Source organism: Diceros bicornis, chromosome 11, assembly GCF_020826845.1.
Source record: "Diceros bicornis minor isolate mBicDic1 chromosome 11, mDicBic1.mat.cur, whole genome shotgun sequence".
NCBI lineage: Eukaryota > Metazoa > Chordata > Mammalia > Perissodactyla > Rhinocerotidae > Diceros > Diceros bicornis.
Genome location: NC_080750.1, coordinates 43810868 through 43882956, shown reverse-complemented (window position 1 = coordinate 43882956; position 72089 = coordinate 43810868). Strand labels below are relative to the sequence as shown.

The 72089-nt window shown below is 36.9% G+C and overlaps 2 protein-coding genes across 2 annotated transcripts; one reads left to right on the top strand and one right to left on the bottom strand.

The window, feature by feature from the left end:
* Positions 1-13335: 13335 nt before the first annotated feature.
* CTSO (cathepsin O) lies at positions 13336-37187 on the top strand. Its single transcript, XM_058550246.1, is given in 11 exon segments — positions 13336-13363; positions 13366-13412; positions 13414-13443; positions 13445-13612; positions 23102-23210; positions 23802-23941; positions 26354-26521; positions 28024-28145; positions 33407-33570; positions 34159-34251; positions 36595-37187. Coding segments are annotated over 11 exon segments (1104 nt in total). The 3' UTR covers positions 36630-37187.
* A 3318-nt stretch (positions 37188-40505) lies between these two features.
* On the bottom strand, positions 40506-58205 carry TDO2 (tryptophan 2,3-dioxygenase). The gene is made up of 12 exons (XM_058550247.1): positions 58170-58205; positions 57845-57950; positions 56508-56598; positions 53947-54017; positions 52428-52555; positions 51065-51251; positions 49711-49818; positions 46285-46396; positions 45058-45115; positions 43766-43845; positions 43020-43110; positions 40506-41046 (listed from the first exon to the last, which is right to left on the bottom strand). Exons 1-12 carry the CDS (start codon positions 58202-58204, stop codon positions 40893-40895), a joined length of 1221 nt encoding a protein of 406 aa, XP_058406230.1. The 5' UTR covers position 58205; the 3' UTR covers positions 40506-40892.
* Positions 58206-72089: the final 13884 nt, after the last annotated feature.

Here is a 72089-nt window from a genome sequence, read left to right as displayed (position 1 = left end):
ATGCTAGAAATCTCATAGAAAGAAAAATTCTTTCACAAGATAACAAATAAATTTTATGTGTTCATTTATTCAATACATATTTGTTAAATGTCTACTGAAAGCCAAACACCATGATGATCACTGAGGACTTGAGGTCAGTGCCCAGCATAAGGCAGGGGTTTCATATTTAATAAATTATTTATTGAACAAATGAATAATCCTAATTAGTAAACTATTATACAAATGACACTCTGGTTTCAACTGAGCCTATACTGAAGAGAGCCAAAATGTCTGCATTAGTCAGGGTTCTCCAGAGAAACAGAATCAATAGGATATATATACATATATATACATATATAGAGAGAGATTTATTATAAGGAATTGGCTCGTGCAATTATGGAGGCTGGCAAGTCTGAAGATCTGCAGGGTGAGTCAGCAAGCTAGAGACAAAACCACAGTCCAAAGTCCAAAGGCCTGAGAACCAGGGCTGATGATATAGTCCTGAGAGCTAGCAGGCTGGAGACTCAGGAAGGGCCAATGTTTCAGTTCTAGTCTTAAGGCTGGAAAAAAGCCCATGTCCCAGTTTGAAGGCAGTCACGCAGGAGGAATTCTCCCTTACTTGGGAGGATTAGCTATTTTGTTCTAGTCTTTTCGTGCAACCTTCAACTGATTGGATGAGGCCCACTCATTATGGAGGGCAATATGCTTTATCTGGTCTACATACTTAAATGTTAATCTCATCCAAAAGCACCCTCACAGACATACCCAGAATAATGTTTGACCAAATATCTGCGACCCCCATGACCCAGTCAAGTTGACACATAAAAATAACCATCAGAGTGTCCAATTTTTTTTTTTTTTTTTTTGCAGGGAAGGATTTATCCTGAGCTAATATTTGTTGCCAATCTTCATTTTTTTTTCTCCCCAAAGCCCCAGTGCATGGTTTTATATCCTAATTGTAAGTCCTTCTAGTTCTTCTATATGAGCTGCCACTGCATATCCACTGACAGACTGGTGGTGTGGTTCCACGACCGGGAAATAAACCCGGGCTGCCAAAGTGGTGAGAGCACCGAACCTTAACCACTAGACCATCAGCACTGGCTCACAGAGTGTCCAATTTTTGAAGCTGATGGAGTAATGCAGATGAGAGATGATGATGGCAGTAGAGAAGGAAAAAAATGCAAAGATTTAAAAGAGATTAGGGAGGTAGAGGGAAATTGGGGGAGTGGAGTTATACAGCAATCATATTCTATTTACTCAGATTATCTGATGCTTATTTATGAAGTTAGGAAAATGGTTATGTACAATGAAGACTATGGGTGCAAAGTTAAAGCATCTCTCCCGCCCCGAAGTACCCCCACTATGGTACTGCCACTGGTGAGTATGCATGTTTTTGCATGTTCCTGGCTGTATATGTGTATGTGTTTGTGTGACTACGTGACTGGGGACAGGGATGCTGAGAAAAAGTAGGTTAAAAAGAAAAACGAAAATGGGGAAATTTACTAGGCAACACTGGTGTGTCCTCTGCCTTTCCTAGCTCCTGCCTCTTGGAGACAGTGCTGCAGTTTCAAGGCAGCTAGCAAACACACGGTTGTGAGCAAAATATTAATCATAACCTTGAGAAGTCATACAGTTCAATCTTTTGCCTTTAAGTACACTGTTAAGTCTTCCAGAAATGCGATTCTATCTTTTTATTTTTATTTTTCTCCAGAAAGGAGCATTCCTATGGCGAATTCATTATCAGAAATATTCGATTTCCTCTAAAATATTGTCACACAAAATATTAGTGCATAATAAAAAGTCTCTTAGAGTACCTAGGTGCTCTGATAATGCCATTATTGTTGCTACAGTGGATGCCGTGGACCGGTTCTTTGCTCTCCCTTTGTCTATGCTAGGATTTGCATTTGCATGACAGGACTTGCTAATTGGCCTCTTTGGACCTCAATTCAGTTGTAAAATGAAAGTTTTGATTAGAGAATCATTATGGAGTCTTCTAGTTTTAATTTTCTATCTATGATTTCTATAGCTTTAATACTAGATTTTCCCTCCCCTCCCTCCAGGCTACCTCCATCCCTGTCTTAAAGGGTACCATGCTACCCTCATGTGGTCAGACTAAAAATAACACATAATTACTGGAACCATTAAATTCGGTTTTTTGTTCTGTTTTAATTAATGGCAAGTGAAATTCTATACTTTAAGTTAAAATTCATAAATGATCAGTAACAAAGTCAACTTGAATCACCTACCCACTAAAAGAGCCAAGGTTTTACTCATTCATAGTGATGCAAAATTTTTATGTAAGAATAATAATAAGAATACTAATATTGGTTGACATTAATGAGCACTAAGTTCTAGGCACTATAAATATTTTACATATCTCATATCACTTGATTCTTCAAGGATAGGTTTTTTTTTTTTTTTAATATATCATTTTTCAGATGTGGAAACTAAAACACAGTTGGGGAATGTGCCAGGACATCATCATAAATAAATGGTAAGGCCAGTATAAACCCAAGTTGTCTGACTCCATAGCCCAAACTCTTTCACCACTATATTCTCACTCAATCATTTTATATTTGCAAGAGCTCATTTTCTAACTTTCCTATGTTTCAGGAGACATTCATAAGGAAATGGCAAGGAATTCTTGAAAATGTGATGAGATAATATATACGAAAACTACACAAATGCAATGCCTGATGTAAAAATGGAGCTTAAAGAATGTTAACTTATGGGGCCTGCCTGGTGGCGTAGCGGTTAAGTTCGCACGTTCCCCTTCGGAGGCCCAGGGTTCGCTAGTTCGGATCCTGGGAGTGGACATATACATTGCTTGTCAAGCCATGCTGGGATGGCATCCCATGTAGAAGAACTAGAAGGACCTACAACTAGGATATACAACTGTGTACTGGGGCTTTGGGGAGAAAAAAGAGAAAAAGAGGAAGATTGGCAACAGATGTTAGCTCAGGGCCAATCTTCCTCAAAAAAAAAAGAAAGAAAGAAAAAGAAAACGTGAGTGAACTCCCCTCTCCATGTCAAAAAAAAAAGTTAAATTATTTTTGCTTCATTTATTGGTAATAGTGCAATACTGCTTTATTTAATAATTAATATTCACTATCTATCGTGACATGAATCAATAAAGAGTAAATATCTTACACTAACCAATGAGTAACCATTTTCTCAACAGGTCAACCTTTATCACTAGTGAATGTGAAAAGATTTCTTAGAAATTTTGTAATGAAAGGGGATTTCCTTCAGGTTTATAGCTGTATTGGATGACTTCATCAGGCAGATCAGCAGTTGCTGTGTTTCAAGTTGCAGAAAGGAAAAAAAGAGTCATTTTTAGTTTTTTAAAGTGGGAGGGCATATCCACTCCAAGAGACAGCATAAGATATTAGAAGTATGATAGTAGGCGTCAGGATACCGTGTTAATCTCTGGCTCTCCAAGTGCAAGCCGTGTGATGTTAGGTACTCCTCACTCTTCATGTCATTAAGAAATTTCTAAAATGCAAATTAAAGAGATTAGACTCTAGGATTTGTATATGCTCTATTAGCGTCTACATTCCATTAACCTAGAGATTCTAAAATGTCTTGGGTTCAGATCCACCTGCATTTTGCCCACTTTGATTAATAACGCCACAGTCACTCCTTGACTGTATGGGTTAAATTTCAAAAAGCCCCATGGTGGGAGGATTTGTGTTTCGTTAGGCTTTATTTAACTTAGGTTGCTATTTTTCTACCACCGCCCTAAGACTGGAGATCAATGGTCTTATCTCTGCCCATAATGACTTAATGACAGAGCACATACCATCTGATCCTTTTAATGCATCACACAGTCCCAGAGAGCTAATGATTCAATGTCACGTAAACATTTTCTCTCCTCAAATTCCATTCAGAAATCATGCTTCTGGCTCTGCCATTCATGTTACCTCTGCTTTCTATTCCAAACTACAAGACTCCTATTTCCTTAAATATCTCTAACTGTAAAAATGCAAACTTAAATAAAAATTCTCTGAGTTTGCTAGATCCGTGAGAATGTCTGAGGAAATTATGTCTGCATTTATAAAACCCCAACAAGTTAGAGTCATTAGGAAATATCTTTTTTCCCTGATAATAATGATAGTTAGCTCTTATACTATATAACTACTAATATAATATTGACATCAGTAAAGAATATTAAGACGCAGAAAAGACAAGGAAGGGCTATGATCTTCAAATATGAAATTATTTTTGTCTAAGAATTTAACAATGAAGAGAGTAAAGTCTAAAAATGTTGGTTCTGAATCTTGTCCCAAAAGGAAACTTTATAGCCAAACCCTTATAGCTACTATTATGAATCAACTTCTGTGACCCAAGCACTCTTTATTCATCATCTTTAATCCCCGGAACAGCACTAGAACTAGAAATTATTTCCAATTTATGTATAATAAAATTGAGGCTCAAGAAGGATAAATAATTTCTTAAGGTCACACAGACAATAAGAAAACAAGTATAAGAGCCCATGTTTATCCAAATCCAAGGCTGGGTTTTATCCACTATGTTATGTCACACCCACTTTGGCATTACCTAGGGTCTTAGCCCAAGTATTACCTTAAAGACTTCGTGGTGCACAAATATGGTATTGAAAACGGTGATCATCAGGAACAAGGCAAGGATGTCCCTTCTTAGCACTGCTTTTCAATATCATACTTGAAGTCCTAGTTAATGCAATAAGAAAAGGAAATAAAAGCTATACAGATTAAAAGGGAAGAAATAAAGTCTGTCCACAGATGACAGATTCATCTATATAGAAAATCTGAAAGAATCAACCAAAAAACTCCTGGAATTAATAAGCGACCATAGCGAAGTTAATATATAAAAGTCACTCTCTCTTCTATATACCAGCAATAAAGAAGTTGAATTTGAAATTAAAAACACAATAGTATTTACATGAAATACTTAGGAATAAATCTAACAAAATGTGTACAAGCTCTATGTAAGGAAAACCACACAACTCAGATGAAAGATATTAAAGAAGAAGTAAATAAATGGAAAGATATTTCACGTTCATGGAAAGGAAGAGTCAATATTGTCAAGATGTCGGTTCTTCTCAATTTGATCTGTGAATTCAACACGATCTCAATCAAAATCCCAGCAAGTTGCTTTATGGATACCGACAAACTGATTCTAAAGTTACAGGGAGAGGCAATATTGAAGGAGAAGAGCAAAGTCAGAGGACTGACACTATGTGACTTAAAGACTTAGAATAAAGCTACAGTAATCAAGACAGGGTGGTATTGGTGAAAGAACAGACAAATAGCTCAATGGAACAGAACAGAAATCTCAGAAATATATTCACATAAATATAATCAACTGATCTTTAACAAAGAAACAGAGGCAATAAAATGGAGCAAGAAAAGTCTTTTCAACAAATGGTGATGGGACAACTGGACATCCACATGCAAAAAAAATGAATCCAGACACAGACCTTATACCTTTCACAAAAATTAACTCAAAATAGATCATAAACCTAAGTATAAAAAGCCAACTATAAGATTCCAGGAAGATAACAAAGGAGAAAACCTAGATGACCTTGGGTCTGGTGATGACTCTTTAGATACAACACCAAAGGCACAATCTGTGAAAGAAATAAATCATAAACTAGACTTCATTAAAATTAAAAAGTTCAGCTCTGAATAATAGAATGAGTAGACAAGACACAGACAGGGAGAAAATATTTGCAAAAGACATTTAATAAAGGACTGTTATTCAAAATATACAAACAACTCTTAAAACTCAACAATAAGAAAACGAACCACCAAATTTTTTAAATGGGCCAAAAACCTTAACAGATACATCAAAGAAGATACACAGATGGCAAGTAAGCATATGAAAAAATGTTTAATATCATATGTCATTAATGATTTGCAAAATAAAACAATGAGACACTACTATACACTTATTAGAATGGCTGACATCCAAAACACTGACATCACCAAGTGCTGTCAAAGATGGGGAGCGACAGCAACTCTCATTCACTACTGGTAGGAATGCAAAATGGTACAGCCGCTTTAAAAGACAGTTTGACAATTTCTTACAAAATTAAATATACTCTTACCATATGATACAGCAATCGCACTCCTTACTAAACTCAAATGAAATTGAAAACTTACGTTCACACAAAACCTGCACACAGATGTTTATAGAAGCTTTATTTGCCAAAACTTGGAAGCAACCAAGACATCCTTTAGTAGGTGAGTGAATAAACTGTGGAACATCCAAACAATGGAATATTATTCAGTGCTAAAAAGAAATGAGCTATCGAACCATGAAAAGACATGGAGAAAACTTGAATGCATATTACTAAGTGAAATTTAAGCCAATTTGAAAGGCTACATACTGTATTATTCCAACTGTATGACATTCTGTAAAAGACAAAACTGTGGTGACAGTAAAAAGATTTGTGGTTACCAGGAGTCCGGGGAGGGAGAGATGAATAGGAGCACACAGGATTTTTAGGGCAGTGAAACTATTCTGTTTGACTCTATAATGATGGCTATATGTCACTATACATTTGTCAAAATCCATAGAATATTCAACATCAGGACTGAACCCTAATGTAAACTACAGACTTTGGGGAATAATGATGTGTCAATGTAGGTGATCCATCATAACAAACGTACCACTCAGGTGAGGGGAGTTGATAGTGAGGCAGGTCGTACCTATGGGGAGACAAGAAGTATATGGGAACTCTCTGTACTTTTTGCTTAATTTTGCTCTGAACCTAAAACTGCTCTAAATAAAAGTTTATTAATTAAAAAAATGGTAATCAATTAAAAATCATTTAATTCAAGTGATCCTTCAAAGCAATGAAGCTAAATCATTCTGCAGCCAACTGCCTCTGTGGTTCACCTGCAAGTGGCTCTCTTTTTCATAGGCTGCCTGACCGACAGAGTTTTCTATAATCATTAAGTGTAAGGCTAGATTTACTGTCAGGATGAGTCACCCTCATTTATGCAAATTCCACCTAAAGGCTGGTTTTTCTACATGCTTGTCCCCTCCTGTGAGTCTTCCTTTTTTCTCACATCTCATCTTTGGGAAAATGTGATTTTTGCATGGGCAATAGAAGTCAAAAGATATGTTATTACGGCAGCCTCCATCTAAATTAAGGGAAATGGAGAGCTATTAAAATAGAATGTACATTAGTATTAACGAAATACTCAGAATAAAAGATACCCGAATTATTTTCTTAGATCATGAAAATGACAAATGTCTGCTCTTTAAAATTATTATATGAGAGAGAATGGGAGTTTTAGGCTCCTGTAAAACATTATTTTCATGTAAAATGTATTGTTTTTACCTATTAATCCCAGATTTTTCCAAAGTACTTAAGACTATGGGATAGTCTGTGTTGATGAGGAGAGCACTGGCACTATTTTGCTAGTCGTTAATAATTGCTCTAAGACAAACCCATTAGCTCTGCCTTCACAGTGCTCGTAATACAGCAGAGCTACAGCATTCCTCTGTTCACATTCATTCAAATGTCAGCAGAATAGAAATGGATTGGGGTTTCCATAGAAACTACTCGTGGTTTCAGGTGTTTCTCAGGGCATTCTGTTCCATTAACTGCTTGGAGAAAGAAGGTATCCATTATGGCTTTTCATTAACGGTATTTTCCCTCCTCATTAGAAGCTGATTGGTGGAGTTACCACATTCTCTGTTGTTTTACCACATTTTTGGCAGCCTCTGTTGCAGCCTGTCCCCTCCAGCTGAGAAACCGGAATGAGCTACTTCTAAAGCCTGACAAATCCTGCCCATTAGCGGTGGCTGTTCAGACAGCATTTCTTCTCTTTGGGCCAGGAAGGAAATTTAAAAGTCTAGGAATTTACGTAACATTTTCTCATTCAGGATTTATGTAGTCCCTACGAAATGTCACCAGTACAAGAGCATGAGGACAACTGCAATGACTCTGTGAACTCAGTCAGCAACAATAACAAATGGAGGTGGAGGAGAAGATCTCACGGCATCAGTAAAATTTTCAGTGTAAAATCCCAGACCGAAGATAATCAAATCTCTCAATCCAGACGCTAGCTAATTAACTGCCTAGAAGAATAAGATCCCTTACCATAGTATAGGGAGAAAAATTAAAAAGGAATAAACAACTCTTCAACTCAGAGAGCATACAACGACTCAAGTGCATTACAGAGTGTCATGTTTTCTTTTAAGTTATATTAGAACATAGGACGCTCATAGTGGACTAGAAAAGGTATGATTACTGAAAAGCTAAGACAAAAATCACGAGAAGAAGCAACTACAAGATATGCCTTGGAATAACTGAGAGCAACCTGGTGTGGGATATCAAGATTTGGCCATCCTAAAATATATCTCTTTACCTTGATTGTTTTCTCTGAGGGACATTTGACCTCCCCCACTAACTGCCTACAGAATTTGACATGGTGGCTCCTTCCTGGGACAGATCTTCTATCATGATGGCTGTAAAGATAATGTAGGATAAATGTTACAATAGGAAAGGCACCAACAAGCCCATCTTGTCGGAAGTTCTGTCTCTCTGACCACATTCTCTGGATGGCCCTGCGAGGAGTTGCCAGACAATCATTTACATTTATAAGGGAAGTCTCCATTTGCAAAGGTATCTCCCTTTCTGTATTGGGAAAAGGGGGGATGACCTCATTTCTAGAAACTTATCAATGTGGAAGATGAGGCCTTAAAACTGCATAATAACCTTACTCTTGTTTACTGTGCTTTAGCGGTAATCTCCTGTAACTGACTCCCCCCACCCCCAACATCTTCCTTTGTCATTGGCTGAACATGGTATTTAAGACGAGAATTTCTGCTATTGTGTTGAGAAACGCAGTGTCCCTGCTTTCTCCCGTGTACACATGTTATTAAACTTGGTATTATTTTCTCCTGCTAACCTGTCTTGTTAATTTGGCCAGCCATAAGAACCTTAAGGGAAAGGGCAGAGAGTGATTCCCCCTCTTCCCCAGACACTGGCATAGCTGGAAAAGCATGGTAGGCTCTGAAGTCTGACAGCTCAATTCACATCTCGCCATGACCACCTGGTACTTAGGATATTGAAGAAATTTCTTAATCACTATATAAATCAGTTTCCTCATTTGTAAGGTGAGGATGAGAATTCCTACTTTGCCGGGTTGTTATAAGGATTAGAGGTAATGGACAAGTTTCCTTCTTAGCAGTGTATTCATTATCTGAAATCCTGCAGTCATAAGGCTGTGTACGGATGCAAAATTCCTCGCATCACAAAAACATTCACTAAAGAACTAATCTCTTATAAAATTAATATCCATTCAAACACTTTCCCTAGTCTAACAGTAACATCTTCCTCAGGTTATGTTTCTAATTATTTGACAATCTTTAGCTGATTATTTGAAGTTACAAGCTCTCATGCGATTACAGTGATCATTGATAATGAATTAATAATGCACACCTTGTGAAGGTGCAGGATTTCATGAAGTAAATAAAAGTGATAATGAAGAATTGGAGAGGCTGCAGAGTATAGACCAGTGCAAATTCCATGGATTCAAATACTTGATTCACCAGTTACTAGATTTCATAACCTTGAGCAAGTACCTCAACTTTTCTGTTCCTCAGATTCCCCATCCACACAATGGAAATAATACTATCTACTACAAAGATTTGTTATGAGGATTCAATAAGGGTAATATTTGCAAAGTGCTTAGCACAATAATGGGTAAATCATAATAAACACATGAGTGTTTATTAAGTAAAAATAAAAACAAAATAACTACACAACAAAGCCATTTAAAAATGAAGTAGAATGCTTAGAAACTGAAGAAAACCCAGAAGGGTCTTGACAGGGTAGAAACAACAATAAACAACGACTTGAATATCATGGCGGATGAGAAGCCTTTGTGAAAATGGACGAAGTCCTGGATTTTTATCATACACAAAAAATGACCATGTTTGTTATTGGGCTGCTAAAATCAAAGATGAGCTTCTGGTAGCTGGCCTTCTAGATGGCATCCAGCAAGCCCCACCTCCTGGTATTCACACCCTGTGTGATTCCCACTTCCCACATTGTATGAGGCTTGGTCTGTGTTACCAAGAGCAGAAGGGATGGTATGTCCCTTTCAAGATTAGGTCATAAAAGATACTACTGCTTCCATCTTAGTCATCTCTTGCCCATTCTCTCAATCTCTCTAATCACTCACTTTGGAGAAACACGGTTGTCATGCTACAAGCAGCCCTCTGGAGAGCTCAGGTGGTAAGAACCTAAGGCTTCTGTCCAAAAGCCTGAGAAGAACTAAGGACTCCCGCCAACAACCATGTGAGCTTGAAATCAAATCCTCCAACCCTGTCGACCCTTCTAACTACAGCCACTTTTTTTTTTTTTTTTTTGTGTGTGAGGAGATCAGCCCTGAGCTAACATCCGCCAATCCTCCTCTTTTTTTGCTGAGGAAGACGGCCCTGGGCTAACATCGGTGCCCATCTTCCTCCACTTTATATGGGACGCCGCCACAGCATGGCTTACCAAGCAGTACTCCGGTGCGCGCCCGGGATCCGAACCAGAGAACCCCGGGCCGCCGCAGCGGAGCGCGCGCACTTAACCACTTGCGCCACCGGGCCGACCCCATAACTACAGCCACTTTTGACAGCTTGTCTGCTGCCCCATGAGAGAGCCCGAGCCAGAACCACCCAGCTAAGCCATTGCCAGATACCCACCCCAGGACCTGTGTGAGATAAGAAATGTTAGTATTTTTAAACTGCTAAGTTTGGGGTTACTGATATACAGTAATAGATAATTAATACAGGAGTGAAGGAAGCCTCATCTGCTATTTTGAAAATTTAATGAAAAAAATTACTCCTCCCATATAGATGCTATTTATAGACTTCATTCAAAAAATTAGCAGATACTTGTAACTTTCACTTTCAAGATAAGAGCCTTTCAAGCCACTTTGTTTTTTACTATTTTATAGATCATTTTGATTCCCCTTTAACTAACCTACAAAGATGTACACAATCTGTGTACTGCTTCTCTCATCTTCTACTCTCCCCCTTTCTCTCCACTCCATCCACACTGACTTCTTTTATGTTTCAAGCACATGCCAGGCATACTTCCACCTCAAGGCCTTTGCATTGACTATTCCTTCTCTCTTAGTTTCTCCTCCCCCGAACATCTGAATAGCTCACTCACACCTCCTTCAATCTTTGCTCAAACGCCTCCTCTTAGGGAAGTCTATCGCAAACACCTTGCTTAAAATTGCAACCCCACCCCCACTCTGCTGACTCTCCTTATCCCATTTTACTCTTCCATAACACTTTTACTAATTTTATTGTAGCTCTCCCCACTGGATGCAGGCTCTATGAGGGCAAGGATTTTTGTCTCTTTTGTCACTTCTGTGCTCATGTATCATCATTACCTAGAACAATGCCTGGCCACATAATAGGTACTCAAAAAATCTTTGTTGATGTGAGTTTAGGAAGTAAATTTGGTTCAAATGCACCAATTACACTGGGGTAAGGATGACTTAAATTTAAATTTCTGACTCAGTAGGTTGTCAATAAACAGAAGCGATGATCTGAAAGCAAACCTCCATTTAGAAATAAAAAGTGTTAGCTTGAGTGACTTACAAGAAAGAGCTAGGTGCAGAAGAACGACCGAGGTTGAGATGAACGTTGATTTGTGAACTTATTATCTAAATTAAATCTTTATCATCACACATTCTAAGAGCAAGGTATCTCATCATATATGCATTTAAAAAGACTTCCATGTCTTTCCTCTGAATACTCAGAACAAATGTACATTATTTTTATTAACAATTTTGCATCAGAGAATAGTATTACTCACTGCACCTAGGTAAAAACTAAAGCTATAAGTCAGATGGTGGTTCTAAAAAGTCTAAGAGGGCTATGACATCAATTTTGAAGACTTATGGAAGTCTTGGCAAGAAGAGATTATAACAAAAAGGCTCAGTAAAGATTCTTTCATGGATGCGTGGCCTGTGCAGTCACAAGGGACCCTGTGCTTAGAAAGGGCTCATCACGTGGTTTAACGCTCTGCTGTTGTTATCTTGAAATTCTGAGTAATTTATGAATAAGGGGCCTCCATTTTCATTTTACACTGGGAGCAGCAAATTACATAGCTGGTCCTGAGGCCCAGAGAAGACAACATTACTCAGCTACTACTCACTGTCCAAGGATATAAGCAGAGGTGGAAAGACCAGAAAAGCATACAGAATTTTCTCTGAGGTAGATACTCCAGCCCTCTTCCCATTTCCCCCTGAAGGAGGGGAATTGGAGAAACAGCAGCAGTGGTATACTGCTTACTACTCAAAGTGTGGCCTGTGCCACCAGCAGCAACAGCATCCCTGGGAGCTTGTGAGAAAAGCAGAATCAGGACCCACTCCAGGCCTACTGAACCAGAATTTGCATTTCCTGTGTGCTTTAAATTTGAGAAACGCAGCTGTGCTGTTCCCAGAGCCACCCAGGACACCTGTGATCATAGACATCTGAAGTCTCTTGATCTCCTTCAAGGGGACCTTCTCCACTTCCACCAGAAAATCCTTCCCCTGAGATGCTGCTAGATTGAGAATTCAACTGATTTGGACATTACTTTTGTTCCTTCTGCAGTCTTCTCTAGGAGTGGGTTAATATGCAGTGAAATGGTTTGAAAAAAATACAAACAAGGATAAGAAAGTATGAAGAAAGAGTTATTATGAACTAACCTGAGCAGGTGGAAAGCAGTGTAACGACAATAAAATGAGGGGAAAAAGCTACCTTAAAAATAGAATTAATAGATAACACTGATCACTTAAAATGTGCCAAGCATCTTACAAACTGTTTTATGTGGATTATTTTATTTAAATTTCATCAAAATTCAAGAAGTATGTGCTATGTCTAATCTTCTTTTGCAAATGGAAAAACAGACTTCCAGAGAGTGTTGATATGGTCATAACATAATAAATCAAGAAATTGTGTATTATTTTCACAACTGTAAATTTTTGTTAACGTATTTCTAAACATCTGCTGAATGAATGAATGTTTCTGTGTAACTTCACAACATTATTTCAGAATTATGTCCTGAATGTTAGGGACCCTTGCACAAGGAACAGGATTAAGGTCAAGTTAAATTCAACTACTGTCGGAATCTTTCAATTTGAGATAAAAGGAAGAAAAATAAAGGACTTAATTCTGGAGGGGCAGATCACACAATAGTTTGTATTTTCATGTAACTGTATAAAGAAGGACGCTCAGGCTTTTCTTTAATAGATAGGGGATGAAACTAGAAAGCACGTGCTCTTATGCCTGATGCTTCCACAAAACAACAGCGAGGAACCCAATAGTTTTCCACCAACCAGGTAGATTCCCAGGTACAGAGTGATGGGGGCTAAAGGAGCGTCAGAGTCTCCGGACGCTGCACCCCACTCGGCTGCTCCCGCCCCCTAAACCCTGGGAGGGGGCGGAGCGGAGGAATCGAAAGAGAAAGCGGGCGGAGGCGGGCGGCCGCGGGCTCGGCGCCGGGATGGAGCCGCGGGCGCTGCGGCGGCTCTGGCTGCTCTGCTGCTGCTGCTGCTGCTGGGGCCGCGGCGCGGGCTCCGGCGCCACCTTCCCCCGGATCTGGCCGCGGAGCCGCGAGCGACAGGCAGCTGCCTTCCGGGTACCGAGCGCGCGCGCGCCTCCCTGTTTCTGTGTCCTTGTCGCCCCCTCCTGTCCTGGGTGTGGGCTAGGGCATAGGGGCCACCGAGAGCTGCCACTCCTGGAGGTCACCTGGCCCCGCGGCTCTGTGATGCGTCTGGGATTTCTGAACGGAGTTTACACAAGTGATCTTCTCCCCGGTTCCCCACGTGCCAGGGTGTTGCCCTCTTCCGTGACTTTGCTAACCACAAGAGTTGATTTTCAGGAAGGATTTGTTGCTGTGGATTTAAATGACGCGCCCAAAGTCATCAATAGATCTGTCCAAAGTATTCTTGATAGGGAGAAGCACGGCCTTTTAGCAGTTACCCTGATGGTTCTCACTGCCTTCCAGAGCTGTTCCATTTCACATTTACAGGAACCAGAAATAGGAGGAAGAAATGTGTCATTTTTCTTCCGGAGAGGGGCGCTGGTATCCCCCTCCTGTAATCAGAATTTTCTAAACAAAGAGCCTGTATTTAGCAAGCTCAGAAAATCTTGCCCATTTGTGATCTTCCTGAACTAGTGCTGAAACTAGTGCTGGGCTTCCAAAGCTCTTCTTGACTTGCTGGAGACTGATTTAAAGAAAGGGGAAGCATTTCATTTCCGTTTCAGATTCTTTTGAAAAGGCTTCATAGTAATGCTTAGATTTTACCCTAGCATTAAAACTCTGGAATGGACCAGTTAGCTGAGAAGAAATAGTTTTTCCGGAAACCAAGGAAACTGCAAGAGATATCAATTTAGAGTTTGCTGCAGTGTGTCCTATATATCTGATACTACTAAATTTTTTTTAATCATAGAAGATATCATCATGATTTAATTTATTATAAGAGAAAATTCATGGGGGCTGGCCCCATGGCCTAGCGGTTAAGTGTGTGTGCTCTGCTACTGGCGGCCTGGGTTCGCATCCCAGGCGGCACCAACACACCACTTCTCCCGCCATGCTGAGGCAGAGTCCCACATACAGCAACTAGAGCGATGTGCAACTATGACATACAACTAGCTACTGGGGCTTTGGGGAGGAAAAGGGGGGCAAAAAGAAAGGAGGAGCATTGGTAATAAATGTTAGCTCAGGGCCAGTCTCCCTCAGCAAAAAAAAAAGAAGAGGATTGCCATGGATGTTAGCTCAGGGCTGATCTTCCTCAGCAAAAAAAAAAAAAAAAAGAGAGGGAGAGAAAATTCATTCGTTCTGACTCAAAAATAAGTATGAATTTAATAATATTGCTTATTAGAATTTATTTATTATTTTTCCGGATTTTTCTTGAGATTTCCCATGGGATTCTATAGCTGTGGTCTTTTCTCCTCCTCCTCTCTCCCCTGGAAAGCTCCAATGTTTAGGAAATCCCTGCCTTGCCTGATTCGGTCCATTCTTATTTTTTACCCAAACCAAGATGTGTACTTTTATCTCCATTTTATTGCTCTTGAGTTCCGTTCTAGCTTTCAAAACCAGAGGCATTGGTACAGTTGCTTGAGAACAAAGTTTCTGTCTTGTATTCTACTCCTGTCCTGAGCTTGGTTGCATACAGTGGTGAATCAAATCCCTTAGGGAGAAAATAGTCAGTCTTCCCTATACTGATAATGTGCTCATTGGCTGATAAATAAACGTGCTGCTATGCTCCTCAAAAATGTCATATTTGAAGATTGGAGGCACAAGGGGCCAGAGTAATAAATATGTTTTTAACGTATGTAATTTATATAATTTATATTTATATTATATGGTGATTCATATTGGTCCTGTGAAGAGGCCATACCCAGGAGTTGAATGTCTAGAAAATACAACTTTTCTTGGAGAAATACAAGAATCCAGGCTGGGAGATGGAAAGTTTTAAGTGAAGGAGGACAGGGTTATGAAGATTCTTAGTACATTTTAAAAACCTTGAGTTGAGAAAGCCTGAAAAAGTTTTCAAAGCGAATGCTCTAGTGGGAGTTTACTTCATGAAATGGATGCCCAGAAAGGAGAACGTTTAGGCTTCAAAACACAGTAGCTGGAAACTCTGAACACCTCTTAGTGTCTGAATCTAGATGGCTGTTTGGACCTGGAGTAGAGCTGGACACAGGCAAAGATAGAAGGGGCCTTGTTTCCTTGGTACCCATGAGCATTAGGAAAAATTCTGGTCTGGCAGGATGGATTATAGTGTGTGGTAACTAAAACTCAGCATAACTCTAGAAAGCTCTATCTCTATAAAATTATGTCGAATTATCAATTGGTTGAGACTCTCCTCTATTTACCTATCAGGTAACTTATGTACAGAATCTAGAAAATTTCCTTGCTGCATAATGAAGTTAAAGTTAAGAAAATAAAGTTTAAGAGTTAAGACAGAATTGTAAAGCACACTGTGTTATGCTAGAGAGAATCAATAGACTATGGCATGAAAAGGAGACAAATACTGAGGACCAAGAGCTATAGTCTTTGGATCTTGGTATCTTATTTAGGGATAGCAAATAGGTCTCATCATGGTTGCAAACTGATTGATTAATAGTGGCTGCCTGGAACATGGTGTTGAGAAGTATTCAGAGGATTGCAGCTGGAGACACAGTTGGGGAAAGTGCCTGATTGATTAGTAATGTCTTTCATAGTCATGGGTTCAGAGAATGGAGCATACATTGCCTCAATGGAAATATATCATAAACTTGAAATCTTGGGTTGGAATTAATTCATTCATTTGCCCGTCTGTCCATTTATTCAATACTTTAACATTTACTATGTATGAGGAGCTGGTCTACGTTTTCTGAGTAATTCAATGAATAATAAGATATGTACTGACCTCTAAGAAACTATAGTCTAATAAATGAATATTGTTATGTTTAAACATTGTACTATAATCCATTTTCCAGTGATCAAACAGAAGAATATAAAGACTAGTACACTAGAAAAATAGATTGCCTCAACCAGTTCACAAAAGAATCTTTTTAATTCAGTGTTTATGTGCATACACACACACATAAAAAAATACGACTACACATTTCTTATTATTTTACTTTGCATAGTAAATATATATGAGTATTATTTATTTAGTTATTTATTTTGTGAAGAAGAGTAGCCCTGAGCTAACATCCATTGCCATTCCTCCTCTTTTTGCTAAGGAAGATTGGCCCTGGGCTAACGTTCGTGCTCATCTTCCTCTACTTTATATGTGGGACGCCTGCCACAGCATGGCTTAATAAGCGGTGCATAGGTCTGCACCAGGGATCTGAACCTGCGAACCCCAGGCTGCCGAAGCGGAGCGCAAACTTAAACGCTATGCCACCTGGCCGGCCCCTATGAGTATTATTTTTACACAGACTTCAGCACAACATGTATAATGTGCTCTGTCTAAGAAACTTTCCTAAGGCAGTAATTTATAAAAGTATATCCTATGACAATTTTTTCTTGTCCTAATACAGGGCTTTTTAACAGTGGCACTATTGACATTTTGGAATGGGTAATTATTTGTTGTGGGGGCCCGTCCTGTGCAGTGTAGAATGACTAGCAGCATCCTTGGCCTTTGCCCACTAGATGCCAGTCGCATCCTCCCCCAGCATGATAATCAAAAATGTCTCCAGACATTGCCAGTGTCTTTGGGAGGGGAGTGGGGGAAAGGATGGAGAGCACCCTCAGGTGAGAAGTACTGAGCTAAGGTTTACAACTCCCAAGTCTTGAGAGAAATTCTCAGCAAGGCTGCAACATTGTATACAAATATTTTACCTTTTTTGCTCATCCCTGGACATGCTGCAACTTTCAGAAACTAAAGCAAGGAGAACATTTTAAATCTGCATGTAAAATTTATGATTTATTTTACACCAAATTGCAGAATCTGCAAATGAGGACTGTTAAAAGTTTAAGGAACAGAAGTGAAAGACAATGAGTTCAGAGTGCTGGAAAAAGTGATCTTACAAACTATCTTTGCTTCTCTAGTAATTTCCATACGCAACTTATCCCATCGATGCTTAGGATTCGTGATGAAGGAACACACACACCATATTAAGTGCAAAATAAATCAGCATTAATAGATGAAAACCGAGATACCAATGGGAGAAGATATCAAATTCTCACTGCCTTCTCAGCTAATAAAAGAGACCTGAAGTCTCTTAAAGTTTATGTTCCTTTTGAGGGTTTCCTAGGGACTGTCTTAGCCCCACCCCCTCCACCAAGTATTAGCAGTGGTGTGCCCTTAGGCAAATTACTTAGCTGCACCTCAGTTTTTTCATCTGCCAAGTGGAGTAATATTAGCAATTACCTTTTACAGAGTTAATTTAATTCATATAATAAAGCACCTAGAAAAAAATACTTGCATTCAATTTGATAATCTCTTCAACTGTATATATTTAGTGTACCCAGTAGCTAAGAAATTTATTTTTGGAGCCCAAGAATTTGGTCTTAAAAGATTTACTCCTGTAGAAACAGTTGAGTACGTGCAAGAAGAAAATGCATTACTCAATTTATTCTTACTTAGTGGCAATCTATGAAAAAGATTTTACTGGTTTTTCTCCTCCAGGGGGTAGAGTACGTACTAGGAAATAGCTGGGAACCCCCCCCACCCCCCCATGGGTTTCTGCTTTTACATCTTTTTCAAAATGACCATTTCCCTCTCTATTTACCCCAAACAGAGCAACTTCTGAGACAATTGTTATCCATAATTAGTGAGTTAGGGGAGTTAAGATGTTTGGGATGGAAGGAAGGGTTTTCTAATCCTATAAGAAAAATGTTGATCTCTGAAGAATTTTAAAACTCCAGACTAATCTCCCCATGAGACTTGTTCAGGTCTCTTATCAATAGTTATCTTTTATTATTATCAGACTGAAACAATCCTGTTTCTTGTTTTCAGCAAACATTGCCCTTCCTTTCTGTTTATGGGTTGGTAAGAACTACAGAGAATTAATGAAATATCCTAGCTAGGCCAGCAAAGCGGCAAATTAGAATACAAAAGAGGCTGCTTAGGAACTTATTACATTTAAATCCTTGGTTGGAATGTTCGCATACACATGTGCGCACACACACAGAGGCAACTTTACAAGAGATTCCAGTCTTTAGAAGGATGGCTGGCTATTAGAAGTCATAATAAAGGAAGCTTTAGGGACAGTGCCCTAAGGTATGATGTTGATTAGAGAGATTTAGGACACACAATATCTATTAATGTCAAAAGGACATGTTTTCCCTATATTTATCATCATAGGATAATTTCCTCAAGTTCTTTGGCCCTGGATCCCCTTCCTTGTTAACTCATTCAAGTAAGCGCATTCGATTACAATAAAACAAAACAAAAAAAATATGTAAAGATAATCATTTTTCACCAGATCTGTTTAAAGGCTGTTTTGATTTATTGGCTCTAATTTTTCTCGTGTATGATCCATCTGTTTTCAAACATCTGCACTTTTGAAAGCTACTAATGATGTTTCCTGTATATTCTTCAAAACTTTACATCTTTTCTTACATAAATGAAATTAAAGTTCAGATCTTTCATTTTAGTATTTCATATGGCTCTAGGGATGTTTACTATACAATGGATCACTATTATATCCTGTATTGCCTTACATTCCGAACATATGCTATGGATCCTTTATCTACGGTTGATTCTGTGGCAGAGGCCGTTAACATGATGAGGAGCAGGCGCTCAATATAGGCTCACAGTTTGTGATGCTTCCATGAAATCTGCTCTAACAGCAAGAATTGAAGTAGACCAGAAAAGTCACTTGACAGAATGGATAATTCCAGAAATGAAATACAGGGCTTTTTACAATTTAAATGACTTGAAACCACTGTTAGGTGGACTTGATATGCATCCTACTGTTATAGCAAATGGCAGAATAAATATTCTTGGATTACTGATATTTTTCTATGAAAGCAATCTGTTGCTTTCAATAGATAATTGGTCATTTCTAATTCCATGACAAAGATTTGCTCCACAGTAACCCAAGGAACCCTGAAAGCCTGATCTTTGAATGACGTTTTCTGTAATCCACGTGTTCTATGTTTAAAGGAAAAAAAGGATATAGCATGAGAGTATTTAATAGAGCATGTTTCTGTCAGAGACTGGAATATATATTTTCCAAACATCATCTTATTTAATCCTCACATTCTGCTAGGTCAGTGTTACCTTATTTGTCAATGAAGAAAATAAAGCCCAGAGAGGTTGAGTATAAAGCCAAAGATTGCACAGGAATGGGGTATCTGTTTATGTAGTAAGACATTTCCGTTTTTCAGTTTGTTGCAAAGTTGAGAAGAGATTAGAGAAATCCACTGTGTGTGTGTCTGTGTGTGTGTCTGTGTGTGTGTGTGTGTGTGTGTACATGTAGAAGAGAATTATGCTTTATTCACAATGCTCCAGGGAAGTACTTTTAACATTATTAGTAGTCTTGCAGAGTCAAAAGAAGGGGATAGAGATTAGTGGTTGGGAGAGGGCACAGAAGAGCACTTTGGGGTTCAGTGTATTTTGCTCTTGGCAAGAAGTCACCTTATGAATACCAAGTAGCCTTGGCATGGCTGTGGACAGCTGTGAAATGACAGGAGTAACTATACTGGAGTGACATGAAATTCACAGATGGGATTCTTTTAGAAGTTGGCCTCTGGTTGATATGGCATTTCATAGATTCTCTCAATCAGGTTGAAGAGGTTTCCTTTCATTCACTGTTTGCTGAGAATTTTTATCATGAAAGGGTGTTGAGTTATGTCACGTGCTTTTTCTGCATCTGTTGAAAATATCATATGGTTTTCCTTGCTCTTTTGTTCCATTAACATGGTGTATTATGTTGATTGATTTTCAAATGTTAAACCAATGTAGCATTTTTTAATAAACCTCACTTGGTCATGATGAATTGTCCTTTTTATCTGTTGTTGGATTTCATTTGCTAATATTTGGTTAAGGATTTTGCATCTACATTCATGAAGGCTATTGATATGTGGTTCTGTTTTTTTGAGATGTCGTAGTCTGGTTTGGAATCAAATTACTGGCCTTATAAAATGAGTTGCAGAGTGTTCCCTTCTCCTTTATTTTCTCAAAGAATGGGTAAGGTTGGTGTTCTTTTTTAATTATACAGAATTCACCAATGGAGCCATCTGGGCCTGGAGTTTTCGTTATGGGATGATTTTCAGTTATGAATTTAATGCCTTTAGTTGATAAAGGGCTGTTCAAGTTTACTATTTCTCTTACATTCAACTTTGGTAATTTGTTTCTTCCAAGGAGTTTGTCCATTTCATACAGGTTGTCAAACTTATTGGCATTAAGTTGTCAAAATGTTATTCTTCTAATGCCTGAAGCATCTTTAGTGATGGCCCTTCTTTGGTTCTTTTTTTTTTTTAGATTTTATTTATTTATTTTTTTTCCCCTTAAAGCCCCAGTAGATAGTTGTATGTCATAGCTGCACATCCTTCTAGTTGCTGTATGTGGGACGCAGCCTCAGCATGGCCGGACAAGCGGTGCATCGGTGCGCACCTGGGATCTGAACCCGGGCCTCCAGCAGCGGAGCACGCGCAATTAACCGCTAAGCCACGGGGCCGACCCATCTTCTTTGGTTCTTGATACTGGTAATTTGTGCCTTCTCTTTCTTTTTTTTTTTTAAATTTATCACAAGAGCAATAACTGTGAGAGAAAATGGGAAGAAGGTCAGGGAGAGCTCTCTGGTTGTAATGCACCTCTGACCCTGAGTGAAGGAGAGAGGGAAGGGAGGTTGGGGGAAGTCCTAGCCTGCTGTGTAGTCCAAGGAAGGGTTGGAGAGGCCATCAAAATCATGAACCAGCTTCAGATATGGGAGTCCCATATTTCCCCAATATAGGATAGCCTTAGCGCTTAGTCATTGGCTGGGTGCAGCCTGTGAGAACCTGGCCTCCCTTATAATCACAGAAATTCAGTGTGCAACAATTAACCTCCCTGTAGATAGAGGTCTATGAGGCCTGTTGTCGTGGCTGCTGCATGCTTTGTGCATTCTTAATGTCCTACATTCTCAATGCCTTCCCTGATTACTCCAGCTCACAAAGATGGTCAATAAATACTTATAGAACGAATGAATCCCCTGAATTCCTCTGCAGTTAGCAGTCTCTGGCTTATATATTTGTCACTTGACATGTTCACACTTCCTTTGTATTTCAGTTCTATTTTTATATTGATACATCTCCTCTCCAAATTATATTCAAGGCTCTCCATCATGATTATTTTTAAATGCCTAAAATGCAACAACTGTTTATTAGTTCATTGATTAACAATCTTTCCAGGCATGCTCAATAAGGAAAAAATAAGATTATGATAAGTCCCATTAATAATTTGCTTAAAAATAAACAGCTTAAAGCCATTAAGCTTTATATGACATATATAAAATGTCATTTATGTATTTATTCAACAATAAGTATTAATAAAGCATCTCTTGTGTGCCAGGCATGTGCTCAGTGTAGGGAATACAGTGTTGAATAAGTCAGACAGGCCTTGCCCTAATAGGTTTATGAGACAGACACACAATAAACACATAAATATGTAAACAAATACAGAAGAGCTAGAGTTGGAAACTTACCATATGATTGTCCCCTGAAGTTTTATTTATCCTACACAATTGGTTAATATTAGAAACTTGAGATGTGTTCACGTAAAAGACAAGCCAAAGGTAAATTGTTGCAAAATTCAGAGCTGAAGGATCTGTAAGTAATGGTCATATTTTCCTTCTAGATAAACAAGCCAATTTATCTTCCTGGGACATTTCCAGGATTGCATCTCTTTCACAAAGTCTTTTTACCCTAAATGAGACAGAGATATCTATAAAGCTTAAATAGAATCAAATTTATGTATTCATTATTTACTCATTTATTTTTTCATGCTTCATTACTTAGTGTTGGAAAATACAAAGATAAAGAAGACACACTTCCCACATTCAAAATTGTTTAATCACATGAGTGTCCACTGGTGGCAATTTCCACTAGTATCTAGTGTTTATTTAAAATTTATTTTACTTTTTCCACTATGCTAAACAAACATGTATTTAGTCTTCTCAACATGGTTAGTGAAGAGAAATTATAAATAGATTAGACATACCTTTCTCAGACTCAAAAATAAACCTGGGGGGCCCCATGTCGTAGCGGCCCCATGTCGTAGCGGTTAAGTGCGCACCCTCTGCTGCTGGCGGCCTAGGTTCGGATCCCTGGCGCGCACTGACGTACCACTTGTCAGGCCATGCTGTGGCGGCAGCCCACATAAAGTGGAGGAAGATCGGCATGGATGTTAGCTCAGGGCCAGTCTTCCTCAGCAAAGAGAGGAGGATTGGCATGGATGTTAGCTCAGGGCTGATCTTCCTCACACAAAAAAATAAATAAATAAACCTGAAATCAGATAGCAGTTCTTATACAAAACATTTATAAATCTGATCTGGATGTCCTATACACCCTTCCATTGTGATCTACAGGAAATAAATCAAGCTTTGACTTTTACACCTGAAAAATACCTCCAAGTTAGTTATGCACAAAGCACTCTGGAAAGTTAACATAGGTAATATAAATTGGCTTTTTTTTTTCTTTTAGGAAAGTCTTAATAGACATCGATACTTGAATTCTTTATTTCCTAGTGAAAATTCCACTGCCATCTATGGAATAAATCAGTTTTCTTATTTGTTTCCTGACGAGTTTAAAGGTATGGTGTGATGGTGCTATTAGTTGATTAGTTTCCTGGTTTTAATTTGTTTCCTTAATTTTTGAGGAATTGTTTAATTGTGAATCCAGTAAGTTGAGTAATAGTTAGCCTTTATTAAATACTAAGTGTCAGGCATGTGCCAGGTGCTGACAGAGAAATAAATTCATGGCCACTCTCTTCTAATTATTACTTAAGAACGAAATATAATTGTAGGCATTTCCATGTGGCTGTAAGGGACAATGCCTCTTCCCATCTGTAGTGTTCTAGTGCTGTTTCTATTCAAGACACCCATGGTTCCATGGGTTATGATAAAACAAATGATGTCAATTATACTCATTTTTATTATTGACCTAGTTCTTATCAAGCAACTTATTTTATGTGGCAGTTCCAGTCCTATTGTAGGAGTTCTTATCTTTGTAGCTTTCAGCTGAATGCATTTCATGTTATGGAAAAGCACGAAGGAAAATTACAAATGGCAGGCTCTACTATAAAGCTACTGTTTCTGTTTGAAAAATTCCTCCAAAAAGAATCCCAAGGGCCCCTCCCTATAATATAACATTGATTGTCTTTTCATTTCATGTTTCTACTCAGCTATTTATTTAAGAAGCAAACCTTCCAGGTTTCCCAGATACCCAGCAGAAGCACAAACGTCCATCTCCAATATGTCTTTGCCGTTAAGATTTGACTGGAGGGACAAGCACGTTGTGACGCAAGTGAGAAACCAGCAGGCGGTAAGTTTTAGATTTTTTTCTTTTTTAATCATCTCAGCATGGGAAGTCACCTTTGAGGTCAGGGTCAATCAATCTTATCATGGAACTCATCATTTCTCTGGGTAAAATCACACCCTAATCATCCAAAATGACAAGGAAGGGAGAATCTCTGGTGTCAAAGCCCAGCTTTTATTCTGAGGATAAACCTTCCTTGGTGTGTTCTCGTACTAACTGCCATTGCCACCAGCACATTAACTCGGGGATGCTTCCCAGTGGCTGTGTCACAGTTACTAAGCCTTCTATAAAATAGTAGATGGAAGACTGGAGAAGCTAAACTTGACTCCTAAATGCCTAAATAGTTTTAAAGGAAAACAACACTGAAAAAGTAACATGAAACCAGATCTATTTACCAACAGTGTGACCTGATCTCTTGGGTGGTCAGGCATCATCCTTTGAGCTCCATCAGAAAACCCTACCCCCATGCCCACTCCTACAGGATCATACACTTTTTATCTGTGATCCTTACAAATACAATCAATTCTGCTATAATGTGACATATATGTTCCTAAAGTCACCACCTGTGCAAAATTGTGCAATAAAAACGAAAGGGTTATGGAGAAATGAGGTTAGGGCACAGCACTCAAAAACTAAGTGACACAGTAAAGAAAATAAAGTAGTAAAAATGACAGCACAGGTTTACACAGGTTAAATGATTAAGAAATGTGTAAGTACTGGTAAAAGTATAGCAATTTACCTTGAAAATGACCTGAAGTGTGCCTGTGGAAGTGATGGTTGGAAGGGCTGCAGCTTGTGAATTGTTATGAAGTGATGGAAGGATTATCTGAAATCAGGAGGGAAGTGGTAACGTCAGATGTGAATGGATGTGCTCATAATACATAGTGAACCAGTCTAGCTGGTAGATGTTTGAGGAGCATGTGTACATGCTTTGCTGACATTCGCCACCCCTCTGCACCTCCACGGTTGACGTAGGGAATGTCAGCTGACCAGGGAAAGTTGATCCCCTAACCACAGGGATATAGTCTCAATTTGTCTGCAGTGGAAACCTCAACAGGTCATTCAGCCTCTCCTTGCACGGCAAGTGTTTGGAACCGGTAGTTACTCAGTCACCATCTAGTTAACAATGATCCATTTTATTTCTGAGATTCTGTATCTGTTGTTGTGAATTAAATTTTACCACCAAATCATTTGCTTTAGTATTGAATTCACAATGAAGTGTGAATTAGTCAGAAACCCAATCCTTTCTACATTGTATTAAAGGGAAACTTTTAATTAGGAATCTTTGATTAAAGGAATACCCTGGAGAGCTATTTTTGAGCAGGAACTGTCCTCCTGGGGCTACAGGCAGATAAACTAAAGCTAGCTATAGATATGGCGTCAGCAACCTGTATTCACATTTCTCAAGGGTTGGAGACCCTGCAGTAGAGTCCATTAGTGAATATTTTACTATGCCATAGGCACTGGAGATATAGACATAAATAAGACCACTTTAAGCCATAAAGTTGCTCAAAACTTTACTCCACAAAGCCAACCAATTGTTTTTCTTCCTTTCTTTGCCCAACTCTGCAGCACATGTCCTATGATTAAGTCAGTTCTGCCCAATTCCAAATCTGACTCTCACCTCTGCCTTTTCCATGGATCCTTCTTCTTTGTGCCTGATCCTTGATATCCTTCCCTCCATCTCCTCCCTATTTTTCCAGACCAGCCGTTTTATTCTTTTGTTCTAGTTTGTCCAATAAAAGCAAGTTAATAGATTTAGAATCAAGAAGATTGTCAGCCAGTATTTGAATGTGGAATGACTGATATGGGTTTCTATCATTAGGACATTTCATAGGCATCCATGATATGCCCGTGCTGGCATCTTGATAGCCTAAAAAGTAATTCATTCATCTCCTGTGTCCATCAGATACTGGGTGCAACATATACGACACACATCCTCACCCCGCTTCACCTCATCACTGCCTCCCACCCTTGGGATGGAGATGGTGGATAGAATAGAAGCGAAGTGTCAGGGGAGAAGCAAGAGCGATTGAAGAATGGAGCGGGAGTCGGTACACTTCATAGAAACGGGAATCACATGCTCAATGAACTGACTAGTCTTTTAAAAGACAATCAGTTAGTCTGAGTGTTTTCTCAAGCTCTAAAATTCCCTTTTATCTTGCATTTTCTAATTTACAATAGTCATACTACCAATTTACCTTAACTAATAATTATATTTTGATGCTTAAAAGAGAATTTTGGTTTTCTTTTCTCTTTTCAGTTTGAAAATCTACAAGATGGGAATTTATCTTTTGTAGGCGTCCAGATTCTGCTCATTTTACTTGATTTGATAACTTACGATATTTAGAGATGTTGATAAACTTGACTTGAACATTATTTGATAATAAGTACTACTCTATTTCTACTTTTCGACAGTGTGGAGGATGCTGGGCCTTCAGCGTGGTGGGCGCAGTGGAATCTGTATATGCAATAAAAGGGAAACCTTTGGAAGACCTAAGTGTGCAGCAGGTCATTGATTGTTCATATAATAATTACGGCTGCAATGGAGGGTCTGTTCTCGATGCTTTGAACTGGTTAAATAAGGTGACTAATTTCTCGGCCTTTTAAACTCTTGGTTTCCTCTTTTGCTTGTTTAGTGTGTGTTCAGAATTCAAACAATTTACTCTCATATTCTAAATAATGTTTTTAAGTTCTGGAATTTAGATGACCAAAGCTTGAATTAATCAGAAAATTTAAAAATGAGTTGCTCAGCAAAGTCAACCATCAAAAAATCAAAGTGTGAGGGGCCGGCCCGGTGGCGCAAGCGGTTAAGTGCGCGCGCTCCGCTGCGGTGGCCCGGGGTTCGCTGGTTCGGATCCCGGGCGCGCACAGATGCACTGCTTGGTAAGCCATGCTGTGGCGGCGTCCCATATAAAGTGGAGGAAGATAGGCACAGATGTTAGCCCAGGGCCGTCTTCCTCAGCAAAAAAAGAAGAGGATTGGCGGATGTTAGCTCAGGGCTGATCTCCTCACAAAAAAAAAAAAAAAAAAAAAAAAATCAAAGTGTGAAAACATTATACTACCTGAGATTTGTTTTTGGAAAATATTTATGATTTCTTAACATTTATTAATAGGTTAATGCTCTTTTTTTGCAGGTGCAGTCACACAATAACCCAGAAAGATGAGAGCATGTGATTATTTATTTCCATAGAATTTCTGAATGTTAAGGTTAAAAGGGACGTTAGAGATCAGCTAATTTAGTAACTCTTTTTGTAGATGAAGAAATGAGACCTGGGAGGTGAGATCATGTTGCCAAATCATTAGCTGAGCCAGGACTGCACTTAAGTTGTCTGCCACCCGCTGGAGGGCTTTACCCAGTTTATCACAGTGTCTCTCAGTGTTCTTAGGACACTTTCTGGCATTATCCTATATCCAGCATCAATTGCATGAAATCAGCCAACGAGGTGCTATTATGTTCTGTAAAATATCAAGCTAGAGTTTCCCAAACCCGAATATCCTTCCCTTGTTCATTTGCTATATTTTGAGTCACTGCATGCCAGAAGCTGCTCTATACACATCATGGGCAACAGTGAATTGTGTGTCCCCTGGCTTCCATAAGCCCAGAATTCAGAAAGGGAGGATTCTGTATAGAAAACTATAAAATATGTGATATAGGCTAGATGAATGGCACAGAGAGAAGTGGATAGAAGAATGCTGGACCTAACCATTGCCTGTGCATAAACCACTGTGCTGAGTGACTCTCAAAGACTTACTAACGTAGAACCAGAGCTCTGGAAGGAAAGTGAGTTGCCCTATTGTGCCCTCAAGAGAAAGAAGACGAGACTTTATTGTCAAATCGATGGAGTTTCTAGGAAGGAAGATATAGGAAAAACAAGAATAAAAGAGAAAGAAAGATATTGAGTGTAATTACCTAGGATGTCCATAACAAACACCTAAATATTTAATTAAGATCTTAATAACCCAAAGAATATCCACATGATGAAAGTGTAGCCAAGTTGAATCTTATTTTGACACATTACAGTGATTGACTTGATTTTTAAAACAACTGCTTGACAGAGAACATTTGGGTGATTGTTTTCTTTTAGACACAAGTAAAACTGGTGCAAGACTCAGAATACCCATTTAAAGCACAAAATGGCCTGTGCCATTACTTTTCTGATTCACATTCTGGATTTTCAATCAAAGGTTATTCTGCACATGACTTCAGGTAAATGTTTTATTCTACTGTATTTTTCTCTGTGTTTCTTAACTTATGATCTATTGACTATTTGCAATTAATAACTTGATTGAAGACATCACTGCACACTCTTAATTGTTTTAAAACCTGCTTTTTACTAGAGAGGCTAATTGGCAATCCCCATGGGGTCTTTTGGATGTTGTTTCTTAAACATGATCTACTTATTTTTCCATGTGTCATTACAATAGAAATAACAAACTTAAATTAACACAATTAAATCCAGTTTAAGGCATAATTTATATTTACCACCTTCCTCTTACCAAATTTAGGTGTTATAGTTTCCATTCGCGTATTTCAGTCTTACTGTTGAATCAATCAAAATTGCTTTGTGTAGACTCTCTAACTAATATCAAGCAGTCTACTTACCAAGAAGCATTTTTGGAACACCCTCTCTGTTCCTTGCATTTTTCAAGGCATCAAAGATAAGAAAAACATAAATTGAAACTTTCGCATTAGAAACAAGTAGGGAAGAGTACATTCCTGGAGATGGATGATGTAGCACACACTGTAAGCACGATGGGAGTTCAGGGACAGATAAGGATGGGCTGAGGAAGAGGACTTGTGCTGGAACTTGAAGGGCAAGATGACTTTGGACAAGTCAGGGGAAAACAATCATTAAAAAATGCTTTAAAATCACATGAAAAACTCAAAGCCGGCTAGAGAACCGTTGTGACCACTTGACATAGTGCAAAATAGGTGTTCAGAGATGATAAGGACAGAGGAAGACTCAATAAACTCTTCGCTTCATTTTTCTGAAGATATGAAAGGAACTTTGCGCAGTGTTTTGAAAAACAGAACACAGAGAAATTAAATTCAAATAAGGTGACTGACTGCCCTATAAATTGCTCGTACTGAATATAAAAAAATCTCTTGATCCAGATGGTGTCTACCCACGGGATCTGAAGGAAATCAATGGTGAAATGGGATCCTTGAACAAAATGGAACCCCTCTAAATAAGCATAAGTGTGTCAGAGGACTCGTAGATTGTCAACAAGGCTCCCGTCTGCAACAGGGACTCTCAGGGTGCCCCTAGGAACCATGAACCAGAGAGCCTCAAGTACAGATGGCAGGATACACAGATGCTATAATAAAATGTGCAGGGTCACTGAGTACATGGGTCAGCATCTCCTCTGAGGGTAAAGGTAACATTAAAAGGTAATTTCTAAAATGAGAAAGTGTGCCTCTATAAGCTATCAGTGCTTTTAGAGTAAGTGAAGCCTGTGCACACGAAGGAATTAGATTTTCAAAATGTCATTAAAAAGGATCAGGGAATCCCATGTCATGTGTAGCAAATTGAAAAAGTTAGGAAGAAACAAAAGAATAATAGGCATTAGTCTGAATTAGAGAGAGACTGAGTGAGAGGGAGAGAGAAAATGCAAAGGTCACAGGCATTGGATCTCAAACAGGATTTATCTAACTCTTTGATTAAGAAAGAATAAGTCCCTATAAAAACCTCCACATTTATACTGAACATTAAGCTCTCTGAGAATACAATACTAAACTAACTGCGTTAGACTCTGCAAGAAGGCCTTTCTTTGATTTATTCATGCATTCAAATATTTATTGAATACTGTTTTAGATTCTCGGGATTTGGCAGTAAACAAAACAGACAAAAACCCTGCCCTCAGGACTGTATTTTAGTGATAGAGACAAGCAATGAACAAAACAAATAGAAATATGCGTGATATGTTAGATGTAATAACTTTTAAAGAGAACAAAATTAACACAGTGAGAGGAAAAGGAAACATCGGAGGGAGGGTAGGGGAGTATACATCTTAGAAAGGGCAGCCAGGGAGGGGGTCCCCAAAAAGATGACATTTGAGTAAAGATGTGAAGAAATGTGGGAACTTAACCATGAAGAGATCTGGGGAACTACTGTTCTAAGCACAAGGACCTGTCAGTGCAAAGACCCTGAGACAGAAACATGGCTGGCACGTTTAAAGAACAGTAAGGAAACCAATATGACTGTAGTGGAGAGAAGGACAAGACTAGTAGGAGATAAGGTAATAATAACCTTAGAGCAGAGTATTGGAAGAATGGTCTTAGACATCAGAGAGAGCAGGTTAATACCACTCACAGAATAAAGCCCCACAGGAATTTTATGTAAGGCATAAGAGAGAAGAGAGTCAAGGATGACTCCAGGCTTTTTGGCCTGACAACTGAAAGAATGGAATTACCATTAATCAAGATGTGCAAGTCTAAGACAGGAAAGATTTAGGAGGGAATATCAGGTTTACCTGGGACACATAGGAAGTGAATCCAGGGGACGCTGGGAGGGGGTTGGGGGAGTGAGACAGAAAAGGGAAAGCAGAGATCCTTATTAAGCAAGTGAGTACCGAGGGTAATGTGGCACTTAGTCCTACTGGGGAACTCTGGGGCCAAGGTAAACTATGCATTTCAGAGGGATCCCACCGGAGCTGAGGCTTCTCACCTCCCTTGATTCCTTAGTGGAGGGTGCAGCTCAGGTAGCGGTGGCTCGGGCTTGATTTCTGGCTCTTTAGGAGAGAGGGGCCTCAGGCAAAGAGCTGCAGGGTCCCCTCGTTGGAAGCTCCTTGTTGGCTGATTGCACTGCAGTGGGATGTGGGAAGGTCTTCCACAGCATCTGCTGTAACCAGGCACTGGACCAGGACCCTGGTACTTAAATATCACCACTTCCATCTGAGGCCCTTGAGACACAGGGAGAGTCCCTCAGCTAGTAAACCATGAGGCCAGATTAGAACTCCTATCTGTCCAACTCCAAAGCGCATACTTTTTCCCTACCTCTATTTTTAAGGTCATGAGCTCTTAGTTTTTTAATATTCTCAGACAATGTCAGCCCAGGGCCAGCTATAAGCCCAAAACTCCATAAATCTTGTGCCGAACTTGAAAAGATCTTAAAAAAAAAAAAAAAAACCCACTGAATCATAAACACATAATCTATCCTTAAAGTAAAATGACCATTCACACCCAGGCTTCTTCATGCATGTTTGCTCATCAGACCCCAGAAAAGACATTTCAGAACTCAGAATAGCATATGAGAATGACTATTTAAATAAACAAAAAGGGAAGGAACCTACTACCTATAACAGTAGATGGAAAAACTAAGACAGTATAACACTGAATTCAAGGGAGGATGAGATGGAAATCTGCATACTCGTCAAGGGTCTGTGACAGATAAGACTTGCCTTAATCACCAAGTCTTGATGACAGTAAAATTTAGGAGAATTCTTTAAACACTATAGGATTTGTATCTTACTGATCTGTGAAATGAATAGTAAGCTCATGGGACAAGGTTTGATCATATAGCCATTATCAACAATGTGCATTTTGATAGTAGCTCTATATTGTGCTAACAATGGAAATAAAGATGCTGTTTGGAGAATATTTTAACTTGCTAAAAACCAACACTTTTCTGAAAGACAGGTGATAACAATGCTTGTCACCGCTGGGGCTAAATGGAACATTTGTCTACTGGTCCTGACTATGGCATGTCCTCCTATTTCATATTTTCCAGTATCTTTGATATGTTTTCTTTAGCCCTGCCTCAAAGCAGGGATTATTACTAAGTTGTTTCTTTGATCCTACAATGTGAATTACCCTTTGCATTCTAAAAGATACTCCTTCTTGATCTTTCTCTTTCCCTCATGCTGTTCCTGTAACTGAATCTTTGATGTCATGTATTTACAGTCTATCTTTTGTTATCTTAAAAAGGTGGAGACAGCTGTGTTCTGGTGGAGACAGCTGTGTTCTGGTTAATACAGAGATTATAATATTTGTCATATTTGGATTACAAAATATTCAAAAAATTTGAATATAATAAAATATACATTGTACACTAAAACCTATGCTGAACAAAATTAGTTTATTAGATAACTTAGAAATGAGGGAAGGAAACAATGTTTATTATAAACCTGGAGTATAATGTATGTGTGAGGCATGCTACAAAATTTATACCTATAATTTTATCCTTACATTGATTCTGCAAGGTAGGTGCTATGACTAGACAGCTGGAATTTGAACCCAGGTATGTGGAACTTCAAACCCTACCCCCTTACCATGATGCCTTTTAAGAATTTTGTAATTTTACCTGTACCGGGGTAATCTTAATGAATACCAATTATTATTACAGTTGCAAAAATTAAAAATGACTGCTTATAGATTTCCACAAAACAGATCTTCATATTAACAGGTAACATGAATAAATATTTAGAATAAATGTGTAGTATCTATTTCAATAAATTGATCTGTTATGCACTCAATTTTTTTCCTCATCTGTGGAAAAAATATCCCTTTGATGGAAACTGATGTCCAGCTGGGCATGATGAGGAATTATTTACTCTTTCAAGTTCCTAATCCACCCATGCCTTGCTGCAGCAGTAAACTACCAAATGCTATTTTAATGGCCTGAAATATCAGTAACTTCGTTTTGGAGTCCTTCACCCACAAAGCTGACCTTTTAAAATGTAAATAGTGGCTTAATCACATACTTCTAAGATTGATGAAGGCCAAATGTTGTGTAGCATAAGACTTTGTCAATAGATGTCCATGTGTGAAAGCAATAACTGTGTCTTTTGCAGTCTTCACAATCTAATGCTAGTTCTCCTGGCATCTTAACATTTCTTCCATCATAAAATTATATTTGCCAATTTTGGGTAACCCTTCCCAAACATAAATTCTGTATTTGACATTCACTAACATAAGTTGGTCGGTCTCTTGATTCTCATGTGGTGTGGCAGAGGTATCTCCAAGTATCCAGTCTTCCCACTTTTCTTATTAAAAGAATCCTTATTTTGTAGCTGGATACAAAACTCCATTTCCCATCTTCCTTGAAGTTAGATTGAGCCATATGATTGAATTCTAATCAATGAGATCCATGCAGAATATGTGGGTTACTTCTGGGAAGTCTTCTCAACAGGACTACGGCACTTCTCTTTTCTACTTCCTGCTGTCTGAAATATGTGTTAAATGGCTGGAGCTCCAGGAGCCATCTTGGACCATTAATTGACCTGGGGAATGGAAACCTCACATAGCAGAACAATAATATAGAAAGATCCTGGGTTTCTGATATCCTGGACCCCATAGCAGTCCTGGACTGCCATTCTCCCAGACTTCTTTTAGCCTCCAGCATTTAGGTTTTTAATAATTGCAACCAAACCTACTCCTAACCATACACAGATTAAATAGATCATTTTGATAAAATATTTTTACCTTAAAAACTAAAGTCCTTAACCAAATATTTCCTCTTTTGTTAGTGACCACGAAGACGAAATGGCAAAAGCACTAATTACCTTTGGCCCTTTGGTAGTGATAGTAGATGCAGTGAGCTGGCAAGATTATCTGGGAGGCATAATACAACATCATTGCTCTAGCGGAGAAGCAAATCATGCAGTTCTCATAACTGGCTTTGATAAAACAGGTAAGTGCTGATAAGCCTGGATTGATTGCTCTCCAGCTTGAACTCTGACAAATGATTGCCATCTTTTAAAAAATGTTGAAATTTGGTCCTGCTACTTCTAAATCCTCCTAAGATGTTTAGAACTTTTCAGTAGACTTCCAAGTATAAATACCCTGCCATGTTCTCCCTATCAATTTTGGTCGATATCTTGTTAAAATGATAATAATTCTTAATTTAAATATTGTGCATTCTCCATCTGGAATGTTTAGGATAATTGTTGGGAAAAGAGAAAGAGTAAGTGCTTATTATTTTATCATACGTATCTAACAATTCTTTTTTTTCCTTTTCCTAATTCCCTGGAAATGTGTGTGTTTTCATTTTATAAAGTCCTTGTATTAAGTGAAATGAGTTCAAACATATTTTTCCATTAGTTGGAGTGTGACACCAAGTACAGCTCAAGTTTACTTCGCTAGTTTAAGTTAGCATTATATTACATTTTTAATGTTTTTCTCATAGCTACTATACTTATCAAGAACCAAACTTTAAATAAACATGCATTCCCAACAAATATGAATTTTTCAGGGTTGGTTACCATTTTTTGTTTTGTAGGAAGTACCCCATACTGGATTGTGCGGAACTCATGGGGAATTTCTTGGGGAGTAGATGGCTATGCCCATGTTAAAATGGGAGGTAATATTTGCGGTGAGTCATGAATTATGTTTCGAACTCCAGGCTAAATGTCAAGGAAGATACTCTGAATATATTAAAATTATAAATCCATCCAGTCCATACTATGCTTCCAATGCACTCAAGTCACTTTTACAGTAATAATTTTCTTCCTTTATCCAATTGATAAAAATAAAAGTGTTTTAAAGAGAGACAATATTGCATATATTCACATTTTAAAAAGGAAGAGGGACTATAGTAAAAACAAATATAATGAGTAGAACATTATAAGATAAAGTAATAATTTACCAAAGTTAATTACTTCAGAAACGAGATAAATACTCAACTTAGGAGGCTGAAATTCTCCAGAAACATCTCCTAGTTCCAAATTTACTTTTTATGACTATATGAATTTCCCTTAATTTGTGTATTATAATACCTGCTCAAGGATTATCAAGAATCAGTTTTTCCTTATATCAAAATGTATGCAAATCTGAACATTAGGATTGTTTCTGATTTAATATACTCCTTGTCAACTAAAAAATTCTAGCAACACATCCACTGGAATTGAGAAGCTTAAGAAAATACCACATTCTCTTTTATCCAATAGCAAATTTTTTTGTTAATTACCCACAAACCAAATTAAAATAACTAATTAAATATTTTAAACTATATTTTAAAACCTATATTCACAAACTTCGGATCTAGAAAATCAATATATTTTCTGAATCGTTAGACCTAAACTGTATTGCATATGACAGCAATCATTTAATTTCTCATTACAATTATTTCTAATATATATACAACTTTTTAAAAATTGTAGAACCCTCTAGATTGTGAGACTGATAAAAGAGAGTTATAGAAAAGTTTGCAAGTTTACATTTTGATTCAGCCTAGTGACTACTGTCCAACTGTTCCAGAAAGTAGAATCTTTGAGAGTTAATAATTAGCCTGTTCTATCATTAAAAAATATTTGTAAAATATTTTTAATAAATTATTTATTGAAGAGAGTGAACATCGCAGAAATATTTCAGCCAGAGCACTAGCAACACAATCAGGCCTCTACTTTTAGCATCTTTGGGGGCATTTACATTGTTGAAAGTTACAGATAAATTATTGCTGCCGTTCGCTGAACCTCTGCTACTCAACGTAAATTCTCTCTAATGTTGAAGTGGTGTTGCCTGGATCTGGGCCAAGGGCTGGCTGTTTTCAAAGCTCTGGCAGGAGAGTTGCAAGAACCTACTTCAGACATTGGTTCAAAATTGCCTCAGTAATGACTCTGTATCCCCCACCACCACCTTCCACCAACCCCCAGCTACTAAGGGTGAGTTGGAATAATTTCTCCTCTCTACCTGTTTCCCAAGTTGATTCTCCAAGGCCATGCTTGGTTAGTAATCCAAATCCTTCCTAAAGTGAGTATTTCCTGAAAGTTACATACCTGATGATGATAATATTACTCTTACGAACTATGGTATAAGGCAGATAGCATTCCATGGTCCCAAGAGATTTCAGGACATAGATAACTACAATGAAATCTAGTCTTCAAATGGGCTATTTATTGCTTTCGTCTTGATATTGAGATCTGTGTTCTTGTGTGCTAAGAAAGCATAGCACACCATGATTTATTGAAATTTGCTAAAGTTCAAATCTTAGAGTCTGAATTTTCAAAGTGTATTTAAAATGATCTTATAAGTTATTTTATTGCCTCTAAGCAATATATGGTGGTCTAATGTTAAAATTCGGCGCCCTCACTGCCGTGGCCCCAGTTCATTTCCCTATCAGGGAACCACTCCACCTGTCTGTCAGTTGTCACACTGTGGTGGCTGTGGGTTGCTGTGATGCTGAAAGCTATGCCACTGATTATTTCAAATACCCATGGTGGACAGGTTTCAGTGGAGCTTCCAGACTAAGACAGACTAGGAAGAAGGACCGGGTCACACACTTTCAAAAAAATTGGCCATGAAAACCTATGAATAGCAGTGGAGCATTATCTGATATATCACTGGAAGGTGAGAGGATGGCGCAAAAAGACCAGGTGGGGTTCACTTCTGCTGTAGGAGTTGGAATTGACTCGAAGGCACTAACAGCAGCAAAGCAATATACATGAGTGCAATGAAGATTTTGGATACATTCATCTATTCAGTTAATAAGTAGTTTGGGGGTTTTTGGTAGTTTCTGGAAACAAAAATATTAGTCATCTCTTCTAACATCTGCTTTTGAGGTTGCCATATTTATACTGATAGATAGCTATAACCATTAAATTCTTTTCTTAGTAGATATTGACTCTTTCTGAACCCAAATGAAAATTGTTTTAATTTGCTATTTAAAATGCATATAAAGAGGAAATAAACTAGTACTAATAATTTCTTTTTTTCTTAGGTATTGCGGATTCCGTTTCTGCTGTATTTGTGTGATACGTTGAGCAGATCAAGAGACAACTACAAAAAGGCAGATTCATCATGAAATGTAGCGTGGTACTTCATTCTTACCATCATTTACCTTTAGGCTTTAGCAGCCACCCACAAAAGGTTCTAGGATCTAGTAGTATTTAAACTACACTGTAGAATGTTCCCTTCTTCTGGAGAGATGGACAACCAAAGTCAGTAGGAAGAACATCAGCACCTGGCCTGGGAAGAAAACTGTGGAAGTTTCCCACTCTGGGATGAAGGTCGGATTAGGACATATTTTAGGTCTCTTCAACTTGAAGAGGCTATTATCTGGTTTTGTTTGATTATTGTTTTTGTTTGTTTATTTTTAATGATATACTTCTGGTAGGATTAAAGAGGTGATAAGAATTTCTTTTCCTTTGTGGGATATAATCACCAGCGTTAGCTTACTCCTATATACAAGAATAGCCAACCTAAAATTATGTGTGCCTCTCACAATTATATAGCAGCCCTCGGAGATGGAATATCGTAAGGATTTTGAAATACCAATTGCTTTACCTCGATAAATGGTGTTTACCTCTTGAACTGTAGAGTGGTCATGTAGAAAGAAACAAAAGGACAAAATCACTTTTTAAGAGAAACAGTTAACCTGATTGAAATTAGATGACCAATATGGCAGCTATAGGATAAGAAAAACTAAGTAGCATTGCCTGAGAGACAAATTATTGTTGGGATATTGCCATTGTCAGTAGGACTCCAATAGATTTTATTTCTTGTTTTGTCCTCCCTATATTGGAGAACAATGTGTTTTCCCACTCTTTCTCTTACTCTTGACTGTGAAACTCCTAAGTTTTCCTGGTGATTGGCTTCCCTGGCTAAAGAATTGTCTCATTGTTTACTTTCCATTTCTATTTTATAACCATTTATTTGGCTCCAATGGTCTCTAAGCCTTTATCAACATCAGCATATCACCTTTCTCTTCCTCGCATCATTTGTAGGCACCACCCCTGTCAAAGTCCAATCTCATTAATTTGGAGTATCAGCCAAAATGTGAGTTTCCCAGTCTCTCTGATGTCCCATTTTTCTGCTTATTTTTCCCAGACTCCCATGCTAGTTACTTTTTTGTGCATCCGTTTGGCTTTCACTTCGTTCCTGGTTCTTAATGCCTGTGTTCTCTCTTGATAAATCATGATGTGTGGCAGTGTAAGAACCTCAGAGCATAAGTGCTGATCTTCTGATTGAAGATAAGTACAACAGTGTTTAATGAGTTAATATAAGAAAATCATGTCAAATACTACATATATTAATATTCTCTAAAATTCATGATTGCTTTCTAATGTAGACTATCTTAACAAAAATGAAATTTTAAATGTAGCAGCAATCACTGAAAAAAATTGAGGGCATCCCATTTTTCCTCTCACTGTTGGCCTTTATTTATCTATCCCCTTTATTAGAAAAAGAAAATCAAAACCAAAACATTGTATTTCTTTTTCTTACACCAACCAGAAGCAATCTCAAAAGAATATGTGTTGACTCAAGTTTAGAAATGTTCCAGGAAGACAATATTGATGTTTTAATCGATAAATATTCTAATTATCCAAGTATGTCAAAAAAGAACTATGTCCTGGTTGTTTTAGTTTGTGTTCATTTACTGATTTCTACATGATATAAATGCTTTTCTGATACTCTTTTTCAAATGCTAAAGAATTTTTAAAAGTCAAAATGATTGATACCTCTCAGATCTTCTGGGTTTTGATGACATTTGTAATAAAACAACCTATATTTAACTTTGGATTAAGAAGAATCTGTCCATAAATGTATGGCTTACATTTTATCAACAGTGTTAGTGTGCTTTACATTCACACAGAGTTTCCTCCTCTCCAAATCCACATATCAATTTTTGGTTTTCTCCATGGACACCTTAACCTCAATGTCTCCAAAACTCCATTCATCATTTTCCTTTCCCCTCCTTCTAAAAAAAAAAAAAGGCTCCTGCACCTCCTAGAGTCTCTATTTTGGTTAACATTGTATAATTACCCAATCAATAAAATTGAGGGATATCTTAGATATTTAATCAGGTCAACTATACCTTAGTAACCCATCACTTAATCACCTACCTCCTCTCCGTTTCTACTGTTCCTTCGTAGATGCATGGTCTTTAGTATCTCTTATCTTCACTATTCAGTAGTCTCCCCACTAAACCCCATGTCCCTTAATCCAGGAGTTCTCGAAGTATAGTCCTCAGACCAGAAGCCATCTGAGGACTTATGAAACACTTTAATTTGATAAGCCCTCCAGGTGATTCGAATGGATGTTAATATAATCTATGTACTATATGTCCCCTGGATTTGCATTTCTAGAAGACAACATTATCTTGTTATTCCCCTGTTTTAAACCATTCAAGAGCTCCCCAATGCCTAAATGATAACATGCCAACTCTTATGTGAGCTTTCACAAAGAAGCCCCTTTCTCCCGTCTCAGCCTCAATGGCTGCTCTTCTACATAGGCATATGCTGTGCTCCAGCCATAACAAACTACTTGAAGTTCACCCGGTGAGGCTGAGAGGAAAGCAATGAAGTCTTCATATTAATTAGGAGTCATAATGAAAATCATCAAGATGTTCCTGGGTATGATTTCACAAGGATCTCAAAGTGAATACTAAATGGGGCAAGCTTACAGGGACTTCGTGACCCATTTAAGAATTGTAATTTAAAGTGGATCATGAGCGCTAGGAGCGAGTTTGAACAGGGGGCAAGGGTAGAAATTGGCATTATAAATTGTTTTGACATTTACATTAAGAATGACTGATATATCCTTTGAAAAAAACTCAACAATTGTATAGCTTGGTTATACCAAGAAATATAGATAAAAAGACCTAAATCCAATCATTTTGTCTATTAAAAGAATAAGCCTTGACAAATGGCATTTACTCCAAGATTCCAAGGCATGTTGGTGACAAAACATCTATTAACACATTTTTTTATTACTTCATGAGAAAAAGCAAAGATTATAAGTATTTTTATCCCCATTATGTAGATGGGAAACTGGGGCTTAAACTTTTGTTTGTACCAGAGTAGATAGTTAATAAATGGCAAAGCCAGAATTTTCTCCCAAGCTTGCTGATTTCAAAGCTAATGCCTTTAGTCACCATGCTGCCTTATAAGAAAAAACTTGGAATTGAGACCAAAGAATAGTTCAGTTCCATCAAGAACTTGCTGCTTGCTATAATCATTCTAGGTCAAGGTTGTTATACATTTTAGATTCCTTTGATGATAACTTGTACTCTCCTCATAACAGAAATTTAACTAAGTATTGCCAATATCCAGGCTGAGCTAGAAAAAGAAGAGTAAAACTCACGTCTGATCTAAACTCTTAGCCTAAAATTTTTTGTTAGAAATGAACTGGGTCATTGTTTAGTCTGTTTATCTCTCCTTTCTTCTGGAAAGAACATTCTTCTTCACTTGAAGGAACTATTAACTCATTCCTACCTCAGTCCTGCTGTGCATTAGAGTTGAATCTACCCCACAAACCACAAGCAGTGGAGCTGGGAAGAGCACCTTTGCCCTTCTGGGAGTCCAGAGGTGCTAGAAGCTGGGACCCACCCTGAGGAAGGCGCTGATCTACAACAAAGAAGAAGAAAACCAACACCTACAGAAAAGAAGAGATGAGACAGAGATTCCTCAAAGTGTTCAGGAATAAAGTATTCCAGGAACTACATCTATCCCTGTGACCTCAGACTCCTCTCAATTCTTCGAGCTAGCGGAGTAATTGCCCAATAAAACTTCAGATAGATTTCTGTCATTGGTCATCAAGAGTCCTAACAAATACAAGCCATGTTTCCCAAACAATATATGCAAAAAGACTAATTTTTATTATTTTTAAAAATTTTTGATTGACCAAGTTTTTGTATAGAATGACACATTTTATTGCATAAAATATTTGAAATAGCTGAAGTTTACAGCTTATAATGGATTAAACAATGAAATGATTACATTAAATGGTTACATTAAGGTAAGTATCAGGGAACATTAAGTTTTTTAATAGGAAAACACCCTATGTTATGTACAATGTTATAATTTAACTGAATTAATTTCTTATCTTAGTGCTGAATTTTATATCATTACAAAACTGAGGTAATATAATTATTTCCAAGATTGGATCAGAGCACCACAGTGCTTAACTATGTATATACATATATTACAATGACTCTGTGTATTCATGAAAAGTCATAGAAAATTTTAAAAAACAAACTGATAAATCAGTGTTCTTCATAGATTTTTGCAGATAATTTTAATCCGATTCATCACTGCTGTGGTAACAGCTGTTAAAATAATCAGCCGTGTAAAGGAATTTATGAATAATTGGGTTCATCTTCGGTATCCAGTGTCGAGGAACCAGATATGTTGAAAGATTAAATAAATCTACAAATACCTTGTACCTGTCACTGGAAAAACACATATATACAGATGTTTTAGATTTATTGATGTGAAATATTTAAAATTTTCCATCAAAAAATTTCATTTCTGAGGTAATATTTTGCCATAATTATTATTCAATATTATATTTCATTATATATTGCATGTGTATATCATATATATTATATTAAATAGTATTAGTATTAAGATTACCTCATTTTTATTCCATATCCAAATTCATGCCCATAAAACAGTATTATGTGTTGACCAGGCTCGTCCAGATTAAAACATGGAGTCTTGTTATTGTCATGCTACCTTCTTAAAGATAAGGGTGTGTTCTTATTTCTGACTTTTTTTTTTTTTTTTTTTTGTGAGGAGATCAGCCCTGTGCTAACATCCGCCAATCCTCCTCTCTTTTTTTGCTGAGGAAGACGGCCCTGGGCTAACATCTGTGCCCATCTTCCTCCACTTTATATGGGACGCCGCCACAGCATGGCTTGCCAAGCAGTGCGTCGGTGCGCGCCCAGGATCCGAACCAGCGAACCCCGGGCCGCCGCAGCGGAGCGCGCGCACCCAACCGCTTGCTCCACGGGGCCGGCCCCCTTATTTCTGACTTTTAAAGGACAGTATGCAAAATAAAAAATTTAAAGCATACCAAGTTCTTAGTTGTTCATTTGAAAATATTTCCCAGCTGCAAAGTAGCCGCCAAGTAACTACCATGAATGGATTAATGAATTGAAATACCATCTTAGATTCATAATGAATGTCTACAGGAGTGAGTTTAACATTTAAAATTGCTTTAGTGTTTGTCAGTCAACTATTTTAATTGTTGCAGTTTTATAACGGAAGAGCATTTGCCTTTGAAGTCAAATTTGGGTTAGAAAATTCTGTTCTGTCACTTGCAGATCATGTGACCGTGAACAAGTTGTCTAAACCTCAATCTCTTGGTTTCTAACTTTGTAAAATAAAAACTACAATCCCTTCCTCTGGCCAGGCCTTTGTGAAGATTTAATGAGATGATGACACACTAGCAATGCTGTTTGTGTTAATTATTCCCACCACTCTCTGGTGTGTGTGCTCATTTTGTACAGACAATCCTTTCCTATTTCATGCTTATAGGATTTATTCCCAGGGAAAGAGAAAATATGTAACAATTGTGAAAATTCAAACCAGTGAATTTTATAAATCATTCAATTTAGAGTTTATTCCCAGGGAAAGTGAAAATGTATAAAAATGATGAAAAATTGAACTTGGTGCATTTTATAACTTAGTCAGTCTGGTAGTAAGAGTAGTGATGAATGAAAATGTACTATAAAGAATTCTGGAGACTAAATGTGAATATCTAATTTATTCTTTAGCTGATTCTCCTTTCTAAGGGGCCTTGTAAGTTTCCCAGTTTTCAGATGTATCTATTTATATATCCATCTATCTATAATGTTGTGAATATTAAATAAAATAAGAACACAAATGTCCTAGAAATCTCTGTATCAGGTTTTCAATGCTCAATAAATGTTGACCTTTTTCTTTGTAAACAATGTGAAAATGACACTTTCTGGAGTAGATGGAAGCAGTTTTTATACTATAAAATAGAGTCATTTCAGGAAACAAGAAACTATTTTTTAGCTGTGTCAGTCATCTGGCCCAAAGGACATTAGTGGAAATAGTGATAACTGTTTTAGTCTAGTCCAAACTTGAGCCAGAATAAGTTGAAAACATTTCTACCTGGATTAACTCCTTCATGTCCTCACAGGTCATGCAGCCATTGGTACCATGCCCCTTTTCATCACAGGATCAAAATGGTGAACTTCCAGAACTAAGATTTTTATAATGGCCTCCAAAGATTCTAATAGGAATACCTTAACCTAACTACAAATGTTTTGTCAGCGGTTCAGACAGGAGCAAGTATAAATGACTTTTCCTAGATAATGCATATATATATATGTGGAGAAACAAAGAATGGTGACTTCCACCAAGACAAAAAGGTGCATTTCTCCCATCTTACCTCACTGTTGAGCGCAGGTACTGATAGCCGGAGGACCCACCAGTGCCACCTTTGCTGCCCAGCATTCTGTGCACCATGCACACATGGTTATCTAGGCAAACACACAAATTAACTCCATGGATATTTTTCTGCCATTAGTTCCACAATATTCTAAATACAAGAGATTGGTAATGATTGTTGCTTCTGAGAAAAGGCTCACACTTTATCACTTAGCCATATGGAAGGTTCATGTGTGAGAGCCAGATGAGACTGGTAGGTTGCCTGGCACCCCACTTGGTTCAGGCTACATGCATTTGACTCCACCTATCATTACATTTATCCTGGGAACACAACAGGGTGGAGCAGGGACACATTATGACTTATGAGCCCTCGGCACTTTTGTCTTTATGGGTTCCTTCCTCTATGAAAAAAAACTATCAAAATAATATTTTAAGATTGTATTGGCATAAAGATGAATAATTATTATATATTAAAACATTTTCTTTTACCTAAAGTTCATTTTTTCCTTCTGATTATCAAATAGAACATTTTCATGAGCCCTGCAGGCCCTAGGCATTGTGCCTGCTATGGATAAATTGGACCTGGGAGAGATTAACTGTCAAGGTGATTTTTTACAAAAACAACTCGCTCACACACAAAGGAGGAAAGAAAAGAGAAAGAGGGAAGGAGGGCAGACAGAAGAAGAAACGGTTGGTAAAGCAACAGAATGGGGGAGAAGGAGCATTAGGGTTGAGGGGAGGACTTACATCTCCATTTGGTCATGAGAGTGTCTATGTCCATAAGAGAAGTCAGCAACTGAAAAGGGACCTGGAATCGAGGCTCTTCCCTAAAGGAAAAATGAGAAGGAAAAGAGATCTAGTCAAGCAAATCCAGTGTGTTAGGAAGAGCTTGAATTATACGATCTGTTGGCCCTGGAAACAAATGTCAACTTTGCTTCTTAAGAGCTATGGCAGCTCTGGATTACTCTCTCAGTCTTAGTCTCTTCATCTCAAAAATGGGGATACTACCACTCAGCTTGGAGCATTGGTTTGAAGAGTCTAGAATATCCCATGTAATATACATGAAGTAACGAGTCAGAGTCACACCTAACGTCGATTCTCATTAAAAGGCAGACACATACATAGTCTCAGGTTTTCCAACTGATGATAGTCAAAATCTTCTAGGCAAAGATATTAAACCAAAAACCAAAGACTGCTTTTTATTTCCTCTAATATATTTTTTTCCCTTTTTATAATCTAATCCTTCAACACTCTCAGTACATTTTCTGCTTGGGATACCTAAGCTTGAGTGGCATACGTTTAGTAAGAGTTTAGGAAAAGAGTCAAAAGACTTTATTTATATTGCCAGTCTGAAGAAACAGATTTAAGAAGATTAAAAAATTAAATAAATACAAGTAAGTAAGACATCCAGTAAACATAGGGGTTTTTTTGTTTGTTTGTTTTTTGCTTTCCGCTAGTGTGCTATCCATTGTTCTGACACATTTAATTCATGAAACATGAAGACGAGAACTTCATATGTGTGAAGTAAGAGTACGTGGATATTTAAGGGACACTTGGAATGCTTTAGACATGAAGACAATTTTACTTGAAATTGCTGAATAAGTAGAACAGCAGTTTATAAAGTGTTTTCACCTTATCCATTCTTTTTTCATTTTATAAAACAGGAATAACTCCACGACATTGTGTAATGACAGAAGACAGTTCATGACTGAGGTCCTGAGACAGATTAAAGTTTGGCCCTTTAGGACATCACTTGATATTAAGTATGTTAATACTTCGTAGAATTTAATGAAAAGGACATTTGATTAATTTGTGTGTGTATGTGCGTGTTGTAATCTACTTGAGATAAAGTTATACTCTTACTATTTAAAATTTTTTAAAAACTCATGGAACTTCACAATTAATTATTTTCTAAGTTTTCCCCCAAAACTAAATGACTTTTTAAAACTATGCTTGCAATTTATAACCTTTATACTTGATATATTATCTATATCCACTCCTCAATTTTAACTTATACTTCTCTTCGGATTTGCTTTTACCTGTAAAAATATATCATCAAGGCTCCCTGAAGTGCTCTGTATGACAGTCGTCTTTCACCTGCAAGATGCGTAGCAAGTTTTAATTTAATAGGTAATTTAGGGCAGTCTTATATTACTTTGGCATCATCACCTTAAATAAAGTGTTATATGTTTTTTGAAAACAATGTAAGCATTAGTTTAAATTTTTTACCCCATAGCTTGAATTTGGAAAACTCTCATTTAAAACCTTATTTTAATATTAGATTTTAAAAGACAAATTAAATATATATATATACACATTTTAAATTCTCAAAACCTTTAAATGTCATGTTAGGAAAACCTAATATGGAAACTACTTAGCTTTGATGATAGAACGTATTTTTCAAGTAAAATAGTATGATGACTTACTTGTTAAAAAATTAAGATTTATTCCAAGTTTAATTTGAAAGTAGTTTTTTCTAATTCACTTTAAATTACTTCAAAACACTTGGCTTCAAGGAGCACAACCATATATAAAATCTCATATGTGTGCTCTAAGGAAAGGCTTTGCTCTATCTGCAGAAAAACAAGATTTTGCCAATCTTTACTAAGGGTTTATAGAAAACTGAGGCCAATAACCTTGAAGCTTATAGAATTTAATACTAATTTCATAGACTGCTATGCCTTGTACTTGCATTACAAAAATTAATTTTTACTTCTATTCTGCCTATTTCCAAAAGGTTCCAAATAAAAATGAACAGAAAAGTTTCAAATAGATAAAAGAGTTAAGTAATGAAAATTTTAACCATACTGGTCAAGTAGTTTCAGAAAATAATACCTCAATATTAATTATGCTAGAAGTCTAAACGTGTGCTTTTCCAGGCCTGTTTGGGAAATTTATTTCCTCTGCCAAGCCACGCTAGCCCTCACAATAGAGTTATTCCTCTCTCTCCTACTGCTACTGTAGTATGTACAACTACACTGCTTGTTTTTGTGTCTGTTCCTACTATTCTGTGAACTACTTGAAAAACCATATTCAATTTATCTTGATATCTCTCATGTCTGACACATATTATGAAAGTTTCTACTAATGTCTTTGAGATAAACTGGACATTTAAACCTGTTAACATAGGGTTATCATTGATAACATTAACCCAATTCTTGTATCTGAATGAAATATCAATTTTCATTTCATTTCCTCCAAGTGAGGTTTGATATTTTGATCTGCACAGGTTGCAGGGAAACAATCCTTAGAATAAAAATACTTACCTTTACTAAGGAGATGTTCATGACGTTTCTCATCAAATAAAGAGAGTAATACCTCTTTTTGTTTTTGAAATTCAGCCATTTGTTCCTTTTTTTCCTCTGACTCTTCTTTAGCCTTTGGGGAAAAATACTGTATTAATATTCCCAAAAGAGAGAACAGATTTTTACTTTTAGAAAACGTTGCTAGTGAGATATAGACTTGCCCGTTGCAGAAAGGATGTACTTGAAATATTTACCATATCATCTAATGCTACAACTTGGAAATTACAGCTTATGAGAGAAATCTTCCTCACACTTACTGGTTCTATTCTTTTATTTAAGTTTAAATGATTTGTTAATCTCAAATATTTTCTTCATAAATATCATAAGGAAAGAACTCAGATGGGCAAACTGGAGGTAACCACAAGGGGTCAATAATAGTGATCGAATTTTAAACAGCAATTATTTAACACAGGAAGTAAAGTAATTCCACTTAGGAAAAGTTAAGAATTCCTAGTCAGAAAAACTATTAACTTTAGTGAAATTCTCTATTTAGTATTGTATTCTGTAAATACAATTTCTTAGATTTTTCACTCTATATTTTTACTTATTTGATATCTATTGATTTGTTGAAGGAAATCCTTATTTTTTTTGCCTACAACACATGCTCTACTTACAACTCAATTACTTGACTTGAGTCGGAGCAAAAATATGTTAAGCCAATTATCTTCAATTCTTCAGAACAACCACACTGTGTGGTAAGAACTTGTATGCATATTATTGTCAATTAATTACTCAAATATTCAGTAAATGTCAAACAAAGGTGATAGAAATAAAATTATGAGCAAAAATTGAGTCCCCTGATCTCATGGACTTTATTATCTGGTGGGAATAAGACATTAAACTGCAACCAGGGCCAGTGGTATCCAGGAGCAGTATAGTGCCATTAACAATTTACAGTGGTAGGGCGGTCAGGGAAGACCTTCCTGAAGAAGTTTTCCTTGAGCCAAGACCTGAAGCACAGGAAGGAGTTCCCTGGGGAAGAACATTCCAAGTCCAGAGATAACATATAAAAGACTCTATGGTAGGATAGTCAAAGAACTAAATTCAGCTTAAAGGAAATTCAGTATGATTGTGCCACATGAGATCATGAAAAACCCTGTAAACTATGTTAAGAATTTTTATCTTTATCCTAAAAACAATGTGGAGACATAAAAGAGTTTTATGCAAAAGGGAAATGTAATCAGATTTGCATTTTGAAAAGATCGCTCAAATTGCTGTTTGGAAAATAAATTGGAATGGAGCCATATGTGAGAGGCACATAGAATAGTTGAGAGAATATTCCTTTAGTCCAGGTGGAGAACTATGGCAGTTTGCACTTGACTGATGGTGGTAGATTAAAAACAAATATTTCAGAGCTATTTACACGGTAAAATTGGTAGGATTTGGTGATAACTTGAAGAAGTGGTTGAGGAAGAGGGAGGTGCCAAGGATCAATTGTACATGTCTGACTTGACAAACTAGATGGCTTATAGGAGAAAAACTTCTTCAACTTGGAAAGAAGAAGTTGAACAATAGTGGAAGGAGGGGAAATTTTTTTACGTTTGGTTTTATCAGCCTGTTTTTGAAAGGACCAGGAGGAAATATAAAGTAGGGTGTGCAATATATGATCAGAAATTTAAGGAGCTATCTAAGCTAGAGATGAACTTATGAGAATTATTGGTGGATGAGTAGATATTGAAGCAGTGGGTATAAATGAGTTCATCTAGTGAAAGACCACAGAGACAATACAAAACATCTAAGCCAATGCATTACAAAACCCCACCATTTATTGTTCTGAGAGAGAAAAATGAGCCAATAAAGGAAATAGAGAAATAAGGGCCAGAGAATTAGATAAAGACAGAATGTTGTATGCCAAATCCAAGAGAGAAAAATGTTCAAGAAAGAGTAAGTAGTCATTAGTATTGAATGCCACTGGGAGGTCAAGCAAAATGAAGATAATAAATGGCCATTGGATTTATATACAGGAAAGCCATTTGTGAATCATGGGGCAAAAGACAGATTGGATTGGATTGAGGATTAGAAGAGGGACAAAGAAATAATTATGCTAACTACTGTCCAGCCTTGGTGGTCTAGTGGTTAAGAATCTGCTGCCCAGATTCCTTTCTGGACAGGGAACCACACCTTTCCATCGGTTGTCAAACTGTGGCAGCTGCCATGTTGCTGTGATGCTGAAAGCTATGGCTCTGGTATTTCAAATACCAGCAGGGTCACCCATGGTGGACTGGTTTCAGCAGAACTTCCAGACTAGACAGACTAGGAAGAAGGACCTGGCTACCCACTTCCAAAAAAATTGGCCATCAAAACCTTATGAATAGCAATAGAGCATTGTCTGATATAGCGCCAGAAGATGAGAGGGTGGCTCAAGAAGACCTAGCAGGGTTCCACTCTGCTGTACACAGGGTCACTAGGAGCCGGAATCAGCTAGATGACACTAGCAACAACAAACTGTTCTAAATACTTTACAAATATTAAGCTACCTTAATGCTCATAATAATTCTATGAGATAGATACTCTTATTTTCTATTTTACCAAGGAGGAAAGTGAGGCAGAAAGAGGATAATTAACAGACGAACTTCAATGTCTCACAGTTATTAAGAGGCGGAGGTGAGATTTGAACACATGCAGTGTGACTTCAAAGTCCTTGCTTTAAGCACTACCTGACACAGCCTCTCAAGGCAGAGAATTGAAACAACTCTTTCAAGAAATTTAGTCATGAAGAGAGGATGAGGGGCTTGTAATTTGAGGGAAATGAGGAATCAACAGTATTTTTTTTTTTTTTTTTTTTTGGTAAGGAAGATTGTCCCTGAGCTAACCTCTGTGCCAATCTTCCTCTATTTTCTATGTGGGACACCACCACAGCATGGCTTGATGAGCAGTGTGTGGGTCCACGCCTGACATCCGAATCCACGAACCCCGGGCCACTGAAGCGGAGTGCATGAACTTAACCATTATGCCACCAGAACGGCTTCAACAGTATTTTTCAAGTGAGAGAAACTTGATATCATCTGAGAGCCAACAGGAAGGACCTAGCAAATATATATATAAAAGCAAAGGGAAAATTATATGGCTAAATATATTTGGTTAACTGGTCTTTTGTGTGCCTACTTCTGTCTAGAATTAGTCATAATAAATTTTCAACAGAAATGAAAAAAGTCTATTAATCTCATCTATTTAACACAGACAAAATCTTATCTACAATGAACTCAATTTAATACGATTTATTGCACATAAATAAAATCAATCTTGTAACATATTTCAAGCAAGTGCATTTGGAAAGAAAAATGTAAGAAAAATGAAAGGTTAAGAGAAAAGTAGAGAATTGTTAAAATAAAATTCCCAATGCTTTTTCTGTAGTAAACTTATATTTACTTAAGGCATCCTAAATACCTGAAGCTTTGTGAATTCTTCTTCCAGCCCTTTGACAATATTTTCTTCAAACTTTCCCCAGAAGTTAAATCCATGTGGCTCTAGACCTGGTGTTCTTTCCAGCCATGCCTTAAGAAAATATTATTTTTAAGTGAATACGTTGCAAAATGTAATATATGTAAAATATGTTGTAACTAACATTTATGAACTTGAAACAGGAAATCTTCAGTTTTGAGAAATATATGTCATAAGTTTTTTATTTGTAAATATTTTCTCTTTCCCTTCAATTTCTTCATTTACAAAATACCAGTCTCTGACGTTTTATTTTCTTAATCTTTAAGGCTATCATATTAATAATGTTTACTCTTTATTAAGACATATTATTATAGAAATCTCAATTTCGTTCTGTAAATCTATGCACATATCTAAACATTGTTTTAATGAAGTCTTCTGCTTTATCTTCAAAATACTTTATGTCTTAGGAACTGAAGGAATTACGGCATGTATAAGACGATTTCTTCTAACTGCAAGAGCGTGGTATACTTAGCAACTTTGAAATCAACTGACTACCCAGTAATTTTACAATTTCACAAGACTTTTAAATCCAGAAATAAAATTGAATTCATGCATCTCTGTGGGTTCTCATTTAACCTATTCTTGGTTTTGAAATTAGCTTTGTGATTCTTTCGCTCCCTATCTTTATAAGCCTTTATATGACATTATATATAATATATTAACCTAAATCCACATTTACAATACTCACAGGATTAGTGAGCAGAGTATAATTCACTAAAAGAAAAGTTTAATTTGCAAAAGAAATGCTTTGTGGAGGAAATCAAGGCTACACAATCCTTATTTAATAATTTATTTATGAAGAAACAAATTAATAATTCCTCAAGACTATTTATAAACCCCTGGGGAATTAAGATATGAAGAGAAATAATTCCGAAGAGTACACTCTTGGTAATTTAGTTTAATTGAGAAAAATACACAACTTGTGGAACTTTCCAATTATGGAATATTTTAAAGAAATAAAGCTCAATGAATAACTACACTCAGTTTAAAAATCAGCTAATTAAATGTTGCTGAATAGGAATGTTTAAAAAATTCATTTTAATAAGATCAGGAGGTTATTAAATATTAACGTATCATTGACTATATAAATATTTCTGAAATTCTCGAGAGTTCTTAATATTTTAAATATATTTAAATTAGTTGAATTTGTGAGTTTAAGTATTTTTATAAATTCTTTTCCTTTTTTATTTCCAATAAATGAGACCCAATTTTGATACGAGTTTTAAAATTCTGATCTAGCAAAAGCTAAATGAACAAGATGTATTGAGTAAGATTTTCGAAATAGTATTTGAGCATGTACCTCCAATAGTTGCAGAAGTGTCTTTTCCTGCTCAGACTTGAGTAGCAGTTCATTATCTTCTCCTTTGAAGTTATCGCGGTAATGTCTTCTGTTATAAGGGACTCGCAAACTCGGAAGAACACCGATCTTGTTTTCCAGTAGCCGGAACTGCAGACTCTGGAAGCCTGATGCTGGAGATAAGTACTCTCTTTGAGAATAAATGGGGGAAGGGAAGAGAAGAAACAGGAAGTGATGGGTTGAATTTGCAAATCACTGCAATGATTTCTGTTGTGAGAGGTTGTCAGTAAAACAAGATATCACCAAGAACACAGACACACAACTACCTAGAGTTGGACTACAATTTAGACCGTTCTGGAATAAGGAAAACGAGCTACTTAAACATTATTGTCACTGTGAGTCAATCAATTTAAAGTTGGAATGTTTGTATAGTTTGTGAAATATCATATGTGTGTGTGTACGTGTGTGTACTAAGTCTTTTCCTAAGATAAAGACAGGTGGACATTGAGCAATATTTTCTATTCAACAGCGCTAAAAGATTCTTTATAAATATTATTCAATCCCTCCTAAAAATTACATTCCTGGATATTAGCATTAATTTCACTACCTCATATTATTATGAGCACCAGTGAAACTCTACAAGTAAAATGAATGTGATGTTGCCTAGCACAAAATAGGCAATCAAAAATGTTACTACTCCCACCCCACACAACCACCCAATCTCTTACATCCTTGTAAATTTCCTTCATCTAATTTGTACTAAGACTTCAACTTTTTAAAGCCACCACAAAGGAATTCTACTACTTTTCCTTTTGTTGTCAAACATGTTGGAGACACTGCCTGTTACATCATTGAACACACCTGATGTTCTTAAGAACATTTCTTCTCAAATTTTGGTATGAAAAATGCTTTTTTTGGTATATATATGGCTTTGGCTGCCTGGAAATGTAGAGCTAAAATTTATAGTTCAATCCATAACTTATACTGACGCTTTTGGTGACATGCTTCCTTACACATCACTCCTATTTCCCTTTATTTTTAGTTTTTAATTTCTTTAAAATTTAGTTACCTGTATTATATCAGCCATTTTAGCCATTTTGGTAAGTTGTCTAAAATCCTTTTTGGATAAAAACAGGGCAGACAATGATGAACTGAAATTAATTGGTCATATTATGTTTGTATGTAAAAGTGAGTGATGAAATGTTTTTAGTAACTTAAATTCTTTGTGATTAAGACTCTCAAGTGCTTATAGTGACAAAATGTCAGTAGAACAGGTTCCTCGTGTCACACAACACATATTCTCCTTTTACCCCAACAGAATAAGAAGGTAAACCCACTGCATTATTACAAAGCCACAGGTGCACACCTGAAGTCGTTGAAGTCCAAGGGTGTCATCGTTTCCAGAATGGAAAACTGCTGGACCAGTAGTTTAAGGATCACCACCACTCGGTGCATCCGAGTAACAACCTTAAGCATATTCCTTTCATTCCTGACCTGATGGTTAGGAAATGAAACACTGAGTAATCAATTCTAATTTTTAGAAGATACAAAATAGACTATAAATAACAATGCATTCTTATTCCTTTCATCTCTTTTTTAATGCAGAACATTGGAACTAAAATTTGCCATAAGTATATGTCGATTTAATAGCAACTCTGAATTGTGTGCAAGGAATGTCTGCAAAATCAGAATCGTTTTTCTTCCTTTAAAAATAGAAAACTATAGGGGCTGGCCCCATGGCTTAGCGGTTAAGTGAGCGCGCTCCGCTACTGGCGGCCTGGGTTCGGATCCCGGGCGTGCACCGACGCACCTCTTGTCTGGCCATGCTGAGGCCCGGTCCCACATACAGCAACTAGAAGGATGTGCAGCTATGACATACAACTATCTAGTGGGGCTTTGGGGAAAAAAAGGAGGAGGATTGTCAATAGATGTTATCTCAGAGCCGGTCTTCCTCAGCAAAAAGAGGAGGATTGGCATGGATGTTAGCTCAGGGCTGATCTTCCTCACAAAAATAAAAATAAAATAAAAATAAAAATAGAAAACTATATGGAAACAAGGTAGAAGTAAATTCTGGAACACAGCTCCCGCTGATTTCAAAGCAAATTTCTCTCAGTTTTGCTTCAAAGAATAAAGTTCAAGGAAACGTGGAAGCTTCTGGGTGAAGATTAAGCAACACTTAGACAAATCTGCTCTTCGCTGAGGGTCAAAGTTGCCATTGACATCAGCGGGAATTGTTGTCACATATATAAGAAGAGAATGGTCTGTGTATGGATGCCTTTCTTTTCCAGCCCCTTTTGGAGCAAAGGCTCAGAGGTAGAGGACCTAAGGAAGGGAGTGTCCTGTGTCGGGAAGGCGTGCGGGAGCAGAAGGCAGGCTGGGAGGCGGGAAAATGCAGTTCAGATTTCTGCAATCACCCGACGCTCTGTTCTGCTCTTGATCCTCCTTGCCCTTTTCTTCTGTATTTCCCGCCTTCTGGTCTCTTTCCTCTTTTTCTTCCTCCTGCTACCCTTTTCCTAACTTCTCCTTCTCTTCCTGCTTCATTTTCCTCATTATTGTTCCTATCGTCCCACAGCAAATATTTATTAGAAATACAATTCTGGTACCTATTAATTAAAGAATCTATATTAGCTATCCTGGCAATCTACCATTGTTTATAACAACATTTTTTTAAGGGTAAAGAAAAAATTTTTTTTTCAGTTCTAAACAAGGGGCCACAAATTGAAATTTTAAAGGCACTGGAAAATAGGACTAAACTCTTGTCCACTTGGAAAGCTTTTTTTTTAAGTAATAATTCCACCATTTGGTGTTAAAATTTTCTCATTAATAATATTTTCTACATTCCCCAAGAAAAATTACGAAACTAATTTTGTGATATAATAACTCACATGGCCATTCTGAAAGATCTCTCGAACAGAATCTAATTCCCAGAGGATTTGCTTAAACCAGAGTTCATAAGCTGCAATCAGAAAACCATTGTCAATGGGAAAGTTATGGGAGCCTCTTTGACTATAATTATATGAAAAACACAGTAAACACACTGAAATAGAAATAAAAATGTAATTTAAAAATCAATACATGCCAATATAGCCCTATTTTTTATACTATAAACAAATATTAGTTATAAAGTTATAGTACCCTCCTTTAATTGAATGTTTTAATACGCCAGGCATGTTATCTCTATGTTTTATATTTTTTATTTTTACATTGCTTTCTCTCAACAAATGTCTTGTTTAGATCTTTTAGGATATAGCACATAATCAAATTCTAACTTCCCGTATGGAAGCTGGAGGTATGGGGAGAAGCAAAGTAATACTCAACTTCATCTCTAAAATTAGAAACTGACATTCACTCACCTAATGAATATGACAAAGTTTTGGTTTCTAGGGGCTTAGAATATTATGAGGAGGAAAAGCTTATGAATAGTTTAAAACTTTGTCACATTCATCTATTTCCCTCAGATTCTAGCATAGTGTTTGGCATATGATAAACACTGGGTGATTATGTTATGAATAAATGAATTAAATAGCCAATGTAGTCATTAGTTCAGCATAGAAAATCAATAATATCAGAGATGTCTAGTGCACTCTATTTGGTGCTATTGTATGGGTAAAGGCTCTGTTTCTGTACTAATTAGGGGAATAAATTACAACTTTAAGTTACATTTATGGAGATATCCAGGGATCTAATTTTCATATTTGGACAAAGAGCAAATCAAATATTTCTTGATCAGTTTATGTATCTATTTTTCAGGTTTAACTTTGTGACTAGTCCCATGACCCATTGACTACATGTTGTAACTGAAGGATGGGAGAAAAATCTCCCTATCAAATAATGATGTATGCTTATTATGTGCTATACCTTAGGCTAAGGGCTTAATGCATATTATCTCATTTTGTCTTCACAAGAACTCGGTGAATGAGAAGATACAGCAATTCTCTCCATTAAACAGATGGGGAAATGGAGAGAATTATTGGTCAAGAAACTTGACCAAGGTCACACAATTTATAATGGTAGAGATGGGATTCTAAACAATTTTCTAATTCCAAATTGGTGCTACTCTGCTATGATTTTTCCCCTATTGATTTTGTCTTGGTATGAACCACCAACAAAAATGTCAACACAAAAACAGGAGAAGTAACACATTAAACCAATTGTTTTCTGAGATAGGCAGGAAGCTAGATATGAGCTGGGAGCAAGGTCACTCCACCAGGTGCAGTGTCCTAATTATCAGACAGTGGCTCTTTGGACTTGCAACACTCCCCCGACCCTGACTGAGAGTAGCCCCAAGCCTCATTATACCCTTATTTGCATTGCGGTTTTGAGCCCCCTTGTGGGGGATCAAGGCCATGACAGTTCCAGAAATGCCTACGTAAGCAAAAAATCTCCCCCTCCTGACATGGGGGTGGAGACAATGCCCCCATTGGCTCACCTTCCAAGACCCTTACCCGTCCCCAGGACCCCATCTTCCATAGCCACTGACCACCAAAACTGCCAAGCAGTTGCTCACCTGGGGCCTGCCCGCCCCTCCCCTTGGGGGGTGTACTTTCACTTTGTTAATAAATCCTCCTCTGTCAAAACTTCCACTGTGTGTCCCCTCTCAAATTCTTTCGTGTCTGTGGACCAAGAACCTGGGACCTCACCGCACCAATCTGACTGGTGCTGGTGACATTTCCATCTTTAATTCTTTTATCTCAGAGTTGATCATTTTAGCCAGTCAGTGAAGCAAACCACCATTTGAGGAAAAGACACAAAGAATTGGTAGGGAAAAGAAACATGTCTAGAAATTGGGCACTGACTGGCATGAGCCATTGGGCCCTTGTCAGCCAGAAGACAGTATTATGACACCAACAATCTTAGAGTAAATATTAATATTTGGGGGTTATAGAACATTTTAAGATACATATTCATGAAATTTTGCACACAATTTCAAAGAGTTCAGAGACTGTCTAAACTCCCAAAGTCATGGACTCCTCGCTAAAAACCCCAGCCCGGAGGTTAGAAGTCTAGTGAAGATAAACACATATTTTAGACAAAATTTACATTTCTGTTCAGTACCAGATTTATATAGGATTATGTAAAATCACAATAAATTTGAGTGATCTCTTTCTTGGAAATAGTTTTTTAAAGTTCCAAGTTGAAAAATACTAATATCTTAGCTTGCAAATTCTTTGTGAATTTCAAAGGAGAGAAAGCCTCCTTGGACTTATGACAAAGCTCAAGTCCTACTGGATCACATTAGCAGTATAGTAACACAAAGAAGACTGTTACAAATCCCAGAAAGAGGTTCTATGAGAATTTACCTGGCAGCAAAATATTTTCAAGCATTTCTGAGAAAGGTGATTCCTTTACCTTTCACCATCTTATCATTAAAAGAATTGTAGCTTTCCTCATTCTTGATGGGAAATGCCTGTGGGATAGTTAGTGTTCAAACTTTTGTGCAACTTACCTTGATGAGTTATGATAAAAAGATGTTCATCATGGATTTTATTTCCTTTTATTTCACTTTGAAGTTCCTGTGCATTCAAAACCTTTTCCAGCTTTAAACAAAAAAATAGAAAGACTGATTTTGTACAAACTTCCAGTTATAAGATGAATAAGTTGTGGGGATCTGATGTATAGCATAGTGATTATAGTTAATAATACTGTATTATATACTTGAAAGTTGCTAAGGGAGTAGTCTTAAGTGTTCTTACCACAAAAAAGAAATGGTAATTGTCTGATATGTTGGAGGTATTAGCTAATGTTATGGTGGTAATCATTTTGCAATATAAAGTGCATCAAATCGACATGTTGTACACCTTAAACTTACACAATCTTATATGTCAATTATATCTCAAAAAAGCTAAAAAAGACAAAAGAAAGACTGATTTTTAAGTTGCGGAATTTTTTTTAACAACTTTCATAAGAAGTAGAATATGACACCGAAAAAAATTCCCCCAAATTCCCAAATTCTCAGAAACCAATCTATTTTCTTTTAAACAATTAAGGAGTCTTGTCATAAAGAGTGAGCTGAATTTATGATTTTTATTCTTTTCAGAAGAAATTATATTCAGTAGGATTCTATCATAACAAATGCTACTATGACTCATTGAGAAGTCATATCCCTTCTATCTCTTGAAATGAGTATGATAAAAGCTTGATAACTTGGCTGACTGTGTATCTTCTTTTCTTTTATTCCCCCAAAGAGTCTATTCTACGAAGATCTTAACATTTTTATCAACTCATCCTTAGAAATCCATCAATGAAGGCATCAGCGGCTCTAAACATTTCGCTTCTTAAAAAATATAGAAGGCAAACAGGCTGAAATTTACCCCAGAATAATCTCCAAATATCTCCTTTGTTAACATCTCTCTTTTATTTACTAATGATTTCAAGAAAACATGTACCTTCAACATTTCTACTTTTTTATAAGGGATTTAAAAGAAAATTTTTTCTGGATACATTTGCAACTATCTAGGCTAGGATTTATTGACCATCTCTTATGTATACAAGTTGTGCAATGCCTGTGAGCTACACTTTATCTTCTCATTTACAGTCTTTTGCACAGACTCTGCATTCTCTGCTTTTACGGTAACTCTGCCTGAGAGGTGAATTTTCACATATAAGACTCTTGAATTGTTCTATCAAAAGTTGAAAAAGCATACATTTATATGAATACGGATATCTTTAGGTCCAGAAAACTATTTGGTGATTGAGAAAAAAAACAAAAACATGAAAATGTCACTTAGTAAAATTTAGTGCCTACTAATGGAAGCTAAACAGTGTAAGGACTCTGCCACTTACATGCAGGTAGTTCCCATAGATAAGTCCTCCTTTGCTGGCTCTATTCACACCCGTTTGTGATTTGTCTTCTTCACTGCCTTCTACAGATAGTTTTTTAAAAGTATATCTGCAGATTAAATAAGTGAGGAGAAAAAAATAGATCTTGAGAGAACACAGTAGCTAATAATATGAGTGACTGAAATTCTTATTGCTAATTTTTTTTAAAGTAGATTATTAAAGGAATAAAGTTGGCAGTTTTCAATGCTCTTAAAATTCAGAAATTAAAGTGTTCATTCTTGCCATTTCTAAGAGCCTGACCATACTTAGAATAGAGGTAAATACTCACCCAAAGTTGTTTCCTAGAAATGGGCACCCACTCATGGTGAAAATGCACTGGCTGAGAAGCACCAAAGTTTGACTCCACAGCTGCCTTTTATGTATCCTGCCCACCCTGCACCAGCCAATCAGCTCTCTCCGCGTGCTGTTAGCAAGGCTCGCAGTTCAACTGGTACAGAAGCTGAACCTCTGTAAACTTTAGGGTGGATTTATGTTGGGGATATTTTGTTTACTAGGAGAGTGAGTATTGAGCCAAACTGAATCATTTGACTTGCCAAGTTTCACTTTTATATCCAAAGTAGCAAACATTAAATCAATCAATAGAAGCCAAGTTAAATAAAAAAGATATTTAACTATTCTATTCCAAAAACACATTTGGCATAGTGTTAGGATATATCAGATGATGAGATTGTAAAAAACAAATTTTTATTCTTTCAGTCTTAAACTTGGATATTCTTACAATGGCTAAGCCAAAAACTGAACTTGAATGTCTCCGGGGAAAGCAATTCATTATATAACAGAGGCAAGGTACATACTCAAATCCCATTTCCATCCCATCCTCACAGTTCTTTTGGCTTAAATCCCATCTAATAATCAGCAGCACATAGGCTGCTGTATTATATTGGAACTTAAATGGACATTATTAATTTACTGCTCACCTGTGGCATACCAATTATAGGGCAGTGGGAGTCATCCATATTGGGGTACTTGGTCTGCAGAGAATTTAAAAACAATAATAATGTGCCCACAATTCCAAACAATGTCAGTGATAAAATATTATTCTTAGAAAACATTATTTATTCACCTAAATTCTAAACAGTTGCTTTGAGGACTAGGGACCCAGGACAGAAGGTCCATCACTCCATCCTTAGGACACCAGTGCTACTCACTAAGAACCACACATAGACAGCACTTCCCTTTTATTTCACCCTCTAAAATGGTCAGTTTATGTGTAATTTAGCAAAGTAATTAGAAATCAGAAACTCCTTTTCTAGTCTTGGCTCTACCACTGACTAATTGTGTGATATGGGGAAAATTGCTTTAACTTCTATACATATCAACTTCCTCACCAAAAGAAATGAAGGTGTTCAACATTGATTGTAATTTCAAATCCTGATCCACCCTAAAATCCTGACCTTATGACTCTATAATAAATTATAATGTTTAATGCAGTTTTACAGAAGATACATGAAAATGCTACGCTATAAGAGAACTGGGAAATCATCAAAGTCACATCCTAAACTCCTCATATGCTCTTTGGGTTTTTTTTTTTTTAAAGAGGTTAGTATTCTCTTTTTTTTTTTTTTTTTTTTTTTTTGGCAGGGAAAGATTTGCTCTGAGCATCTGCTGCCAATCTTCCTCTTTTTTTTTTCTTTTTTTTCCCCAAAGCCCCAGTGCATGGTTGTGTATCATAGTTGTAAGTCCTTGTAGTTCTTCTGTGTGAGCCACTGGCTGCCACAGCATGGCAACTGACAGACAAGTGATGTGGTTCTGTGACTGGGAACTGAACTCAGGCCACTGAAGTGGTGAGAGTGCTGAACTTGAACCACTAGGCCATCAGGGCTGGTTCCTCTTTGGGTTTTGACAGATGACTCTGGCACTTGCTTACACACTGGATAGGAATATGTCTGCAGAAGAGGCAGAATCACTGTTTCTAGTGCCCTGGCCTAGAGTGTCCAGAAGCAGAGAATGTTTAATAGTCCTTCTTTCTCCACTTGGTTGTTCAACCGGGTATGTGTTTACAAAGATTACAGCCAAATAATTTAGTCTACTCTCTTTAAGCCTTTTGGGCTGAGAAGTGCTCTTCATTTATTGGTCAACATACTAGTGAAAGAAATAAGGAAATGTTTTTTCACTATAAGTTAGAAAAATTACATATTTTAGGAGCAAAATAGTTTTCTTTCTTTTTAAAATAGCATTTTGCTTAGATCTTTTAAGTAGTGTTAATTCAGTGGTTTGCCCTAGCAACACAGGAACTGATTATTCAAAGATTTGAATTTAGTGCACTAGAGAAATTGTAAGCTAATCTAAGCAAAGCTTGTTTCTGTCAGCCAGGAAAGTGACTATAATGACAACCCTCAAACACATATATTCCCATTAATTTTTTCAATAGAAGTATGAAATTTATGACTGGTTATATTCTGTTTGGCATCTTGCCAATACTTAACAGATTGGAGAAATTTTTCTTCATGATCAGCTTTAAAACTTCTATAATCAATATAGTATTTACTGCTCCCAATATATTTTATGTACTGGATATTTTACACAAACCTTATAGAAATATACTTTAACTCAAAGAATCAAATCTAATGGTGAGAACTTCAGGCATTATAGCAGGTAAATAGAGGAGAATATATGGATATAGGCAATGATTTATGGTAACCTTCTAAATTCATTATATGCCCATATACACATAACTTTGTGCACACATGGATTACAGAAGGAACGTTCTAGAGGCAAGATTGGCTGATGAACATGCTTAGAAGACACAAATCATGACCAACTCTGAGCCTAAAAAAACCACCTAATTTGTTTTGGAAATAAAAATACTGAAAACTTGAGAGACAAAATAACCTTTTTTTCCTCAGATATGTAATAAAACAATACGGAAAGAATATCAAAATAAATTAAGACTGTTAAAACCAAAGCTTATGTCTCTAGTTCTTTCCTCATGATTTCTAAGGTTAGAATACAGAGAAGAAGTGAGCCTGTGAGATAGAGGAAAGAGAAGAATTAGCAGGAACTGCTATTGTGCTAAATTTAGAAAGTGAATAGGAATTTACTTCATTCTTTCAGCCATCACAGCATTGGTTGCTAACAAATGGCCACGTGTCATCTATTGTGGAATGTTACATTCTCTTCTTTTACGTAACCCTCAAAGCTTAGAACTGCAATTTCTTAGAACTGCAATTCCCCCACCTCTACCCAGCAACCCAATTGTTCACATTTTTCCTACTCAAGGGTTAAAGGTTGTGGCAGACACAGAAACACTAAACCATGAGAGGAGTTCTCATAGATAAATGCTCCGGCATCCTGTTTTTCAAGAGATAATTCTGAAGGCACTCTGAACCCTTCTCCACATACCCTAGAGGAATCCCCAGTTGTTTACAGTGTTGACCTGAATAATGAATCTTTCTTTTGGCTTTTTCTCCTTCCCTTCCTGTCTCCCACTGCCTATTCCCTCATTACCTCTTCCTGGGAACACCTCTTAAATAAGTTCTCTCCCCACAAGTCCTTGTCTCAGGCTCTGCTCTGTAGAAAGCCAAATTCATATATAAATCTCTTATTCATCAGGAGATCTAATACATTTAGTAAATCAAATAGTTACTTTCTGTTTTTCAAAATATTTTTCCTTTCTAAGCAAAGAAGGTTCTAGAAACATAGCAGCCATTCAATAAGTCATTCATTTACTTTGTGAATTACCATTTGTTGTATGAAGTAGTTTATCATTGTTGTTGTTTTGTTGGTGGTGGTGTTTGGTTTCATGCCCACAGATGGGAGTCTGAAGAGAATTAAAACCCCTTAGCTCCGATCTAGACATAGTCATACAAGCAGGAGCTTTTCAAAGCCTCTTTGACAAAACTCAGGAACGGCCATCAATAAATAATGTTTGCTCAGTTGTAATTATTATGGCCGACCCAAGAAAAAGCATAAAAGAAACTATAAGGATGCCAATTTCAAGGCAAAGGGTACTCATATTGCTAGTCGTGGATCAGTTAAGGGATTATTTCCTTCCTCTGTGTGGATTAAAGATGATTAGTTTCCAAGACATAAAGAAAAGAATTCTTGGGAGACGTGTTTATGTAAGGTTGCTCTAAGCCACCTTGTAGGTAAAGAAATAGTCGTGCCTCACACCAAAAGCATCACAAAGGAGCCAGGAACCAGGGGACCTTTTTCTACCTTGGGCTATGAAATGTGGTATTTGTGGAGAAATGCTTACAGATAAACTCATATTTTATTTCCTTATTCATTAAAAACCGTGAACATTATAAAAATAATTCCATTGAGATTTTAAGCACAAGTTGTAGAAATTTTAAACACAAGGTTGTAAAAACTGTTTTTGTCCACTATTGGTGCTATAATTTGTAGTAAAACTCCAATGACATTTTAACATTCATTCTTTCCACATCAAACATTGTATATTGCCCTTTAAAATTTTTCAAAAAATCATGCTTTTCATTTGATTATAATTATATTATGATAAAATAAAAATTATATATAATTATATAAAAATTATATAATTTCACAGAATTTTTAAAATTAATGTAATAATTGTAAATATGAAATGGTTGAAAATTATCTATATAGAATGAATTGTATAAAAACAAAGTTTGTGATTCAATCTCTATGTATTACATAATTTTAAAAAGTACTAAGAACAGATTTTATAATCAATCACATAAGATCAATAAAATGATCAAAAAGTTTAGGTACTGTAGCCATAATATACAGTTTGAATTATAGGAAATTGTTAGATTTGTAGGTCAGAATGGTTGAAATCAGCAATTTCACATGGTTCGTCTTAGTGCTTAAGACTAAACACAAAAATACTATTAAAGGGGGCTTTCAAGTCAGGAAAATTTGCAAAAATGCTCAAATAGACAAATCTGTTCTTTGAAAAGGAAGAGGTAAGCAAATTCTAATGCTACCAGGATAAACTTATATCTTTAAATGTTCAGCAAAGCCTGCATAACGCCTAAATTTATTAGCAGAGAACCCAAGAGTTCACACCCTTACAACAGACTGTGTAATTTTCAGATTTCATTTCCCATCACTTCCCACCCAAACATCTTCTAATAAATCCAAAGTATAGAGACTAAGTTCTGGAATCTCCTAAATTCTCCATGCTGAAAGTGATCTCTTTGCCCCACTGCCTACTGAACTCTTACTCATTCTTTAAAACACATTTCAAATAGCACTTCGTCTGGCGTGCTTTCTATGATATCCCCAGGTGGGGTAATTTCTTCCTCCTCAGTGGTTCAACAAGACTTTTTTTGTATTTAAATTCTTGGTGCTTACCACATTTAATTGTTATCATTGAGTTTTGTGCCTGACTTGCTCACTAGGCTGTATTTCCTCCGGGAAAGTTTGTGTGTTCTTCCCTTGGAATCTTCTGCACCTAGCATAGAGCCAGGAAAATAAGAACACAACAAACGTTTCTCAACAGAGGTAAATCTCATCATTTGATCACTCTTTGTTATGCAGAGTCAAAGAGGAATTTAAAAATCTAGGTATTTAGCAGAGAAGTAGCCTACTGATAATATTTAGAAACATGAGGAGTAAACATAGATAACCTATGAAGAAAGTCAATGAACTTTGTTTTAAAATTATGAAGCTTCAGGTATTATGGATTATATTTTTATGCCTAATCTCTGCATACAGGCAGATCAGTAAGTCAACAATTTGCTAAGCACCTTCTCAGTAAAAGTTGTTCAGGTGCTGCTATCTTCTGAGCATTTTCAATTCTCACGAGTCCGAGATTAAATCGATCACTCCCAAATAATTGAACAATATTTGTGAAATGACTTGCACAAAGGGATGGAGAAAATGCAGTAAAGAGAAGGAGAAAAGAACAATGCTTTTGTAATGGTTACCATATACCAGACTTTATGGTAGAGTTGTTCCATAGGTTCATGCAGTTAGTCCTCTGAGAACTGAGGCTACATATGTTGGTAACTGATAGATCCAGAATGTAAAAGAGGACTGTCTCACTCTGAAGTTCTTGCTCCTACATAGGCTGCCTTGTAATTCCCAACTGTTAGACTTCAATAACATACTGTGAGATAATAGAAAATACACACTGGTCTCCGCTCTTGGTTCCTGGTACAGAGCTCCTGAAACCCTTATAATTTCCTAAGTGATAGAACACTAGGAAAGTGATAAGAACACTAGGAACATCTTTTGTTCTAACATTTAGTCTTTGATCCCAGCTCCTGAAACCCTTGTTGTTTCCTGGTTAATAGGAGTGTTTTTTGTCCTAGTGAGGCAACTCTGTGTGGACTCCTAGATGGCTCCTGGATGACAGATGGTCACCAGAAAGAAAAAAACATGATTAGAAGCTTGGAATTTTCAGCCATGCCCCCCCATTCTCTTGAGAAGGGGGAGCAGGGCTGAAAATGGAATTAATGATTGATCATCCTTACATGGTGAAGCCGCCATAAAAATCCCAATAGTGTGAGGTTCAGATAGGTTCCAGGTTGGTGTACGAGTGGAGGTGCGGGAAGAGTGGCACCCTCAGAGAGGGCATGGGAGCTCTGCACCCCTTACCACATACCTCGCCCTATGTACCTCTTCATCTGGCTGTTCATCTATATCCTTTATCATATCCTTTAATAAACTGGTAAACATAAGTCAGTGTTTTCCTGAGTTCTGTGAGCCACTCTAGCAAATTAATTGAATCTGAGGAAGGAGTCATGGGAAACTCCAATTTGTAGCCAAATTGGACAGAAGTTGTGGGTAACCTGGGGACCTACTCCTTGCCATTGGCATCTGATGGTGGAAATGTGAGTGACCACAGGTTTGTTGCCTCCCATCTGCTTAATCTGCAGTTTAATTTCCTGCCCACCCTTTTTCCTGTTCTGATTTGATGTCCAGGTAGGATTTTAAAGTCTGCCTTGGTTATAATAACAGTCAGGATTTCCTCGAAAAAATAAGAGAGAATTGCTTGGTGTGAGGAAAAAACCTCCACACATTTGGTGACCAGAAGTGAAGTGTTCCATGTCAAAGTAAAAGATACCCAACTGGTGGAAAACTGAGTTTTCCTTTTTACCTTTACTGATTCTTCTCTTTATCAAGGATTAAGTCCCATATTTTGCATTGCTGTAAGTCTAGGAATACCTTTAATTATCTTATGCAATAAAAAAATCAATTTTTACAATAATGATTTGTTGATTTGACTTTGATTTTAACTTTTATTTTATTATGTAACAAAATTGTGATAATCAGAATCTGACCTCTATGGCAAGTTGACTAGTTTCCCCAGGAAGTAGGGTACTTGTGAGAGAGTAGGTCTCACTAGTTCGAAATTTGCTTCAAGGCTTGGGTCTGTTTAAACAGCCAAATTGGAAGAAAGGTATCCAAAGTTAATAGGTTAAAATATCAATATTACATCCAAAGACATGTCTCTGATGTAACAACAAGCACTTAGTATTTTGTACATAGTATTTTTTATTTCATAATATCCCAAATTTTTAAATACAGTCTAGGTTTTAGAATTTAAAAGTCACTTAGTTCCATCATCTATCCAATAATGGAGAATCTTTTAAAATAGTGTACCAAAAGATAAATAACCTTAAATGTTGATTTAAATTATATTTATTATAAGTTTTTAAAAATTTGTACTGAAAACATTCTCACTCAGAATATTAAACATGATGACTATGTTACAAGCAGTGTTCTAGGCCCTAGGGTTAAAATGATGAGCAGGATGGAAAATATATATTCTTTTATAAAGCTAATACTCATAATGAGAGGAAAATGACAATAAAAACTAAGACAAATTAAAAAATAAAACAATTTTAGATCACAATAAAGGCTATGAGTAAAATAGGTTAACGAGACAGGGACTAGCAGGGAGTGGGAAGTCTTGATTCATAAGGAAAGACTCTTCTAAGAGGGTGACACTAACTGAGCCCAAATGGTAAGAAGGAGTCAGCCAGGCCCAGATTTAGGTGAATATAATATCAGATATAAGGATGCTTCTCTCTTGTGTAGAATTTTAACACCAAAGCAAATTTATAAAAACATAAAAATAAAACTATATATACAAAAAATTTAAATTCACAAATCTAACTTAATGTTCTGTTGAAACTGTGTGATCAGCCACAGTGGGACTGTCTGTACTTGTTTCAATTCAAGTCTTTCTGAGTTTTGCTTGCCTAGAGTGACAGAGCCGTGTGATGCCTCAATTCTGCCAGCACTTTTGTCTACTCAGAGAATTGTGAAACATCTATTCCAACAGAACACAGTGATGACATCCAGGCTGTCCTTGGCGTGAACAGTCATACACCTATATATTCTTGTCTCATTCACCTAGGACAGATACAGAAGTACTGGGTGATGGGTGATGACATGAATATAAACACAAATGCATAGCTCCTTATATCACTGGTGAAGTATAATTGGAGCTTTCTTCTGCCTACATAGAAAGCACCCTCAAGGCTGGGAAGGTGGGAGGAAGACTCCTCATTAGCCCTGGCCTATTGAACATTCTTGCCATGAGTATGTGCAACACAGGCAGCTAAAATTCTGAAACTAATTAAAGCAAAAATATTGCTGTTTAATGGGAATGAATAACTTATTTTCAATATATAGTTTCTCAACCCTTTGATATCCTATTTTCAGAAGAATTTAAAAGACAGAAGAATAATGAAGATGCCATTTTTTGAATTTTTTTCAAATTACCCGTTCCATTTCAGATATTGGACTAAAATCATTGTATGAATCTGTTTTTAACAAAAATTCTGATTAAATGAAAATTTGTTCTTCCCTTCTCTCACCAAACAAACAGCAATGAAAAACCAAAAACAGAAACAGATCTCAAAAAGATATCTATTTAAATGGCCACCAAATTGTTAGCTAACTCTAGTTGCCCATATATCTTAGACTAGCCCTGTTTCTACATCTGGCAGAAGCTAACACTATCTCATTCTACTTTCTTCCCCAGCCGGCAGTACAAGTTCCATTATGCCCCCCAGCCAAACTACCTGGCCTGCAATCTTTAACTAGGCTGCTTATTTCTAACCACTTGACTTCACAGAAGAGGAAATGAAAGCTCAGAATTTCATAATATTGCCTAAATACAACAACTAGTTAGAGATAGAATTGGGACAAAGCCATTAAAAAATATCCTGGCTCCAAGAATTTTAAGTATTATTTTCCTATGTTATACTCCTTCCTAAAAGGAGACTGAGTTGATTAATGAAAACTCCTGCAGATAGTTTGGTAAAATATAGTTATTTACTATTTGTTTATACCCCTCCTATTCCAAAAACAAGGACAACAACAAAAACTTTAAGGCAATTTACAATATACACTCAATAAGCATGGGAAAAAAATGCAGCTAAAACCAGGCAGATAAAGAGAACAGGGCAAAAGGAAAACAAATGTAGGAAAGTATGATTAAGCCAGGAATGATATTATTATAATGCAAGCTATAAGAATCTAGGCAGTTTTTAGAGATGGGCCAAAATTTGGCTCTAAGTTTTCTAGCGGCCCATATGAAGAAGGAAATTAGATAAGTACAAGATTTATAGTCCCATTAAAATAAAGATAAATCAATTATTCAGGAAATCTACAAAAAGTCCAAGAGAAATTTCCTTTGCTTTAATATAAGGAGATTACCTAGAACATGGATGATGATGATGGATGGATGGATGGATGGGTAGATGGACAGATGGTGATGGATGGATGGATGAGTCAGGCACTAATTTAAATCTGTAAATATTTTATTGAGAATCATGATGTGCCTGAATAGCCTAAGAAGCTATAATACACTACAGTTTTAACTCATCACTTTAGGGAGTGGTCTGGAACAGGATTTCCTTCATTGATTTCATAAGAGTAATAGAAATAAAGGTTTCTCTAATTAAATGACAGCTTTACATGAGCAAGTTTAGATCCTGCAAGGCTTCTTAAAACCTTTAAAATTGCCAAAGTGCGTGATAAATCACCAATTTAGTAGATTTGGGTTTAAAAATCCACAGAAATTTAACAAAGAACTGGTATTATATAGAACAAAACTTGGGAAATCCTATACTAAAAGTCCTAAATACTGCCTCCCTCTCATCAGAATCTTGACCTCTCATCTGGTGAATTTACCCTTTCATGTGTCCAACAAGGTAAAATAAACGAAATACAGAGAAAAGCACTGTGATTATACAACAATTATTGATTGATGTTTGGGTACTGTAATTTCTATCCAGGAGGCAGGAGGAAAAAGTGGAGCTGGAGTTTTCACTGGAGAAGTAGGAGTCTTCTATGTTAGCAAAAGAGGGAATTTGAGTTCATTGTGTGCAGTCTCCTTTGCTGCAGCAAGTAGTAAACACAACTTCATAAGATATCTCCATGTGGTGCAAAATAACACAGATAGTCTCCCAACATTTTCCCTAATTCTTCAAGATTTGGTTAAAATCCTTCCTTTATCATGACATCTTCTCGTAGCACCATCAGCCCACAGTGAAATCGAATTCCTATGATTTCAGAGGGTCGATTACCTATAAATCTCTTCTGACAAATGTCAGCTTTGTCTCTTCACCTAGAGTGCAGGCTTTATATCCTCCGGAGAGCACAATAGCTTGTCTTACTCACGGTAGACACTATGAAGTTCTGTGAATTTGATTCAATGATACCACATGATCGATCTGATTATATAAAAGATTTATTTGAATAACGCTAAAAGATAAATAAGGCTATAGACTGCATATGACTTTGAGGATTGAAATGTTATGATATCTTTTTGTCTAAAAATTAGAAACATATGCTTGTAATTACAATTATTATCAATCTTTTAATAGAAAAAAATTTTACTTCATTCCTAATTGACAATATGGGCTAATCTATAACAATAATTGCTAACATGTACTGAACTTACCATGTAGCAGGCACACGCATTTCAATTCTTACAAGAACTTTATGAGATGCCATTGTACTGATTATACAGAAGGAGAAATTGTACCTTGGAGAATATGAATGACCTCACATGGTTACACTGTCAGTAAATGGTAAAGTCAGGATTAAAATCCCAAATTTGATTTCAAATACTGTCTTAGTCAATTCAGGCTGCTATAACAAAAATATCACAAATTGTGTGTGTTATAAACAATAAAACTTATTTCTCACAGTTCTGGAGGCTAGGAAATTCAAGACTATGGTGCTGGCAGATTTGGTGTCTGTTAAGAGCCTGCTTCCTAATTGATCCTCACATGGAAGAAGGGCTGGGGAGCTCTGTTGGGCCTTCAAAACAGGGCACGAATACCATTCATAAGGGCTCTGAACTCATGACCTGATCACTTCTCAAAGGCCCAACTCCTAATACCATCACCTTGGAGGTTAGGATTTCAACATAAGAATTTGGGGGACACAAACAGTCAGTCCATTGCAAATAGTATGCTCTGTCTATCCTGATATGCTTCCTTCCACTAGTACAGTAACTTTGTCTCCTAAATGAGTTTATTATTTTGATATTTGTTCAAACTGGTTGACAAAGTATAACCAACCTGACAAGCTATAATAATGGCAAGTAGGAGAACCACAAAATATAAGAAGAAGAAATTCTATAAAAACAAACAGAAAAATAATGACAACTCTACACTTTTTTTTTTTTTTTTTAAGTCAAATTATCATTCTGACTTGAGGAAGTTGTGGCTTATTTCAAGCAAAAGCTTTCAGTCACCTCAGGCTAAAAGAGCCGCAGGATCTGCCAACCATAGCTGCTGGCACCAAGCAAGGGGCAGATTTCATCTTACAGAAGGGAAAGAACCATTGGTCTCTCATTGATTGCTAAATCCATTTCACACATCAATAGCAATTGCTCAGTAGCTCTGCAAATACACTTAATACCAAGAGATTCCAGCTTTCTTTTAGCCACCTGCCTTAGTGTCTACTCTGGGAAACACGTTGGCCCTGGTGAAGGTTGGTGTTCACTTTGTATACATTGAACACTCAGAATTGTTATAGTAGGCGAGGAAGAAGGTTTCCTTGACCCTTTTAGGGTCCCTGGCTGGGTCTGAAAATTAAACTGATAAAGACAGATTAACAGAAGAAAATTATACCAATGTTATGGACTTTGTACATGTACGTAAGAGCCTTCACAAGAAAATGAAGACCCAAAGTGACCAGAGCAGGAAACTTTTATACCTTTTAGACAAAGAAACAGTAAATTTGTTAAGAATTGACAAGTCACAGAGGTTTGGGTTAAGGGTAGTAAATGGTGAAGAAGAAACTAGACAGATAACAGTTAACTTAACAAGGTTGTTTGCAGATTCCTCTGGTGCCTTCTCCAAGCTCATGAAAGAACGCGGCCAGGAAAAGGAGAATTTCTTTCCTGCCTTTAGGCAGAAAAGGGAAGGCTTTGTCTGCGTTTACTGCTTCTTAACTGCCTTCAGCTCAAAATAATTTTTATGTCAAAGAAACACATTTTGGGGTAACATTCTGGTTTCCTTCACTATTGACTGCATGGTCACTTTGGTTGTCCATTGTATTTATTCTCTAATTATTTAACACACATAGAGAACAATATCACTCACTTAGCAATTCTTTTGAAAACCCCATGCTTTCTTCAGGAGGGAGGTTATGTCAAATTAGAAGTCCTCAAGGAAAGAGCAGATCTTTCAATTTTTCTTTATTCAGACAAAAATATACATATTGTAACAAAATATCAATTCAAAAATGTGCCAAGTCAAAAATGAAAGTTACCAGGGTTCCACTTCCCAGAAATAACCAATCATTAACTTGAGTCATATGCTCCTGGAATTTTCCTGTGTCTAGAAGAACAATTGTTTTTAATATTATAATTCAAGGCAAAGCTTTCTTTACTTCTTTTGAAAAATGTCAATATGTATATAATTGACAATTCTTATTATGCAATTCTTCGGTGTCAGCAAAGACACAGTCACATCCTAAGGGCTGTAAGCAAACCAATTATCTCTTGATTAACCAGCTATTTAGGTTAACCTGAATAACCTCCTCTAAAGGTACTGAATCCACAAGGAAATTTTTACAGTGATGGCTGTCTTTCTCCCCCCTAGCCCTTGTATCATGGGGAAGGACAGAAATTCTACTCAATTCTTGTTGTTTTCACACTGTTCTCCTTCTTGTTTCCCTGAAAATTTCGTTACTTCTCACAGTCGCTATTATTTACTGACTTTGCAACATCCTCCCACGTTTCTCAATGATTTTCCCTACCTGCTTACTGTCATTCTCTTTGAAAGTTCTCCTCTGTTAGTTCTTAGAATTTTCAGATGTGTACGTGATCCTACCAACTACCTGGCCATTCAATTCCCTGAACTCTCCTCGTCCTCCGAGGATCTTGAACTCCACTCTCCCTCACCCAGTCACTCCTGCAGTCATCACCTAGACCTGTACCACCAGGGCAGTAGCCATTAGCCACATGTGACTACTGAGCACTTGAAATGTGGTTAGTCCAAATAGAGATGTGAGTGTAGATCATACATCAGATTTCAAAGACCAAGCACTAAAAGAAGAATGGAAAATATCTCCTTAACAAGTCTTATATTGATTACAAGTCAAAATAATACTTTTATTTATTTGGTTAAATAAAATCTACCATTAAAATTAATTTCACCTATTTCTACCTTTTTACATCTACAAGAAAATTTAAAACTACAAATGTGTCTTGTACTAGTGCCACACTATGGATTCACTTTAAAATCTTAACCATGAACCTCAAGGGGGCTCTTCACATTACCAGGAAGCCATATGATACATTCCTAGACCATTCATTCTACCACTTTTCACACCTTCTCCTTTCTCCTCTACTCCTATTTTTACTCTCAGTTGATGATTTTGATTTTATTCTTACTGAGAAATCTGAAACAATCAGAGGAGTATTTGCATTTTGACTTCCATCACCTCCCAGCGTGTGTACATGTACTCCCATGTACTCGTGTTTCTGTCTTTTACCGTATGAACTATCCATACCAAACTCTCCATTTGTACATTACATCCTGATGCATCTTGACTCCTCAAGAACTTTGTTCCAATAATTATGCCCTCTTTCTCCCACATATTCACATTTTCACTCTTAAATGCATTGCATATATAAACATGCAAACATGCTGTTATTTCTGAAACTTATGAAAATTTTTTTTGCTCACATTTTGTATGTCAGTACTATTTTATTCTTCCACTTAATAGTAAAAATCCTCAAGAAAGTTGTTTATATGCAATCTCAAGTTTCTTTTCTTGAATT

What these genes read in the sequence shown, in the direction of transcription:
- TDO2 (XM_058550247.1), bottom strand. Translation starts at nt 58,204, where the DNA reads ATGAGTGGGTGCCCATTTCTAGGAAACAACTTTGG. An exon ending in TGAACATCTCCTTAGTAAAG is followed by an intron (nt 45,116 to 46,284) that starts GTAAGTATTTTT and finishes CGCATCTTGCAG; the next exon opens with GTGAAAGACGACTGTCATAC. An exon ending in TACCTGCGCTCAACAGTGAG is followed by an intron (nt 41,047 to 43,019) that starts GTAAGATGGGAG and finishes GTGTTTTTCCAG; the next exon opens with TGACAGGTACAAGGTATTTG.